Source organism: Lissotriton vulgaris, chromosome 3_1 (assembly GCF_964263255.1).
Source record: "Lissotriton vulgaris chromosome 3_1, aLisVul1.2, whole genome shotgun sequence".
Taxonomy (NCBI): Eukaryota; Metazoa; Chordata; class Amphibia; order Caudata; family Salamandridae; genus Lissotriton; species Lissotriton vulgaris.
In genome coordinates, this window is record NC_141689.1 from 449,751,077 (window position 1) to 449,823,165 (window position 72,089).

Sequence of the window (72,089 nt, forward strand, 5' to 3'; positions counted from 1 at the left end):
AAAGAAATTGATTATCTTGGTCATACCATCTCCAATGAAGGGGTTAAACCTAAAATGAAACTTTTAGATGCCATTGAAAAAGCACCCCACCCTATTAATAAAGATCAGTTGCGATCATTTTTGGGACTTGCGGAATACTATTCTAAATTTGTCCCAAACTTTGCTGACAAGGTGCATAATTTAAGATTGTTAATGAAAAAAGGCGTTTCTTTTGCATGGTCAACCTTGTGTCAACAGGCTTTTGAGAACATCAAAAAAGACATCACAAAAGCAGTGGCTCTTAAACCTTATGATCCTGATCACATCTCTATAATTGTGGTGGATTCAAGTGCTTATGGTTTGGGTGCTGTCCTTATGCAAAAACACAATGAAGCTGAACGTATCATAGCGTTTGCATCTCGCACACTCAAGGGTGCCGAACCTTCTTATTCCGTTATTGAAAAAGAAGCTTTAGCATGTTGGTGGGGTGTAGACCATTTCAAAACTTTTATTTGGGGCACTTGTTTCGAATTAAGAACAGACCACCGACCTCTTATTGATATCTTCACAACTAAGGGTGCTTCAAGAGCCACTCCCAGAATAGCCAAATGGTTATATAGACTACAGGAATACAACTTTCAAATAAATTATGTTCCTGGTCATAAAAATATTAATGCAGACTGTTTATCACGCCTCCCTTTGCCGTGTGACAATGATGATACTTCTGAGGATAAAGATGAATGGTTAGTTGCCAGCATTGAAGAATCATGTAATAATGCTATCAGCGAACAAGAGTGGGTTCAAGCTGTGACTGATGACACATTATTTCAACAAATCATTAATAACTTACATGTTGGTGTAGATCTGTCATCCTTGGATAAGTGTATTTTAGCTGATTTTAAGATGGTTTGGCCAGAATTATCTTTTCATGATGGTATTCTTAGGAGGGGCGACAGATTAGTTGTACCTGCACTTTTGCGTGACAAACTTTTAAGTTTGTTACACGAAGGACACAGTGGAATGACTAGCATGAAGAAAAGGGCAAGGAATGACTTTTGGTGGGCTGGAATGGACAAGGATATAGACAGGTGTGTTAGAAATTGTCTAGCATGCATGTCTAGTGACAAATCTCACAAATCGCATGAAACCACTATTTCGGCAACTCCCTTTCCTGAAAAGCCTTGGGATAGAGTTGCCATTGATATTTGTGGTCCATTTCATGTCAAAGGTATTGAAAATAAGTTTGCAATTGTCTTGATGGATTTTCACTCTAAATGGCCTGAAGTAGCTTTTGTTAGGGATATCAAAGCTTCCAACATAATCGAATTTTGTGATGGTATTTTCCGTAGAGAAGGGTACCCTAGCACTATTTTATCAGATAACGGCCCGCAATTTATAGCCGAAGAATTTTCCGCTTATCTAAAAAAAGTTGGTGTTAGCCACATTACCACCTCTGTATATAATCCTAGAGAAAATGGTTTAATAGAAAGATTCAACCGGGTGTTGAAGGAATGCATCCAACTTGCCAGCAACAATAATGATAACTGTAAGGATGCTGTCAAGGAAATGTTATGGTGTTACAGAAATACCCCTCACACGGCTACGGGAATATCTCCGTTTTCTTTATTAAAAGGGCGTGAGGCTGGATCTAAGGTTAAACCTGTATGGATGTTTAAAAACATTTCAAAAGTGACTGATGGTAAGAATCTTGCATCTAAGGTTCAACAATATCAAAATAAATATGTTCAGAATCACAATTCTAAGATCATTTGTAATACAAATGCATTTAGGGTTGGCGACTGGGTACGCTCTCAATTAATGGGCAATCGGAAACCTGGTTCTTCTAAATGGTCAAAACCCAAACGAGTTATTTGTGTAACAGGTAATATTGTAAAGCTAGATGATGGCAAACAGTGGAATGTGAGGAGCATTACAAGATGTAACGATCTAGAGTGCAAACAAATGGATGGTCTGGTAAACATTTCTGCAAAAACATCTGTGGAGAAAAGAGATGATGTACCCATTTCTATGTCGGTATCTACTAGACCTAAAAGTCGTCCAGTTTGGATGAAGGATTACATATGTCCTTGATGGTGTATTTCTCAAATGTATCTATATAAAATGTGTTCTTAGTTTTCTTTGTAGTTTTGTTATTTTATAGAAAGGGAGATATGTTGTATCTTAGCAATGATGTCATTGTCTCATGGTCACTGTGCTCACTGGATTCCAGAGTGTGGAATCCAGGGGGCAGATCAGAGATGCACAGATGCTGAGGAAGTTGGTCCTTGAATGCTCCTGGGGTTGTTGATTGAATAAACTACTTCTTCTCACTTAACCACTGTACTCCAAGTCATTTCAGCTTCCTTTCCTTTCAAGGGCATCTCAGTCCCTGTAAAAACTTTAACTTACTAGTATGAAACTTCTCTCTGTAGTGTACTCGATCGATGACGTTTTCCCACCGACGCAGATTACAACAAGCACCAGGCGGTCCATCTGTAGTAGGCACAAACTGCGAGTCAGTCACGAGGACGAGTTACACGGTCCACTCTCCTTATCTTCGTGCTGATGATCTACTTTTACTATCACTTCACTAGTTTGTTGTTGTGTGGCAGCACTGGTGCGCCACGCGCGGTGACATCACTGCAGCTTAGGGTAATGGCCAATCACAAACGACATGGCTGATTATAGCCATATGTGATTGGCCATATTGTGCGGCCCTCAGCAGAGCAGCCAACACCCACGCGCGGCCCCATCCTGCTTCAGCAGCCAATCCTGGTGCTGCGTTAACAGCGTCACTGCGCCAGGATTGGCTACGAGCAGGAGACTATCTGCCCTGAATGAGCCAGGGGCCCCGGGTCCTGCTATGTCTGTGTGTGCTAGAAAGAGGGGGGGAGAGGGAAGGGCTACACTGTGCGCATGCGCGGGGAAGTCAAAATATTGAAGACTCCGGGTTTTAGCATGCACAGTCACTACCTGCTGCCTGTCTGTGTGCTGCCTGCCTGCCTGTCACTCTCTCTGCCGCAGCCCCGCCCCCCATGGTCAACTACCTTATGGATGTCCGATTCAGTCGGGCTGGTCCCGGAACGGTCGCGCGCAGTGCTCGGGTGTCTGAGTCAGTGCGCATTTATTTTAAAATAAGTTAATGATTGATTGGCAGTGCGGGTGCGGTCGTCCATGGGATAGTGGGGCAACGCCCCCAATGGACGCATCGCTGCTGGCCATAATGTGACATGAAAGAGCCTTTTGCCTTTTTACCAAGGCTAGACCCTGACTTTCTGTCCCTCATTACGGCCCGAAATAAGTCAGGCTCACCTGCAGACCCATGTCCATCAAGGATAATCAAGTTGGCCCTTCCAGTGATTGAGGGAGAGATCCTCGCCCTGTTCAAGCTATCGCTGGATAAAGGGAGGGTCCCCAGTACCTTCAAGGAAGCCGGAGTAACCCCCCTACTGAAAAAGGTGGGAGCAGACACCACTAACATGAAGAACTATTGGCCTATATCCCAACTCTCTTTCCTGGCAAAAATAATGGAACAGCATTTCCTTAAAACCATGTCTGTATTTATAGAGGAACATCAGTTACTCGAGGGTCGGCAAACAGGATTCAGGGCCCACCACAGTACAGAGTTTGTGATGCTGTCGATATTGGACGAAATCAGAATCACAGCCGACAGCAAGATGCCATGTGCCCTGGTCCTATTTGACCTCTCGGCTGCATTTGACACGGTCAACCACAGCCAACTCTTGGCATGAATTAGGGATATAGGCGTCAGTGGGATGGCACACCAAGGAATCACCTCCTTCCTGACAGACCGGATTCAAAGGACCCAGATGGGTGACTGCGTATCCAATAGTGGGACATTAACTTGTGAAGTCCCACAAGGGTCGGCACTATCGCCACTTCTGTTTAATATCTATCTCAGACCGTTTGTGGTGGCCATGGCCCGTATGGACTGCCAGGTGTTCAACTATGCCAACGACGTGCAACTAATCCTGCAAATCAATAACACCACAAGCCCAGACACTGGTCTTCCTTAGACACCCGGAGGTCTCCTATGCTTTTGTAGGTTCAGAAGATCTGTCACGGCCCTGAGTCGGAGCTTCAGCTGGCTCTAGGTGTAAACCCATGCCCCTTGGCTCTCTGAGGCACTAGGAGGTCTCCCATGCCTGTACAGGTTAGAAGCTCTGACCGGGCTCCTGGTCAGAGCTCCAGATAGCGCTGGGGTGGAAGCCCACTAGCATGGGCTTCCTTCTCTGGCCCCACTGTGTGGCAAAGTGCTGAGGATGGTGTAGCGCAGGCACAGGGAAATCTCCCCTGCTTATCCAGGTTTAGAAGACTTGATCCGGACCCTAGTCAGAGCACTGACTGGTGGTGGGATGAAAGCCCCCATCCCTGGGTACTCTTCCCAAGCCGGCTATGTTGCAGAGTTATCAGAATGGGATCCTACCGGCACCAGGAGGTCTCCCCTGCTGGCCTTGGATAAGAAGCTCCAACTGAGCCACTGGTTAAAGCTACGGATAAATGTGGGGACGAAGCTCCAGCCTGGGCTTGATAGATTTGAAGCAAAACATGGTCATTTTACTTGTGTTTTAGCCAATATTATGTTAGCATTTATATGGCTAATACATTATATTTGCTTGTGCAGATGCAATCAGTAATTACAGATGTTGCGTTAGAGAGGTTGACATCTGTGCCACTATTTTAGCTCACAAAGACTCCATTTTCTCATTCAATCAAAACTGTTACTTACTCATTTACGAGAAATGGTTCTTGGTACGTTTTGTTTCTCCAATGCTGAAACTGGCTCATTAACGCATGCTTTTTCTGCTACATAGAGGCCTTCTCCCACCTGTCTAGAAGGGAGGATAGGCCAGACGACCTTGGATAGTAGATAGCTTGTACCAGGCTGCGGAATCGAAACTTATGTTCTGTGCCCCTATTGTATTACGACAGCTACAAGTACTTTTCCATAATAGGCGAGTCTTTGTGGGCTCCGCAACCTACATAATGTAACTTTATGCTTGTTGGAGTCAGTCCCTCATCAGTCATCATAGGAGACTGGTCAGACTGGACTCTATTGCTGTGTACTTTATTAATAAACTAGTTTGCTTGTATTCTCTACTGTGACTCTTCATTTTGTGGAAGGCAAGAGGAGGTCGAGAGTGACCTGGGTGACCTGGGTGACCCTAGTGGGGCACTTCCTTCAGTTGGCGCCCAAACAGGCAACCACCTGGTGACCCATCCCGCCCATAAAAGGGTTAAGGGAGTTGGGGTTGCGTCTGGTCGGATGGGCGAATCGGGGATCCCCATATGATAGAGCTTGGTTCTTGCAGCTGTCCCGCCTGTCTGATCGGGTGGCTCCTCGTCTAGTGGTCATCTCGGCTGGGGTCCTTCAGACCGTTTGGTCTAAAGAGACGGCAGTGGAGAATAATCTTGTTTGACTGTCTTGATTAACTTGGTGGGCATTTGGACCCTTGTGATACAGAGCGTTTTGAACGTTCTGCCAGGTAACTTGCTAAATTTGGTTCACTATGGAAAAGGCCTGGGGCTAGAGCCTATCTTGTCTTGGTGCAGTCTGAGGGCTGACTTGGAGAGCTTTTTTTGTTTGTGTGTTCTTGTTTTGTGTGTATGTGCTGATTTAAGCGGAGAATGAATGCGTCTGATGCTAGAATGCCTTGGAGTAAAGTGCTGTGCTTGGGGTACCGCTGTTGTTCTGCTGAGCATTGGCTGGGGGAAAGGCAGCCTGTGCCTCCGGAAGGCACTACGAGTTTTGGGATGTATGTGAAGCACGGTATTGGCCCTATTATGTTTTGTACATTGTGACACATTAAACGAGGGTCAGTGGCCACTGGAAGGTACTTTTGATTTACCGAAACTGAATTGTTTACACAACTAATTATTTGTTAGAAGAAGTAGGCAGTCAATGTTTGATACTTTGCAGGTATGACAAAAGGAAGCTAAGCAAAAGGTATTAACATGCCTAGAAGGAGTCGAAGATAATGCGGTAGAGTATGATAAGGAGCAAACTGAAAAGGGTATTGAGTGTGCGGATAGGAAGTTTCAATTGCAATGTATTAAGTCCTATGTTGTTCGAGAGGGTGATGATCCTTTTGTGGAGGATATGTTGGACACTCGTCCTCCACCTCCCTATGCCCAACAGAGAATATATCCTGTTGTTCCATCGCCTCAGTCCTCCATTGCCCTACCGCCCCCTCTGGTCTTTCCGCAGATTCAACAGCTTCGGCTCCAGCACTATCTGTCTCCCCTACAGTTTTGCAACATGCGAGTGTGGTGACTTTAGGCATCCCTGCAGTGTCTGCTGCTCCCCCTCATGTTTCTCCTCTTTCTCTTACACCTAGCACACTGCCATTGCTGACTTTGTCATCTGCATCTGCACCTCTTGAGTCTTTCCCGGACATTACATCCATGGTGTTGGGTAGTTTTGGAACACCAGTGCGAGGGTTAGATGAAGGGGATTGGGCAACGGCATGGGAGCGAATGGGGAGGGCATTGATTTCGTCCGATGTGGGAGAGGAGGAGAAGAAGATGGTTGCAAATCAGGCAGCACAATGGGTTCAGAATCCGATTTATAGTGCGAAAGATATATGGAGTGTGATGAAACATTTTGACCTATTTGTACAACAGCATGCCATTCAGTATATGTCGCTACATTGATTGGTTTGTGGGAACAGTGTATTGGAGGCACAGCTCCTCAAGTTATTTATGATTTTCAAGATCGTGTATATTCAGTTGGTATGCCCCCTGCAGAAGTTATCGAGAAAGATTGCTTAATCGTACCCCAATTACAGTGTGCCAATTTCTGATGAGAGATGCACCCTGTTTTTAATCCTGAGATTCCAGAACAGCGTAACCAGAATGGAGATGTGGTCCAGCATCAGGAACAATGGGTCTCTACCCCATGGAAGAGAAGTGAGGTGCTTGCTCATAAAAGTCGTTACCAGACCCTAGAAAAAATCCTACTACATGTTATAAAGAATTAACGGAGGCTGCCTCCTCGTCAGTTATGACTTTAGCAAACATTGAGATGTTTTTGGGGCTTTTGGTGCTGGTGGACATTTGGCGACAAGTGCATATAGAGCATGAGGCAGAGGTGGGTGGTACTTGGAATGAGATTAGGGCGTGGGATAAGGAGAGAAAGGCTGGTGAAAAGCCCAAAGCTGAAATTTTGGCCTTGCCAAGCCGCATTATTACCTTTATGCATTCTCTTGTCCCACCTAGACGGGTGGATTGGGACAAGTTAACGGCATGTCGTCAGAAGAAAGAGGAGAGTGTGTCAGATTTTTTTCACGCATTTTGAAGGGGTGTTCCTACATTTCAGTGGCCAGGATTTGTCAGTTGAAGGCGGTGTTTGTTTGTTTGTTAATGGGTTTGTTAAGAATTTACTTCCTGAAATTACGGCCCGGCTGCAAGCTTCTGGGAGTACTTGGACTACTTCTTCCCCTTCAGTGACATTGAGTATGTCTCAATATTAAGAGCATCGAGAAAATGAGGAAAAGGATAAAGTGGAGTAAAAGAGTAAGACAAAGGTATTACTACAGCAGGTTGTAAGGGGGACTGGAGGGGGCCAAGGCTCTGGTCCAGCTCAAAGGTCACGAGGTGCTGTAGAGATGGTGCTTTTTTGGGGCTGAATCAGTGCGCGTATTGTAAAAAGGAGGGACACTATCGAAGCAAGTGTTCGGAATTGTTACAGAAACTTGCAGTACCCAGAGGGCGGGGTCCAGGTGGAAGGGGCTGTTGACAGGCTAGTTGGGATGAAGATCAGGTTGGTACATTCTCAGGGGGTTGTTCAGATCAGAATTATTTTGATGACCCCAGGGGAAGGCAATATTATCATGACAATTATGATATGGATGAAGTTACTGGGATGTCCTATAGCTGGGACAGCAAAGGACAGGGTGAGGGACCTGTCCAAATTCCTGTAGATCAGCGTTGTCCTTATATCACGGCAGATTTGCTTTGCCCGGCACAGAACTTTTTGGTGGGTACAAGAGCAATGAATAGCTCTGTTTCTCATTCGCAGGTCATCGGGCAGTCCTGTCTGGCTGTAATAATGTCTGGTAGGCTTTTCAGGCATACCGATCGTGTGCCTCATATCCTAATTTACTGTTGGTCCCTTTACTGTGGACTCCCCATTTCTGTTGACCGCAAATTGTGGGGAAAATTTATTAGGATTAGATTTGTTGAAAAAGTTACATGCCACTATTTATTGTTTCCTGGATGGTGTTTATCTGACTTTTGGACCTAATGTAGTTAATGCAAATCAGTGTTTGGCGAAAGATGCACCGCTTCCTATTTAATTTAAGGATGTATCGTCCTCAATGTGGGCCACAGGGGATACGGATGTGGGGTTGTTACAGATACCACCAATTTCAATAAAGGTCAAAGATAATGTTGTACTTCCTCGTATTCCCCAATACAAAATATCACATGATGGGGAACAGGCTTTGATGCAGATTATACAGGACCTGATGAAATCAGGGGTGGTAGAGGAGACAGTAGCAAATGTTTGCAATAGCCACATTCTCCCTATTCTTAAAAAGGCACTTGTGGATTCCCCTGATGCACATCCTGATGTCTATAATTTTGTGATTGATCTACGAGAAATTTACAAAATAGTTATTCCTCAGTTTCTAGTAGTCCCTGATATTACCAATCTGTTGACAATGATTCCTTCCACAGCTAAATTAATTTCTGTTATTGATGTGAAAAATGTTTTTTTAGCATTCCTGTCCATCCAGACAGTCTGTATTTATTTGGCTTTGCTTTAGCTGGCAGAAGTTTTCAATTCTGTAGGGTTCGTCAGGATTATACTTTGAAAAGTCAATTGGACTCTCTCTCTCTCTTCCCCGAGGTAATGTATTATTGTAGTATGTTGACGATATTTTGATAGCCTTCGATACCAAAGAGGGTTGTCAGGATGCGACTGTCAAATTGTTACAGCATTTGGCAAACACAGGATATAAAGTGTCCCTTTCCAAATTCCAATATTGTCAACAGCAGGTCACCTATTTAGGTGAACTGCTGTTGAAGGAGGGTCGGAGGCTAACACCAGAGCGAGTTGATGCCATTGTTAAGATCCCTGTCCCTGTAACTCAGAGGGATGTGCGTGCTTTCATAGGCATTACCTTGTTTTGTCGGCACTGGATTTCTGCTTATTCTTTATTAATATAGCCTCTGCTTTGCTTGATAACTAAAGACATGCAACCTTTGCCTTGGATGCACGAATGCCAGCATGCTTTTGAACAATTAAAAGTTGCGCTTTGCTCTGCACCTGTGCTTGGTTTGCCTGATTATAAGAAGCCCTTCGTGTTGTACGTACACGAAGCAGCTGGGTGTGCACTCTTTGTGTTAACACAAGCCTTTGGAGTTAAGCAGAGTCCGTGTGCCTATTTCTCTGCTATGCTAGAGCCTGTTGCCAGAGCCCTCCCGAGTTGTTTAAGAGCCGCTGCGGAAGTCTCTATCCGACAATCGGCAGGGCTCATTCTCAATCATGATCTCACAGCAATGCTACCTCATGCTGTGGATGTACTTTTGAACAAGACACAGACGCAGCACCTTACCAATGCTCGTCTGATTGGGTATGAATTAAATTTATATGTACCTCATATTACTATCAAACGATGTGCCACACTAAATCCAGCATTGGTACTACCCCTCCCTTTGGAACAAGAGGACAAGGATGTTCATGATTCTCTGTTCCGGACAGAGAAGGAGACGAAGGAATGGGTAGATCTGACTGATGCTCCCTTATCTGATCCTCAAGGGGAACTATATGTCGATGGCTCTTGTTTCAAATTGTCAGATGGTACCACTACAGCAGCGTATGCTATCACCACGCTGTGCACTGTAGCAAAGACGTCACGTGTTCCTCAACAATCAGTGCAAGCTGCAAAACTGATAGCTCTTTTGCGAGCATGTGAATTAAGTGATGGACAGGCTGTAAAAAATGATACTGACAGCCAGTATGCCTTCGGGATGGCCCATAATTTTAGACGCCTCAGGGCAGAGAGAGGATTCTTGACTTCCCATGGGACCAAAATTCAACATGGTCCATTGATAGAGAGACTTCTGACAGAATTGACTCTTGCCAAATGACTGGTAATAGTCAAATGTAGTGCTCATAAAGCAATTACGGTTGATGTTGGGAGGAGAAATGCCTTTGCAGACCAGATAGCGAAAGAAACAGGCAGGTCGAGGATGACAAAAATGTTTGTGGCAGGTCCAGCTAGATGGATACCAGACAATGGTATGTTTGAGAATTCGTTGGAAAAGTTGCCTCACTCATACAGAGTGAGGCAACAGTAGAGGAGTTGGCAGTGTGGCAGGAGAGTACAGGGTGTCTAGATGACAAAGGATGCTGGACTGACAAGTCCAAGAAACAGAGATGGATGCTACCAGATGCATATGTACTTCCTGTAGTTACTATGGCACATGGTCCAGCCCGTATTAGTGCCAAATGTATTTTTAAACTGATATAGCCTGTGTATTTCAAAGGTTGCTTCTCATCTAGTGAAGCACTGTATGATTTTCTGAAACACAATCCTGGGAAGGGTACGCCTACACCTTAAGATAATTTTGCACCCCCTTCTTTCCCTTTTGATGTACTCCAGATGGACTACATAGAGCTACAGCAAGTTAATAATTAGAAATATGTGTTAGTGGTAGTTTGTGCATTTAGCAAATGGATTGAAGTTTACGCAACAAAAGAAAATACTGCCATGGTGATGGCAAAGGCTCTTATTAAAGAGTTTGCCCACGCTATGGCTTGCCCAATGTGATTTGGAGTGACAACGGAAGTCACTCCAATGTGAAGGTGATCCAACTGGTGTGTGATGGTTTGCACATCAAACAAAAATTCCATGCGGCCAATCACCCTCAGCCAGCAGGTTTAGTTGAGTAGTACAACAGTACTCTCAAACTAAAATTGGCAAAAATTCAAGAAAGTACTGGGTTGCACTGACCAAATGCTTTACCTTTTGCCCTATTGTCCACCAGAATGACAGCCCATTCTTGAACAGGATTATCACCCTATGAGGTGATCTTTGGCCATCCAGTGAATGTGTGGGGTGTCCCTAGACCAAAGAAGTTTTCTGAGTAGATTATCCATTATTGGTCGATTATTTGTATGAACTCACTAAACGTTTGCGTTCTATTCACCAACATATACACAAGGTGTTATCTTCCGCACCTGAGCACTGTTGAGCCGTCTAGGCTTCAAGATAGCTGGAGCCATGGGAATCACAGGTTCAGATGGACTTGAAGGAGACTAAAGCACTGCTCAGTTCCTGCAGGATTCTTCAGGTAAGTGGGAAAGATGCAACTTGATCCGCAGGGAGCAAGGCTAAGCCACACCCACCCCAAAATGCTAATGTATAAAGTGAGATGTTAAGGCATTTTATTATGTATACAGTTATGCAATGACATATACACAGATATCTAGATTAAGGTGAGCTGGTTCACACTGATGTTTTTGCTAAGACATCAAGGCATAGTTACAAATAATTACTTTCCACACATAATGATATAGTTATGCATACAGTAACAGAGCAAATTGTACAGTGATGCATACATTTACAAAGTCAGAATGAAGCTGATGTGTGCACTAAGTCACTCAGACAGATATTGATGTATGTAGTTAGATAATTATCTGAACAGTAAAATGCATAGGAGGTACCCAGAGAGAAATTGAAGTATATAGCAGGACCTGTAGAGACAGTGGAAGAAGATAAATTAAAGTACAACATTATATATACAGCAACACACTTGTAGACAGATGTACAAATTAATGGGGCTGTACTACATGTACAACATACAGATAAGTATTGAGAGATCCTAAGCAAACACTTTAATGTGGAGACAACCAGTATAAAGGTCATTGTAAAATTTCTAGAAAGATACCTAGAAAAAAAATAATAGTGTTATTTACAGGACCAGATATACAGTTAGACATACAATAATAGACTAAGTGAAACAGTAATGTATGTAGTTTTACATATGTGCATACAGAAATACTTAAAACAATACATTCATTGTATCTGTAATACTAATGTATAAGAGAGGTAGATGAGTAGACAATTATATGTATGTACTGTGCAAAATAGAGGAAAGAATAAAAGGACAATATTTTGCATAACTATTTACCAACTGTAGAGAGTTATATTTCTGTACTGTTGAAAGAAGAGCAAAACATAAAGGAAACTATTTTTTGTATAACTGATTATAAACCCTAGAATAAAGAATAGCCAGTTTGTCAGTAAATTAGAAATACAATTATTTGTTGTAGATGTTAATTTATTGTTTATTTTTTTATGGATATCAGATTTTATTTGATAAATAAGATTTACAGCGCCTGAGAAGGAACAAAGACAAAAGGAACAGGGAAAACAGTATTATCAACTGCAAACTCAGAGAGACAAAATAAGTAGGAGAATATCCAGAGGAAAAGAAAAGAAGCTGGTAATTACTAAGCAGTTTCTCAAAAGAATATGTCGTAAAATGCAAAATGTGACTACAGTCTTTTATAAAAATGGAATTTACATATTAAGTGGACAAAAGGAAGGAGTGTGTTTTTCTGAAAGTAGGAAATGCTCTAAGAAATCGAGGACATTGTCATGGAGGTAGAAACAGTTTAAGGACTTAAGAGCTAAAATGTTTCAACTAGAGTAATACAACATTTGCTGAAAAGGACGAAGACTTATATGAAAGAAGTGTTGCAGTTAAGCAAAAGGAACATTTTGAGAGTGGTGTTAAGAAAGTGTTTGCTCTGAAGTGGAAAGTATTTATATTAATATTGAATAGAATGAGGACACTAGACAAAACAGTGTTGTGTATGAAGAAAAAACTGTTAGAAAAAGGCTTATTAATAGAAGCAACTTTTCCAAATATATAAAGGTGAATTGAAGCATACCACTAGTACAGCATCATATTTCAATGAAGAAAGCTATTTGCAAGAGAACACACTATTGCATGCAGTTTATTTAAGTCGTCATTGTTATAAAGTAAAAGATAGTAGTCCTGTTGCAAAAGAGGAGATGGTTTCTTGGAATGTAGAGGAAGTGGCAGATTAAAAGGTGCAAGAAAGGCGTACAAAGACTCCAGTATACTAATTGAACTGTATCTACTTGCAGTTTTCACCAGGAGACAATTGATATATTGAAAATGGTTTGTGTGTGACTTTCCATTCAGAAGTCTCAAACAGAAAATTGCAATTTTGCACGGATTAGATCCATGCAAAGTGACAAAATATAGTAATTTACAGGGGCATGTATTTCAAGCAAAGTTTGCCAAAGCACCTTTCATCTTTTTAGAATGTAAAAACTCCTGCCTTATGTTTAGGAGAGATGAATAGAGTTTTATTGTATGGTAGAGTAGCAGAGGTAGAAAACATTTGTGAAGTTATTTACAATATATTCACAATATCTTCACAAAAAAAGTTTGGTCCAGAAGAGGAGTCTAGAGAAAATGTAGTTTGTTTCTAGAAGTGTACAAGAACAGGATACAAAAATTAGTACTGAAAGATTTGCACCACTGATTGCAAAGTTTAACACAGTTTGGTCTAAGAAACCAAACAGTATTTGTATTTGTTGTCGGCGCACTCATTATACAATGCACACTCACAATGTAGTTGTGCACTCTACAGCTGAAAAAGAAAAACAATAAGTGACGAGAATTTGTTGCATATTTATTTGTTGAGGAAAGATTTGATTTGTCCACACAGTAGATTATATGTAAGTACCGCTTTGCTAGGTTGGAGAATGATAATATGGCAGTTAGAGCCTTGTACCATATGTTAGAATTGGTGCCTGTTCCAGATAGCTTAAAGTATTAAATGTTTATGAATACATTCTTATACTGTGTATGTATCCATTCCAAGCCATAGTTCGTATAGAGCCAAAGACAGGAAAAGTACTTCCAATTGAGCTCCAGAAAGTACTGTGTGGAAGAGTTGTGTATGTGCTTTTAGATTTTTAGACTTTAAACTTATAGAAACTATTGGGGTAGATAATGATATTGAAGAACCTCTTATTAGTTTAGTAAATGGTGTTCCAACAAAGGGGCGATTATGATCTCATCCGGAAAGCATTCCTACCGAATCGATCCCAGAATGCTTTACGGATAACTCCAGTCAAGGGAGTCTGAACGAGCAATTTGAATGTATCCAGATGCTTCTGGATACGATTCGGTCGGACTCCCATTGACTTCAAGTGTACCCTGTGTTCCGGAGGAGAACACAGGCTCCCATTGAACTAAGGGGTGGCTGGGAAAAACCCTGCACCCTGTGGCAGGCCACACTGTGCATGGTTGTAAAGTGGGGTCCTTTGTGTACCCCCACAGGCCCAATTTGGGGGACCCTGGGTGAAGGGGCCCCTGCTACGGGTCCCCAAAGAGAGATTCCAGAAGCTGATTCATTCTGGAGAAACCGATTCGGAATGGCTGTCCAAATCAGTCATTGTAATCACTCGCTCGCAAAAAGGAGTCCATAGAGCTATACGATTCAGCTCGGAAGAACTCGACCTATCAGAATGCCTTTTGGAACCAGTTCAGGCAGCCCTCCTAGTTTACGGGCATTGTAATTGGTCATTGGGAGCAGTGTACTATTCGGTTGGCAACAAGGGTTCCGAATTGGATTCCGTAAACCCAAATCCGATTCGGAGCCCTTCCGAACGTGATCGTAATCAACCCTAAAGAGTAGAAAAATATGGCAAGAGTTAGAAGATGGTTATAAGGGGTGAAAAAAGCAACATTATACCTAACAAAAAATAATGTTTGCTATGCAAATGTTGATATTGCTTAAAATATAACTTGAATAGAAGATAAAACATTAGCATCGAGCAGACAGATTGAAAAAGTGGATTGATTCAGAGCAAAACAAATTTATGAACACAACAGCATCCATCCCAGCATTCTAAATAAATCAGTGGTGATGTTATTAGGCTGTTTTAAATGAAACAAGCAAAAGGAGCTCCCTCAAGTGTATAGGAAGAAAAGTTTAGAGGCTCGCTGTTTTCCCCAACTATTTCCCACTGGAGCAGGAGGGCACTATGATGGCCATGCTGTACAGATGCTGGCTGATCAATACCGCTTAACACAACTACATTCAGAGAATCCAAATTTAGTCAGTGCATTCTGTACATATTCCAATTTCTGTTTGAAAGTGACTGAAGACAGGTGTTAATCTTCAAAATATCTCTCCAAGTAAAAGATGAAATTTAATTAATTTTATGGTGTGCCAACTTGGCACTAACAAGTATTGGTATCGTCATCATGGTGAACTCAAATGCATGTTAAGAAACCTGAGTGCACCAACTTCGTTTATTGCATAAAGTTGTGCTGAATATGCATGGGATGACCTACTTTCATTGTTAAGAGAGACAAACTCAACATAAAGACGACAGGATAACTTTGCTCTTTAGATCTTGCTAATGTTTTCAGATATCTTCACCACAGATTCCAAGCCATGCTATCTTTTATCTGCAGCAAAACTAACCCCCCTCTAGCGAAAGTAACTGATTCCTTCTGGTGTAAAGAGTACCAAACAAGAGGTGCTCCAAATATTCACATGTTTTTATGGATAAGAAATGCTCCAACATTTGGAACAGACAGTAATGACTGTGTGCTGTCTTTTATAGAACAAATTTGACATGCGCAATCCCTAAAGATACTACTGACTAAGGACTGAGAGAACAAGTTCTACATTTTCAACACATAGATGTGGAAAAACTGTTGTCGAAAATAGAGAAGCAAAGGAAGATTTTACCAAAGATTTCCTTTCAGCGTTCCACAACCAGTTATTTCACAAGTAAGAGTCAACAGCTTTTTGTATGCAGTGAGATATACAGTAACACGAAAAATACACACAACATAAGAAGAACAGAGGCTTTAAAGTTCATTAATGACTATAAAACTGTAATTCTGAAAATGTGGAATGCAAATATGGGCATGCAATTTGTTGCACACAACTCTATGGCTGCTGCTCGTTATGTGACTTTGTGCATTACAAAATTAGAGAATGCTGAAATGAAAGAGATGTGTCAGGAGATTTCTGCAGAAAAGAGTTTAACAAAAAAGCTGTACAGCTTTAGTTTAAAAATACTATCCCATTGGAAGATGGGTTCTTATGAATGTTGTGGCAGGTTAAGTTCGGCCAGTTTATTCTCAACATTTAGGGAAATTGTTTGGGTAAGTCTAGGCCTAGCATGCACACGAAATAGAGTGTTAAATTCTTTCCCAGAAATTCAGTATCTATCAGTATCTAGTAGAGCCTCACCCGGAAAGTACTGACATTGTAAAATCCAACATGTTGGATACATACTACCCAAGAAGAAGTGTACATTTAGAAAATATGTGCTTATACGAAGTTCTTCAACGCTGCAGGTACAAAAACAATGTAACGGAAAACATAGAAGAAGGCAAATTTGCAGTACTTGGATCTGATGGCTGTTTATTGCGCCATGCAAAAGGAAATTTAATAAACCACATAAAACTTAGTTGCCAAACTTAAGAAAAAATTGTTTTTTTTTATTTGGCACTTCTTCAACTGTTCAAGCAAGCCTTCGTGTGATGAATCGGAGTTAGTTGGAGGCTATTACTGCTATGAAGATTCATATAATGCTATGAAAGACAGTATTGATTGTTTAGCCTTCCAAAACTATATGTAAATGTCAACTGATGAAATTCAGCAAGAAGAAAGACTTGCTGCATAGGTAGCTAAGGACAGTTCATAAAGCAGTCAAAGTTCTGCACCACTCCGTCAGGATCCTCCTGGACCACCTATTATTGAAAATGAAGCTGCAATAGCTATAAATGAGGAGGATAGTGCAATGGAAAAAACTGGACAAGATACTACACACCTGGAGCAGTCAACGCTGATACTTGTCAACGTCTATGGTCCCAATACGGACGAGCCAACATTTTTTGAGCAAATGTGGCTGTGGTTGAACAAATTACCACCAGATGCAATAGTGTGGGGAGGGTGATTTCAACATGTGCACAGACCCAGTGCTAGACAGGTCGACCAATATAGATAGATATGGTAAACAAGCAGCCAGGGTACTCAAAGTAGGTATGGAGGAGCAGAATTTAATTGACATCTGGGGAGACGGGAAGGTACATGCTCTTCTGCCACTCACAACACATGGTCCAGAATGGACTTCTGGTTGCCATGGACGCACACTGTCGAACACCTGCCTACAACCCTCTCAGTTCATGCCCCGGTCCGCCTGGTGCTGGACCTCTCCACACTTACATCTAGACAATTTACATCACGCTTCCCAGTGGTGGCACTGCTAGACCAGGTTTTTAAATTCGATGTACGCCTAGCCATCAAAGAATATTTTGAACATAATACGGGAACAGTTACTAGCTCGTTAACATTATAAGAAGCCTTTAAGGTGACGGTGCGAGGGGTATGCACAGGTAAAGGGTGTATTACAAGACATTCACCAGCAACGTACTAAATTAGAAAAAACAACCAGGTAGCTGGAGACAGAACATGTGCGAACATCGAATGCTGCACTATTAACCACAATCAGGGACAAAATGACAGAATACCAAGTGTTTGCAGACAGTGAGGTCAGATTTTTAACATGTAGATACACAGCCTGCAGGTATGGGGATGGGGGTCACCCAGAGCACATTGCTTGTAGCACGGCTACAAAATATTCGCACTCCAACACACATAGTTAAAATAGTGGACACCCAAGGCGGAGAGCACTATGACACACCTGCAATTGCGGGGGTGTTCACAGACTACTACACACAGCTCTATGCCTTGCAACAATCTGCCCCAGATAATGAAACTATAGAATATTTGTAGGAGGTGGCTCTAGCATGGCTGTCGGATGCGCAAAGGGAATATTTTATGCAACTGATCACGGAGGACGAGGTAAAGGAAGCGATAAGTTCCCTGCCTAATGGGAAAGCCCCTGGCACAGATGGCCTAACAGGTGAATTAGTACAAAGACTACAGCGACATCCTGGTAACTTATCTTCTCATGCTGTTTACAAAGGCCTACAAACAGGGAGTGCTCCCACCGACTCTCAGAGAGGCCCTGCTAAAAACACTCCTTAAACTATATAAAAGTCCTGACCAATGCGAGTCATGTCGACCTCTCACACTTATCCATACCGATTCTAAAATATTAGCTAAGATATTGGCAACTAGAATGCAACCCCTAATACCAGGTCAATCAGAATTTATCCCCTCGCTTTCTACCACCCATAATCTATGCACATTCTTTGCTTTTCTGCACCAATTAGATCCTGAGTTGCCTGCAGCTTCAGTGTTATTCGAGCCTGCCAAAGCATTCGACTCTGTTGAATGGACTTACATGTTTACTGTCCTTCGACGAATGGGGTTCCCTCGGAGCTAGCTCCAGTGGATTCAATTATTATATAGCAGGCCTGTTGCGAGAATACGGGTGAACATGTTGTATTTCTATCTAAGACCCTAATTTGATATTCCTGATTCATGCCCTTGTGCGGTTATAATCAATAATATCTTTATAAAGGCATAAGAATCATATCCATATTCAGTAATAGCCCATGCAGTCCAAATTACAACACGGCTACTCCCATTGACTCCTAGAAAGCACAACGCGTTCTTTAAACAAACCAAGCCTCTAGCAGCCCGGGAAATCCCCCCCTGCTTTTGTTTTGATTTGAACAAGAACTCCTGGAGTCCAGAAAGAACTGTTAGTTCTTAGTGATGTCTTATGTCCAACCTTACGTCAAACCCGGCACCTTTCAGGTATAAAATACCAACAGTTGCCTTAGGCAAACACACGGTGGTTTGGAGCAGAGCGGCTATCTTCTTGCCCGAGAGCCCAGCTGATGCGAGAGCCCACGGAAGCGGCCCCTCCCCTTTGACGTGCTGGAGAAGCTACTTTTTCTCACGCCGAGAAAATCCAGCTCTGGTGTTCCCAAGTCACCCTTGCGGGTTGCTGGGAGATCGAGTCCTGAAGAAAGAGATACCAGACCTCCCACATTCTATTACTAAGGTACGGAGCTGATTAAACCCTTAAAGAGAATTCTTGATTCAGATCCTTGGCAAAAACAATCTTAACCAACTTAACTTAAACTGCTACTTACCTACTCCTTCCCAAGCATTAGGCTTAGGTCAGGTACATCGGGGTAGGCGTAGTTAGAAGCACCAGTTGAGTACGTTAGTCAATGGTTTTATGTATGTATATATATTTTATCTATTTTAAAGTGTCATATGGCTAAGAACCCATATTTATGCTTTTACAGTATTATTTCATAATACTACTTTTACTGTACGCACTTTACTTCATAATAAGTATTGCAAATGTGGCAATTCATTTCTCTTGCATGAGAAAGAAGACTGCTCAATAAAATAACACCTTTTATTGAAAAACGCCTGTCTCTCTATTTCTCTGCACTCTGGTGAAACTAAGTATGCACGATTGACTGAGTGAAATAGCTGCCTATTGTTTTCACACGACTCTAGAGATACACTCTATTCTGAGGGAGCAAAGTTGTCATGTTCGTATGGTTGTCAGAAGCTAATCCCTACTTGTCTAATACGGAGAGTTAACTTTTTCCTGAACATTCGAGAAAGTTTCTAGTGACCTCTGAGCTAGCTGGCGAAACTAATTAAGTCTAATATAGTCAGTAGAGACCTAGTCGACCTCAGTCCTTCGGCTACACTGCTGTTTATATTATTCCAATGCGCAGAGCCTATTGGGAATATAGGAACTACACTACATGGCGCCCAACGTTTGGTAAGGCGATAATCTAACGCAAGACACTAGAGTAATTCAGTCGTGCTTTTTCAGAAAAAAACCTTTTTCCCGTCAAAACTCCAAAAGACATCTGGAGTGGGTGAAAGGTTAATATCCGCTGGAACTTAGTAGGAAGAGATTCCTATGTATTAGTTTTCGGTTTAATCAACGTTGAAGGATACAGTGTTCCAAAATATTGTGCACCTAATCTTTGTTTCCTTGAAACTTGATCTGCAACAAAGAGTTTTCTGTCAGTAAAAATGGGGGAAAGTGACGATGAAGCAGAGAGAGCTAGAATAGCATCTCAACTAATACAGGATGACACAACCATCCAAGAAAATGACCCGAGTGTTATACTCATTCAGGTCAACGTAAGGAGAACTATAACTCTTAAACTTAAAGAAAATGGACTGACATCACGAGGTGTTACAGTGATATTCGTTGTAGAGGCCCATGAATATCGGCAGACAGAGGTATTCTATTCATGGATACACTTTCCAGCAGCAAAAGCTATAACAAAAAAATTCCACTATTACAAAATAGAGGAACCTCCGGATATATACACCTCCGAGGAGGTTGAAATCCCACTAAATTACCAAGAGCATCTGCTCTGGTTTAATGGCGCCCTAAAACATCAAAATCACATCACCAGGCACGATCCACTAGGTTTACCAGGAGCAACGGGACCGGTTCTAGCGAATTACGCAACACACCCAGACATTGAAACAATGTCAAGCGAAGAACTCCTAGTTAAACTAAAAGAATTAACAAAAGCATATAGAGGATTAGTTCAATTGGCAAGGGACGATATGGCGATCCGCCTGAAATTGAAGGAGACAGATATAGCAGACCAACCATTTGAACTTGCCAGAATTATAGAAACATCCTATGAAGAACTAGGAAGAGATAGTTTGGGTGGGAAACCGGTAAAACCCCAACTAACTGAAAATTTTGAAAAAACCTTTATTAAGAATAATCTGAATACTCCAAAAAGGAGCTGGGAGGGTAATAAACAGTCCACTCCCAGGGAAAAACGATTCCAGTCCAGAGGAAGGTCTCCTCAACGGAGAGAAAAATCTCCAGACCGAGGAAACAAGTCTCCCCAAAGGGAACCCTCTGAAAAAAGATAGGGATAAATTGAGAAAATTTGATAGATATCAAGATATTGATACACGTCCCTCTCGATCCCTTTCACTCAATCTTTCTCGATCTTCCTCACAGAAATCGGAAAGGAGAGGACCATCAGAACACAGAGAAGAGCACGTCAAGTCCAAAGACAAGGAACCTTCTCATCAAAGTAATAAATCACAATATCCCAGAAAGAAGGTAACAAGTATTAAGAATAAACATGCCGAGGATCCTGAGGGCACAACTGAAAAACGGAGAGTGGGCCCAGACAATGCTAGACAGCGCAGCAGAAGTGACCATAGCTCGCAAGATCCTGATGAATCATCTGGAGACAGTGGACACGAATTAATACATTCAGGTGGAAACTGCAGATACCAGGGTTAGCAAACCCCATAAAATATAAGAAATAACATTACCGTATTTTCCGGCGTATAAGACGACTTTTTAACCCCTTAAAATGTTCTGGAAAGTCGGGGGTCGTCTTATACGCCGGTTACTAAAAATGGCGGTATTTTTTACATAGCGCGGACTTCACCCGAAGGTGTCAGACCGCGTCTCAATTGAAATGGGTGCCGCTTAGGGAACTCCAGCACAGAACGAAGAACGTAGGCGGTCTTGAAAATAAATTACGGTACTGTTACGGTACCACAGGCTGCTAATGAGCAGAGCAGAAGTACGAACGTTACATAGGCGATGGTGGCACTGTGCAACACGATATCAGCCCCTCGCCAGCCAGAGGCAACTCAAACACTGCGCAAGGTTTAAACTAAAACAAATGGCGCCGTGAGCCCTACCTAGACTGCAGCTGCACATCCCCCAGGCAGACGAGGCGCTCCTCCAGGTGTGCTGATCTCTCTCTCCTTCCGTAATTCTTACGCTCATCGGAAGGAGAGGAGCGTCAGTACCACATGATCTCCTCAGTCCATGGAGATAGAAAGGGGACTGTAGGACGTTAGGAAGTGGGGGTCGTCTTATACGGCGAATATAGCATGAAACCTACATTTTGTCAATGAAAGTAGGGGGTCGTCTTATACGCCGGGTCGTCTTATACGCCGGAAAATACGGTACGTATAGAGGGGGACATGACAAGGAAAGTAAGGGGTCTCTTTTGGGATAACCTTTCGAAAGGCTATGACATCCTGTTAGCTGAAAAAGACTGGCCACCAGAGTTTGTCAGGGAGTGCCCTCATGGCGAAGAAATAATTATGCCTACCTTCTCTATTCATATACCAATTCATAAAAAATATACACTTGCAAGAAAATGGGCAGTAGCCCAAGCTCCTGCATTATATAAAAATCATGTAGGATGGGATGAGGATTTTCCTCACCACAAAATCCAGTTAAAAAATCAGCCCACTCCACAAAGGCAGTACCCTGTTAAACAAGAAGCTAAAAAGCAAGTCAAGGAGATTTTAGATCAACTTGAATATCAAGGGGGGATTGAAACATGCACCTCACAAATGAACAATCTTTTGTTTCCTGTCTCCAAGCCAGACAATTCATATCGTCTAGTTTTGGACTACAGACACCTTAACTCCTGTTGTAAAACATTTGCAGTACAAAACTCACAGAGTGCAGCACTAATGAATAACATTGTGCGCAAAAAATATAAAACGACATTAGATATCTCTAATGGATTCTTTTGTCAAAACATTTCACCTGAAAGCAAGTATTTGACCGCTTTCTCAATAATGGGGTCACAAAAACACTTCTGTCGACTCCCACAGGGATTCCAGAATAGCCCAGGATTATTCTCAGCAAGGGTAACGGAGTTACTACAAATATTCGACGATGAGGCATTATCCTATGTCGATGACATCTATCTCACAGATGATGACCTGGAGACTCACTTAAAAAGAGTGAACACCATAATACTTGGGTCCGCTTCAGAGGGTTACAAATTCAACTTTAAAAAGTCACGAATTGCCCATCTAACTGTCCTGTTTTTAGGATATTAATTATCAAGTGAAGGCAAGAGCCTAGCTGACAATTTCTAGAGAAATGTGCTGTACTCCAAGCACCAAAAACGCTGAAGAATTTACAATCAATATTAGGTTTTCTGAATTTTGGAAGACCATACATACTAAATTATGCAGAGAGAGTTAAACCTCTCTATGAATTAATAAGTCCTTATTTCAAACCAATAAATTGGACTCAGAAACACACAGAAATTTTAAGATCACTACAAACAGACATGTTAACCAAAACAAAACTGCAAACACGCGAAAACACACGCAATCTTGTAATCCGAGTAATCCCAGGAAGATGCGGATTCACATACGTAACCTCTAATGAGGAAGAAACGGTACCTATAGCTTACAAATCACATGTGTACACTAAAGCTGAAATGAAATTCAGCTCTACAGAAATAATTCTGACAGCGGTTCAAACTACTGTAGCAAAAGAAAGAGCCCTGGCCCAAGGCAAGAGAATAACTGTTTATACTGCAGAATCAGCCCTTGAAGCATTAACAAGTCCACGCAATCTGAATACAATGGCATTAGATCCAAAATGGGTACAATGGGAAACTTCCCTTGCTACAGAAGAGGTGACCCGAAACTGAAGAAACTAGATGATCTAGAATACAAAGAAGAATATCCTCTGCCAATCGAAATTCTGCCTCTCGAACAATACACATGTGTAATCTACATGGACAGATTTGCACAACACTACGATGTAGAGGAAAAATCCTACAAAGCAGCGTGCGCGATTGTTAAAGGTCGCCGGCGCTCTGGTAAATTCAAACTGATGAATACCAAAACTGATTCACTCAGAAACTGTTCAGCTCAGCGAGCTGAAATAAGATCTTTAAAGATGGCACTTGAAAATGCCGATCGTGAATTCCCGACACTGACAGTGTGCGATTCGCATTTCTGCGTCAAGTCTTACAACAGTGACATGCAGACATGGAGTAAAAATGGTTACAAAGATGACACAGGTGCCACAATAATGCATAAAACGCTTTGGGAACAAGTAGTTCTTTTAAAGAAAGAACTACAGAAGACTCACGTGATACACGCACTGAGTCATCAACATGATGGCGTTCACCCACTTGTGGGACACCCCCGCGCCGCACGGCCACCAGCTGCTGCGTGTGCCCCTTGCCTGCCCTCTGCCTCGCTGCTGCCTCGTTCTGCCGATTGCCGGCTGGCGCCGCTGCGGTTGTTTTTGCCCTTGTTTTGTGTAACATTTGTGCCTGTTTTATATAACTTTGGTTTTTTCCTTGTTTTCCTTGTTTTGTTGAGAATTTGTGCCCGTTCTGTTTAATTTTTATTTTCCCCGTGTTGTGGTTTCCTTCCTTGTTGTCCGCCTACCTCGCCGCCCTCCGCCCTCCCTTCCCGCCACCGCCGCTTTTCCCCGCCCCTTTTTCTATTCTGTACCCTCCCCGCTCCCGCCTCCCAGCTGCTCCGCCCACCCGCGCACTTCGCCTTAAATGGCGACCGTGCGAACGCGCAGCGTCACGCGCAGCGGGCGCGCCGATTGTGCGCCGAAGGCGCGCCAAAGGTAAGCCCGTCTACGCCCGTCCGCGCCTGGACCGCGCCCAGTGCCAGGACCCCTGGCCCACGAAGACCCCGACCGACCCGCCTGACGTACTCCTCCGCCACCCTCACCGCTCTCAACACCGGCCGACTCCCAGAATGCCATCAAGCCTCTCCACGACGTACCCACGGACCCTTCAGCTGCCACGCCTGCAAGTTCACCTGCATCCGGACCTGCCTCGCACCAGCACCCACCAAGCCGAACACCAGCAGCACCCTCCTCAAGTGCATCCTGCTCAACACCCGCTCCGTCCACAGACATGCCATCGAACTCTGGAACCTCCTCGACACCACAGCTCCAGACGTTGCCTTCCTCACGGAGACCTGGATGAACGCCTCTTCAGCTCCCGACATCGCCATCGCCATCCCAGAGGGCTACAAGATCGTCCGGAGGGACCGTAACGCCAACCAGATGGGAGGAGGCATCGCCATCATCCACAGGAGCACCATCCGTCTCACGACCAGCACCGACAACTCCCTGACCACCGCCGAACACCTGCATTTCCAGATCCACACCAACCCGAACACCACCCTCAGAGGCACCCTGATCTACCGACCCCCTGGACCACGCACACAATTCAGCGAGGACATCGCCGACTTCGTCAGCCCACATGCCCTCCCCTCCGCTGACTACATCCTCCTGGGAGACCTCAACTTCCATCTGGAGAACAACAACGACCGCAACACCAGCACCCTGCTCGACAACCTCGCCAACCTGGGACTCAAGCAACTGGTGTCCACCCCCACCCACCTCGCCGGACACACACTCGACGCTGTCTTCTCATCCAGCAAGGACATCGACTTCAGCCACGCCACAGAGCTTCAATGGACGGACCACAGCTGCGTCCACTTCACCTTCAAGAAAACAACGACCCACCACCACCAGCAACAGGCCGCCCGCAGAAGCTGGAACAAGATCACAGCAGACCAGCTCGCCACCTCCCTGAGCCAGCACCCTCCTGCCAGCTCAGCGAACCCCAGCCAGGCCGCCAACAACCTCACGAAGTGGATCAGCAACTGCGCGGACGAACTCGCCCCACTGAGGACCCCGCCCAGCAGACCCGGCAGCAAGAAAGCCCCATGGTTCACCGACGAACTCAAGAGCTCCAAGAAGAACTGCCGAGCCCTCGAGAAAGTCTGGAGAAGGGAACCGACACCGGACAACAGGACCTCCTTCAAACTTGCCACCCGGAAACACCACCAGCTGATCCGCGCCGCCAAGAAAACAGCATTCAAGGACCAGTTGGACAACAACGCACACAACTGCAAGGAACTCTTCAACATCGTCAAAGAGCTTTCCAACCCCAGCGCAGGAAACAACGACATCACCCCATCGCAAGACCTCTGCAACTCCCTAGCTTCATACTTCCACAACAAGATCGCGGACATACACAACAGCTTCAACAACCAACCAACGCACACCATGACCGAACAACCACCCCCACCACCACCCTCCACGCCTGGACCCCGATCAGCACCGAAGACACCATCCGCACGATGAACTCCATCCACTCCGGATCACCGACCGACCCCTGCCCTCACCACGTCTTCAACAAGGCCGACGCGGTCATCGCACCCCACCTGCGAGACATCATCAACACATCCTTCGACACCACCATCTTCCCCGAGAGCTGGAAACACGCCGAACTCAGCGCTCTACTCAAGAAACCAACAGCGGACCCCACCGACCTCAAGAATTACCGCCCCATCTCGCTCCTCCCGTTTCCAGCCAAAGTCATCGAGAAGACCGTCAACAAGCAGATGGCCGCTTTCCTCGAGATGAACGGATCCCTCGACCCCTCACAGTCCGGCTTCCGAGCCAACCACAGCACCGAGACCGCCCTCATCGCCGCCACCGATGACATCCGAGCCCTGATGGACAACGGAGAAACAGCGGCCCTCATCCTCCTAGACCTCTCCGCGGCATTCGACACGGTCTGCCACCGCACCCTAGTACGGCGCCTCAGCAAAGTCGGAATCCAGGACAAGGCGCTGGAATGGATCATCTCCTTCCTCGACGGGAGAACACAGAGAGTCCGCCTACCACCGTACAATTCAGAGGCCACCGAAGTCATCTGCGGCGTCCCCCAAGGATCATCTCTGAGCCCCACCCTCTTCAACGTCTACATGAGCCCCCTCGCGGCCATCGTACGCAAACACAACCTCAGCATAATCTCCTACGCCGACGACACCCAGCTGATCCTCTCCCTGACCAACGACCCCGCCGCCGCCAGAGCCAACCTGCACGAAGGGATGAAAGAGGTAGCCGAGTGGATGACGACCAGCCGCCTGAAACTGAACTCGGACAAGACGGAGGTCCTCATCCTGGGCTCCTCTCCCTCCGCCTGGGACGACTCCTGGTGGCCTCCCGCCCTGGGCACCGCACCCAAACCGACAGACCATGCACGCAACCTGGGCTTCATCCTGGACTCCTCCCTCTCCATGACCAGGCAAGTCAACAACGTCTCCTCGGCATGCTTCAACATCCTACGCATGCTACGGAAGATCTTCTGGTGGATCCCCACCGAGACGAGGAAGACCGTCACCCAGGTCCTCGTCACCAGCCGACTGGACTACGGCAACGCCCTCTACGCCGGTACCACCGCCGAGCTCCAGAAGAGACTCCAGCGGATCCAGAACGCCTCAGCCAGACTCATCCTCGACATCCCACGAACCAGGCACATCTCCGGACATCTGAGAGACCTTCACTGGCTCCCCGTCAACAAAAGAATCACCTTCCGCCTCCTCACCCACGCACACAAAGCCCTACACGACCAAGGCCCGAGCTACCTCAACAGCCGAGTCAACTTCTACGCTCCCAAACGCCACCTCCGATCAGCCAACCACGCCCTCGCCGCCGTCCCCCGCATCCGAAGAGCGACTACAGGAGGAAGGTCCTTCTCCTACCTGGCCGCCAAGACCTGGAACTCCCTCCCGACCGACCTGCGCCTGACCCAAGACCACCTCTCCTTCAGGAAGAAGCTGAAGACCTGGCTGTTCGAGCAGTAGCGGCTTCCCCCCCCGCCCCCCCCCCCCCAGCGCCTTGAGACCCTACGGGTATGTAGCGCGCTTTATAAGTGTCACTGATTGATTGATTGATTGATTGGTTCACGTTGCAGGGAATTCATTGGCTAACACAGACACAGCGGAAGCGGTTCAACCGGCTTCAGTAGCCACTGAAAAGCGTTCAGAAAAACACATAGATGGGGAAACCAAGCTGGCAGTAAAAGTCTCATTAAAAGGCAATTATGCAGCATTACCTCTCAACTATCCACTCAGTAATACATACATAATTGATGCAAACTCCGTTCCTTTTGCTCAAATCCCTGGAGTGGGGGATAGAGTAATTCCAAACACGAACCGGAGAGTTTTCGTGATTGAAAGCGCACACATGGGACTGGGTCCGAGGCATCAACAGATCTTGAAATCTTTAATAGAATTACAATCAGAGTACTGGTGGCCGGGAATGAGCGTGCAAATTTACAAATTTGCAATGAATTGTCCAGACTGCAACAGAGATCGCAGATGTGAACCGGACCAGACTATTGTTCGGACATCTTTGTTAGAAAGCTTCAGGCTATCTATAATACAGAAATCCAACCAGAGAAATGCGTCCCAATAATTATTAAGACAAATTAACTTGAATATGTAGACCAGCAGCACTCAGCTGATGCCAGAACTGTTATAAAAAGATTTGCGAATCTTTATCGGCATATACGCAATTGGCATGCTGCATTCTGATCAGAGTCCTGCGTTTAGCTCTCGAGCTTACAAAGAGGCCATGAACAGCATGGGCATTGCATTGCGGTACTCTTCTCCCTTCCATTACTAAGGGAAATGCGGTAGTGGAAAGAAAAAAACGGGACATAAAGCAATCTCTAACGGCGAGGGTATTAGTTTCGGGTGATGGGTGGGTCAAACATTTAACAAGTGTCCAACATAGTCTTAATAATCTGCCAAGAAATTCTTTAAAAGGTCTCATTCCATACAAACTATTGTTCGGTACTAGAATGCACATTCAGGATCTTGACTGTCACACTTCAGTGGCAGAAGAAAAATCCTTTGATATCAAAGACCGTTTGGCTGTTTTACCGGATTTAAATGAAACAAGAAAAAGCCTGAGTAGCATAAAGTTGAAACAACAGCCGACAACCACTGAAGAAAAACCACCTGTCCCAGCAAGACCTGTCTGGATTCCAAAGATTGGGGATCTTGTCAGAGAGAAGATCGCGGTGAAGAAGGCATTTGGGCCTTCTTACAGAAAAGCTGTACCTGTCTTAGCCATCAGCGGAACAAGATCAGTTGTACTACCGCCCCTTGCTGGTAAAAAGGAGAACCAAGTTGTATCCATCGACCTGGTAAAACCACAATCATGTGGCCAATAATAAGTAGTAGGCCCAGTGGACTCCCAAGAAATAGCAGAATACCGAAATTTACTGCAATCCAAGAGGCTCATACTGAGAGACTAATCACATTTGATAAACCTGCAGTGAATAAAAAAGGAATATGCAATAATGCCATGGAACTTGTGCCTCTTGAAACCCAAATTGCAACAGTTCGTCAAGAAACACCAATCTACAATGATGTAGCCTCTGACTACTCTAATGAAACAAAGAAAAATGCAAAAGCAAATGAAAATCCGGAAAAAATCCCAACAATTGACAGAACTGCATCTGGCTACTTCATCAACTTCGACGACTTTTCAGAAGATCCAAGTGAGCATGAAGAAACGTCGGCAACAAAAACTTTCAAAGACAAAATAATTGAACTTTCTCTCCAACTAAAAGAAACATCTGATTTCACCATGGATTGAATTTTGGATTGTGTTAGGTGTACTTACTCTCCTGCTTTGGCTCATCATGGTTCTATGTTTGGGAAAATTCATTGATGGAAAATATAGTACAATGGACACAGCAAGTCAGAACATCAACTTGGTCCTAAAGCCTCACACATCCTCCCACATCGAGAAAAGAGAACTATCATCAGGAAACATCTCAGCCAAACCAATACTCGGTGGGGTAGCATGGGACAAACTGATTATGACATTTTTGGCCCGGTTGAACTCTTGAAATATCCACATCAGTTCAAGGTTTCATTAAGTGACTTTGTGACACCAAGTACTTTCTCTGATGATTGGGACTTTGAAAACATTAATAATATGATGTCAGATTTAGTAATGTCAGCCAAATTTACTGAACATGATTACTTACAGGGTTCCTCGAGTTATGAAAAGTTATACTGTTATAACCACTTTGGTGATCACTATTTGCATAAAACTGCACAGCCTAGAAATGTTTTATCTTATAACCAATGGGAACACTGTCCAACACCGCCAAAAGGCAGCTCGAAAACATTTTATGAGAAATTCCAGTACTAGTACAGTGATCCAAAAAACGTTTTATTTAAAAATGTTAACTAGGACAGGAATGAAAACAATGTTGACAAATACTAAATTGATTTATTCTGAAAAGTTTTATGACAAAATGTCTACATTTGGTTTCGAATTTTGGAAAAATAACATTGAAACAAAAATGATCTGGGGCACCAAAGAATGGCAAGTACAATGCCTAGAAGCATTATTTAGGGCCTGCATGATCCCAGAACAAATATTATTTTTGAATGACACAATTCAACAAACTACTTGTCTTGGCTTAGCTAAGATAAAAGATTTAAATACACCGTCTATTCCGAAACCCATAACTGATAGTGATAGCACTACAGATGTGGAGATAGACATATCCCATATTTTTCACCAAAACAGAACACATCCTAATTGGAAAAAGTGGTTGATCTGGCAAACAGACACAAATAACTGTCAAGATAGATTCCTGAACAAAACACAGGGGTTCAAAATGACCCGGCCAGACCCAAAATACTCCCAGAGACAACATCCAGGGATAGTTACAACATACAGTGTAGGGAAACTATGCCTTGAGTGGCTACATAAATCCACACTGGCTGAAATTAAGCAACACTTGACTTTACTTAAAGACGGTGCTGACTTGCGTGATTTCATAATGGGACCACTCAAACAGTATCAAAAACGTTTCACAGCGGCTGGTATATACGCTGCGTACAACGAAGCTTGGAAAGTAATGCAAATTGAAACAGCAGAAAAAATACGAGAAATTGATCGTATTAATTTGGAAAAATCCCTTTCTGTAGTGGACAATGGGTTAACGACTCTGTCCTCCAGAATATATTCATTGGACAGCATTGTATCATCTGCTATTGATATAATAGAACAGGACTTACTAATGTTACAACATGGAGTCTCAGTTACGTTCTAATGTACAGCTTGGTTGGACGTTGCAAAATCTGCGTTCAGGCTATGTACCATGGCGTTTAATCAACACAACATCATTATTCGGTATCTTTAACCTTACTGATAAACAAATCAGTTTGGCACAAAAAGGAGCAGATTATACGATTCTGAGCATTGAAAAACTTGAGAGATTACCATTGACAATGTCAGAGAGACCTGTCATTGAATGGATAATACACGGAACAATTTCAATTCCGATAACAACTTTCCAGTTTAAATAATGCCAAGAGTATATACCTGCAGGCCAGTATGAAAGGTTGGGTAAAGAATACATCAAATCAACATGGGATTTACCCTATACACACAGATGTTATAGTGAAGGGAAAAAGGATGTATTCCTTAGTGGTAACAAATATAAAAAATCACTAAGCGGTACACTTCTGTGTCAAGGTATTAACTTGCATGGAGCCTGCGAAGGGTCTTCAAATAACCTTTCATGTCACCTGCATGTCACACCTACAAAACAGATAGAGCCATTTTTTAGCATAGTAATGGGAGTTACGTTTTAATAAGTGACCACAGCTGTTGTGGGATGGTGCCAGGGAAAGCTTATCTCGTGACCGTAACTTCCAGGGTCGTTTGCTGTATGCAAGTATTGTATCCACACAGAAATCCAGATATGGGGGCTGCGTTATGGCCTTCGTTGAATATCTCTTCTATTCGAGTTGATACTTTAAGCAGAATGAAGTCTATTCTTTTACAGACAACTGTGCCTCTAACGTCATCCAAAGAAACGTATGATCTGCAAGTGGCAAGGACATCAGCAGAGATACATTCTCTTTTATCAAAAATTGCCCTGTGCATTTCGTAGAAATGTTAAGCCAAATCTTAAACATGTCTGATACCAGTAGCATCGCACATGTATTTAAGTTTTTTGGGACTGTTAGCACCCTTTGAAACAGTTCTGGGCATCTTCCCGAATTTTGTCCATTCTGTCTTTGGCGGCCTACCCTTAATCTTGGGACTCGTGGCAGGAATTTTATTTTTGTTCCTTCTGCTCCGATATGGCAAGCCAATCCACAGACAAGACTCTAGCAACGATGGAAGAAACGATCCTAGCAATACGATACCGAGACCGTATCACTAAGGTCCTCGGATTGGCCCGGCTAAGAGATCTAAGTACAACCTGGTTTCTTTCATTCAGACCAATCTGGCAGGATTGCATCTTACCTGTGCTTCGATGTCTGCTATGCGGAGAAGCATGCGTGTTGGACGTCTGTCTTACACTACCATCAGCAGTACCAAAGGATATCGATACTTTGCTAGGTCCTGTAACGACTCATGCATCGTGTTGTCCCCAGCGGCTACCTATTCTGATGACGGCATTCGTTGAGACTTCACCACTACGAGTAGTTGGCGGTGAGGTACGAGAGGAAAGCAGCACCAAACAGGTACAACCTTCTGTGAGCATTGCTGATCCAAACATCAATGATAGCAATCACGCTCCAAACTGCACAGTTGCAGCATTTTGGAACTTGGTCGAACTTTCACCTGATGTTGTAGACCACTTTTTTGCGAGTCTGTCTGATATGATGTTCTCTCCAGTCAACGAGAATAACTTTTAAAAACAATGATCACACAGTGTTCCCCGAACTCTGAATTCGGCCTTCAGTTTAGATAAACAAAGCTACTGAAAACATTTGGAACTATTTTTTCCCCTGAAAGCGAAATTATTTTTTTCCATTTCCAAAATATTTACCTTTTTTTTGGCACATGGTACTCTGCTTAAAGTAGAACTATTCTTAGAGAACAGAGCTTCTATTTTTAGGATACTAGAAATATTTTACCTCAGCCTCTAGCACATATACAGCATTTTGTTTAAATATGTGATGAAATGGTCTCGACCTTCTTTTCTGTATTCAGAGCCATTTCATGTGTAATTTCCGCAAGTCATTCAGTTGATATATATATATGCATTTAAATGAATGATGACACTGCTTGAAAAGCGTACAGTACCAATACTCATTTTCATGTATTTACCATATACCATTTCAAATGCGAAATATGTATTTTGGGGTGGGTTGGAAAACACACATGCATTGTTATATGTTTATTATTGCTTAGTTTTTTAGTAATGATGGACATTCATTTATCCGTGGAGTGGGTGTTGTATTTCTATCTAGGACCCTAATTCGATATTCCTGATTCATGCCCTTGTGCGGTTATAATCAATAATATCCTTATAAAGGCATAAGAATCATATCCATATTCAGTAATAGCCCATGCAGTCCAAAGCACAGCACGGCTACTCCCATCGACTCCTAGAAAGCACAACGCGTTCTTTAAACAAACCAAGCCTCTAGCATCCCGGGAAATCCCCCCTGCTTTTGTTTTGATTTGAACAAGAACTCCTGGAGTCCAGAAAGAACTGTTAGTTCTTAGTGATGTCTTATGTCCAACCTTACGTCAAACCTGGCACCTTTCAGGTATAAAATACCAACAGTTGCCTTAAGCAAACACAAGGTGGTTTGGAGCAGAGCGGCTATCTACTTGCCCGAGAGCCCAGCTGATGCCAGAGCCCACGGAAGCCGCCCCTCCCCTTTGACGCACTGGAGAAGCTACTTTTTCTCACGCCGAGAAAATCCAGCTCCGGTGTTCCCAAGTCACCCTTGCTGGTTGCTGGGAGATCGAGTCCTGAAGAAAGAGATACCAGACCTCCCACATTCTATTACTAAGGTACGGAGCTGACTAAACCCTTAAAGAGAATTCTTGATTCAGATCCTTGGCAAAAACAATCTTAACCAACTTAACTTAAACTGCTACTTACTTACTCCTTCCCAAGTATTAGGCTTAGGTCAGGTACATCGGGGTAGGTGTAGTTAGAAGCACCAGTTGAGCACGTTAGTCAATGGTTTTATGTATGCATATATGTTTTATCTATTTTAAAGTATCATATGGCTAGGAAACCATATCTATGCTTTTACAGTATTATTTCATAATACTACTTTTACTGTACGCACTTTACTTCATAATAAGTATTGCAATTGTGGCAATTCATTTCTCTTGCATGAGAAAGAAGACTGCTCAATAAAATAACACCTTTTATTGAAAAACGCCTGTCTCTCTATTTCTCTATTTCTCTGCACTCTGGTGAAACTAAGTACTGACCTTTGCCGCCACCGCCGAGAGTCAGACGAGGGCTGACACAGCATCAGGGAACATTGCCGCCACCGCCAAGAGTCCAAAGGCACCGGACTCCGCGCCGCCGCTCAGGGAGACCACAAATCCTGGCAGGCCTCGCGGCGGCCCGTGCTGAGTGACGCGGCTCGCGCTCAGAGAGCGCCAACGGAGCTATAAAGCTCGGGAACCCCGGCAGAGCGGGGGGAACAACTGACCTTTGCCGCCACCGCCGAGAGTCAGACGAGGGCTGACACAGCATCAGGGAACATCGCCGCCACCGCCAAGAGTCCAAAGGCACCGGACTCCGCGCCGCCGCTCCGGGAGACCACAAATCCCGGCAGGACTCGCGGCGGCGCGTGCTGAGTGGCGCGGCTCGCGCTCAGAGAGCGCCAACGGAGCTATAAAGCTCGGGAACCCCGGCAGAGCGGGGGGAACAACTGACCTTTGCCGCCACCGCCGAGAGTCAGACGAGGGCTGATACAGCATCAGGGAACATCGCCGCCACCGCCAAGAGTCCAAAGGCACCGGACTCCGCGCCGCCGCTCCGGGAGACCACAAATCCCGGCAGGCCTCGCGGCGGCGCGTGCTGAGTGACGCGGCTCGCGCTCAGAGAGCGCCAACGGAGCTATAAAGCTCGGGAACCCCGGCAGAGTGGGGGGAACAACTGACCTTTGCCGCCACCGCCGAGAGTCAGACGAGGGCTGACACAGCATCAGGGAACATCGCCGCCACCGCCAAGAGTCCAAAGGCACCGGACTCCGCGCCGCCGCTCCGGGAGACCACAAATCCCGGCAGGCCTCGCGGCGGCGGGTGCTGAGTGACGCGGCTCGCGCTCAGAGAGCGCCAAAGGAGCTATAAAGCTCGGGAACCCCGGCAGAGCGGGGGGAACAACTGACCTTTGCCGCCACCGCCGAGAGTCAGACGAGGGCTGACACAGCATCAGGGAACATCGCCGCCACCGCCAGGAGTCCAAAGGCACCGGACTCCGCGCCGCCGCTCCGGGAGACCACAAATCCCGGCAGGCCTCGCGGCGGCGCGTGCTGAGTGATGCGGCTCGCGCTCAGAGAGCGCCAACGGAGCTATAAAGCTCGGGAACCCCCGCGTTGCGGGACGCGAGCGGGACGCCCGAGGCTAAGCCCGGGCAAAGGGCGGGCCGTCTGTGGTCGTCAGTGGACTGCAGTGGACGGGCGGGCCACCCCACTAACATCCTTCTCAAAGGTGAGCACCTAATTAGGATTATAAAATGGGTGACAGTAATAATATTGATGTGGAAAACAAGGGTGTTGATACTTCTGTCTCCCTCATCACATCCTTTGAGACACTGATAGAAACTGCTTTTAATGAAATAGTGGAGACTGAGAGAAGGTTCTCGATGGGTTCCCTTACTATCAACAATAAAACGAGCATAACAAGTAGTACAAGTTGTGCAAACGGAGATGTACATATAAACCCTGAAGTAATTGTGGTAAAACCGTCACATCCTTCTGTTGACGTGCCCACTATTCTGGATGATGAAAATACTGTCACTTACATAGCACCTGACCCCGCCTCTTCAATACCAGCGGTAGTAATCTCTAAACCGATACTGATATCAACATCCCCAGTATCCCTCCAGACAGAAAGTGTTTCTAATATTACAACTGCTTCGCAGGATGATGCCATTACCCTGGACAATATTGATTCTAGAAGTAATAAACCGGGAGGGGAAAAACGTAAAAGAGGCATAACTAAGCAAAGTGCTAATAAAAGGAAACAGCCTTTATTCCACAAGAATCAGCCCACACCTCAAAGTTTGTGGAACAAAAATAAATCTTCGGGGGCACAAATTGTCCTTACAGAAGATAAAGACTCCGCTGACATGGACAGTATTTCTGTTGCAACTACCACTCACCCTAGTGGGAATTCTAAAACCATATGGACTCAAACAGCACTAATGGGTGATAATTATAATCTCTCAAGACAGAACGGGAACCTTATAGAAACCATAGTGGATACTATTTTTAACCGACTAGAAAAGCAAATGATCAATCAGTTTAATAATGTTTTTAAAAGACTGGACAGATTAGATAACCTGGTCAAGACTGGAGACATAAAAAGAAAGGGATCAGTCATCCTGGACCAAATCAGAGCTGATCGCCTCTTAAAGGAATTGGAAACTGCCAACAATATATTGTCATCAAAGAAACAGGATACCACCAGCTCTTTGGGTGGGGTTTTGAGCAATCCTGGATCTTTACCTCCATCTATTACGCCACCAATAACTCAACCCCGAACTACCAATAGAGGGCCAACTCTGAACACATCCAATTTACCCACAAAACCGATTCCCATACCTGCTCCTAGAAAAACTGTTATTTCATCAACTCCTAACATTCCTGTTCCTAATCGCAATAATGGTCCAACCAAATTTACAACAGCTTCAAGACCGACTGCTGCTAATAACAATGAGGGTATTGGCCCTCATGGGTCTAATAAACCTTTTAAACATCAAGGACCAGCCCTACACTTGCCACCGGATGCTTGTCCTTTTGTTTTGGTCCTAGCAGGAGTACCGCCGTTGAGGGAGGACCAGGGGGAATCTTGGGTGCAATTGCGAAATAAGTGCATAGACTGGCTGACCAAGCACAAAGGCGTTGGATTTGACATCTCAAGAGAGATTATAACGGCCCACAGGGTATCGTGGGTCGGGCCTTTACTCAAGGACAAGGAAGGTGACTGTATAGTTCTTAATTTTAAAAATCCAGGGACTATAAGAAACCTCCTTAACAGAAATAGCAACTATTCTACCATTTCTACTGTTGCATCTATGTTACCCTTGAGTTATTTCTACAGACAAATGGCAATACAACCTCGTCCTCCTTTTATGCAATTCCAACCGTCATTAATGCATTTCCAACCACCACCTATGCATTTTCGGCCACCGCCTATGCAATTTCAACCCCCCCCTTCCCATTTCAAATGTATAATAGATTTGCACCTCTTTCGGATCTGGATATGCAAGATTGACCACCTTTGACTATCTCTGTCGAATTATCTTTGACTCCAACATCCAAACCCCAGACTGTTTCACAATCCTTGCCTCGAAGTGCCCTGAGTCAATCACCCCTGACCCATATCCAATTGCCTTTGGATTCAGAACTATCTCTTGTTAGCTGGAATATAGCAGGTGTAAAATCTAAATTGAAAATCATAGAATGGCTTAATTGGGTTGATAATAACTGCGATATATTGATGCTACAAGAAACGTGGAGTACAACGTCACTAACAATGGAGGGTTTCTGTTATTATAATCTTAAGGCTTCCCCGTCTCATATGGGTCGACCTAGTGGGGGTTTATCTATTTGGTCCAAAATAAAATGCGGGGTGCAAACTAAATTGATCCCTACACCGGGTAATTGTTGTTTTATGGCTATGAAGTACATTAACAGATTGAAATTATGTATTATTAATTTTTATAATAACGACTTTGTTAGCCGCCCAAATGGTAATTTTATGTTATTGTTTAATTTTATAGATGAAATTATGGGAGGGCAAAAGTATGGACCCTTTGATGGCATCTGCATTGGAGGGGACTTTAACGCTCATATGTATCGCAACAGCCCAATATGTAAAAACGGTGAGGAACTGAAAAACCACATAGCTTCCCGTGACCTAGTAAATGTTATGGAAATTGCAGGTACCAGTGCAAATAATATAACAACCCCCACTTTTATAGGTCAGGGCTGTGCCTCTACGATAGACTACATTTTTACATGCCCAACATTAAGTGACATAATTTTAAAAGCAGAAGTCGTCTGTTCCGCTTATAGCGACCACTACCCGCTTAGAATACATTTACACAATCCACAGACCTCAAAGGTTGCAGCGAAGTTAGAGGCTGGGCCTCAAAATCTAGCCTTATCAACAGATAGATTGAGACTAGTATGGAAAGGAGTTGATAACAAAGGAATTCTATCCAGAGTAATTAAAAAACATCCTGAGACAGTTGAGATTTGCCTGTCACACACAAGTCCTAGTAATGAGGTGGTTGGCGCTTTTGGAGATTTATGTGGGGCCATCAAAACTGAATCTTCCAAACCCGCTAGGCAGAACATATCCCATGGTCCCCGCTGGTTTGACTCCTCTTGCTCTAAGGCCAATAGGGACTTGAGGGCAGCCCTAAATACCAACCCAAGGGATGCCCCACTCGTGAGAGATTTAAGATCAAAATATAAAATTGCCTTACGAACTAGATCCGAAGCCCTAGTGATTAACCACTGGGAATCTCTCACGTGCACTGCCACACTAAAGGACACAACAGGTTTCTGGAGTGAAGTTAAGTCCTTAAGATCTTTTGGTTCTAACATCAATCCAATCAACAGTAATATAACAGGTGAGGCGTGGGTAGAGCATTTCTCCCAAATTTACGCTACATCAGCCACTCCTCTAGATACTGTCTCTCTGTCTAATAGCGCTGAACCTCTGTTTTTTTCTTTACTAGAGGTCGAGGATGCTATTATTGATAGCGCTAGCAATAAAGCCCCAGGCCCGGATGGCCTTTCAATTGATCAGATTAAATCAGAAATTAATTTTTGGGCCCCTCTATTATGCAACTTATTTAATAACCTGAATGATAGCTCAATTCCCGAATCCTGGTCGAACAGTGTCATCGTACCAATATTTTAAAAAGGTGACAGGTCGGATCCCGCCTGTTACCGCCCGATCTCACTGATCGATAATACGTTAAAAGTCCTTGGAAGGGTGATTTTTAAACGGATAAGGGACTGGGCTGAAGACAACAATGTTCTCCATTGTAGTCAACTGGGATTCAGAAGCCAAGTAGGCACTATTGAACAATGTTTAAATTTAAATCTGATCATGGCCAAATATATCATTGTTAAAAAATCCCCTCTTTATTTAGGTTTTATGGATTTGAGTTCTGCGTTTAATTTTGTTAATCGTTCTAGGTTGTGGTCACTTTTGCTTGATTATGGTTTGGATGACCCACTGGTGTATTTTCTTTCTTATCTACATAGGGACTTAAAAGCGCGAGTACAAATTAATAATGATTGTGATTTATCTAATGATGTCCCTATCAGCAGAGGAGTCAGACAGGGCTGCGTACTCGCCCCACTGCTTTTTATTTTGTACATCAATGGGTTGAGTAGCACTCTGAGTAAGATCATTAAGGACGTTCCAATTATAAACGGTTCCCCCATTACTACTCTACTTTATGCGGATGACGCAGTATTAATGGGGCGTACACCGAATGCTTTACGCATTTTAATCTCTGGGTTTGTTACTTTTATGTCCGATCTTGGTCTAAATACCAATTTTAAAAAATCTTTTATAATGAATTGCGGACCAAAAAAGTATAACATTACATCCATCAAATCTGGTAACAACACCTTAAAATGCACCAGCACTTTCCCTTATCTAGGGTTGCTATTCTCTAACTCAGGCTCATGGCAGCAACACGCTGCCCATGCGAGTAACAAAATTGGCAAGTCAATTAACTCAATTTTATCCCTCCGTCAACCAAAATTGGCTGATGTTGTTACCCCCCTCCTTACCATCTATCGCACCCAATGCCAGCCAACTGGGACTTACGGAGCTGAAGTGTGGGGTTATTGTAACAGCATGGCCCTCCAGTTGGAGGAAAATAGATTTTGTAGGAGGGTGCTGGGGGAGTTCCTTGTGCCCCCACTTACATCTGTCACAATGAACTAAGGCTGCCATATATTGTTGATTTTATTAAGTCAAGGCCTGTGCTTTTTTGGATTAAAATATGGCTAAATCCAGCAGCATCCTTAACGCGCAGTATAATATCAGACTGCTTGTTAAGTGATAGATCTCATCACATACCCTGGTTAAATGCAGTCAAAAACAGTCTGCAGTGCGTGGGTCAAGGATCTTTACTTAGCTCCCCTGATTCTATTGTACCCGCTCATAAGAATAGTATCAAACGGGCATTGCTGGACTTATATAATGAGGACCGGATGAGATCAGAAGCCATTAAACCAGTGGTCATTAGATATTTGCGCATTATTGACTCAGGTATTGATAATTTGAACAATTCTTTAAGATACCTGTCAATCCCTATAGGAAGATGGAATCGGAGCCTTTTATTCAGGTTTCGGGATGGAAGCATAGTTAACTTGCTCAGCTTCCCCATTGGCTATAGCAAAAAATTAGAAGAGTTGGATTGCCCCTGTTCTCAAGGTGGAAAACAAAGTTTATTGCACTATCTCTTCTTTTGTGGCCATTATAAACTGTATACCTGTCAATATCTAAGGCCAATCCTCCGTAAATATAACCTACGAGATTCCATTCATGCATTACAATTCTTGCAAATGTTGCATATTGATGAAGTCATATTTACTGTAAGTTGTTTCATAAAAGCCTGTGTGAGATCGAGGGCAAGTATGGAACACGGCTAATGGACAATAGTACTATGCCATCCTATGCATTTGTGCACTTTATCATCGTACTATAAACTGATTACAGACTCTATTGTACATGTGCTTTGACTTAAACAATCCTTGTGGGAGAATATAAATTGAATTTTGAAATTACGTACATCAACAGACTAATGCTCTTCCTCTATTATGTATTTTGTACTTTATATATTATGCACTTTATGTTACATATGCTGCTTCAACCCAATTGGATAATCTGTTTTTAACTTTTTATATGTGTGTTTTTAAATGTTCTTAAAATGTATTTTCATTCTGTATGTACTTTTATGGATGTATTAAATCCGAATAAAGATCATTTGAATTTTGAATTTTTGAAACTAAGTATGCACGATTGACTGAGTGAAATAGCTGCCTATTGTTTTCACACGACTCTAGAGATACACTCTATTCTGAGGGAGCAAAGTTGTCATGTTCGTATGGTTGTCAGAAGCTAATCCCTTCTTCTCTAATCCGGAGAGTTAACTCTTTCCTGAACATTCGAGAAAGTTTCTAGTGACCTCTGAGCTAGCTGGCGAAACTAATTAAGTCTAATATAGTCAGTAGAGACCTAGTCAACCTCAGTCCTACGTCTACACTGCTGTTTATATTATTCAAATGCGCAGAGCCTATTGGGAATATAGGAACTACACTACAAACAGTACTACACCAGATACCCTGGCCATCAGTAGAGGAACCCAGCAGGGTTTTCCTCTATCGCCGCTATTATTCACTTTGGCTCTGGAGCCTCTGGCATGCAAGATACAGCAGTGCCACGCGACTGCTGCACTCCAGTTTTAGATGCAGCCTATAGGAATATCACTATATGTGGATGATATGGTTTTAGACGTTTGCAGCCCGGAGGAAAATCTGATTCCCCTACTAAGTGAATATATTCAGTTCGAACGATACTCCAGATTATGTATAAATTTGTTCAAATTGACGGTCATCCCGCTAACACCCTGTACCACACAATTCCCATTGGACTGTCCCTTGCTTTGGCAATCAGATTGGTTATATATTTAGGAATCTTGGTGCATACAGATCCAGAGCTTTTGATCCGGTAAAACTATGGAAGAGCCCTTACCAAGCTGGAACACCAGGTGACCTGTTGGATCCGACTACCATTGTCACTGGCGGACCGTAAAGTGATCCAGAAAATGATAATTTTACCGTGTTTTTTGTACCTATTCCTCAATATTTCTATCCTACTTACGGAACAATTTTTTTGACAAGTTCAATCACAGCTTAGCACACTCACGTGGGCAGGCTACCAAGAGCATGTCAGCTGGAAAGAGCTTACATGCTCCTGTGCTCAAGGGGGTTCAGAGCTCCAGACCTAAAACTATATTACCTATGCAGTCAGGCTCACTATGTGTATTATTGGCTGCACCCTCACAACTACCTCACACACATTGGGATTGGAAATGATATTTCGCACCCTGTTCCACCGTCCGTCCTTATCCCGCATGCAACTACTGGGGCAACGCATGCAGGGATCAACCCGGTCCTAAGCACTACGATGGCTTGGAGGGCCCTAGGTAGGCGAGCCCAAAAGCTCCCACTCTATGCCCCAGCCCTCTCACTAACGCAACACCAAAATATATCCGTAATGCACAAGCAGAGGGCTGAGTATGGTTGGTGTACTATGGTTGACTTATTTAATGAAAAACTTGTTATTAATCCCCAAGTTACTGCCGAGGACACTAGGACTGCTCCACTGATTGTCTTCACCTACCTAGGACTGCGTCTGGCAATCAAACAGTTATATCCATCATTTCCCCGGAAACCATCAATGCTCCATAGCTTGCAGGTACTGCTGTAAGCACCCACGAGCGTCTGCCGTGTCACTAAACTCTATGCTGCAGCAGAGCAGGAGCAGTACAGGCAAGCAAAAGACGATGAATACGTGGAGTGCCATGTTGAGCACACCATTATCAACTGCAGAGTGGACTTTCTGCTGCTCCTTAACTGAAATGCTCACACCTAACGGTAATCTGCATATTATCCATTTCAAATTTCTGCAGCAAACAACTTACACCTCAATGCAATTGCATAGATATTGACTTTGTGAGCATGATACATGCATGCGTTGTGCAGCTGCACAGGCAGACTTTTTACACATAGAACGGGCATGTCCTATCATAAAAGAATACTGAGCTAAGGTGCTGAAGGTCTTATGTGATATGCTATCAGAACCACTAACCAACACTCCACAACTCAGTTTATTAGGGTTGTTAAAGGTTAATTCAGTTTTAAACCATAGGCTGAAATCCATCGCTGTTATGCTGGCCAAATAACGGGTTGCAATGAATTAGGGTAACAGGAATGCTCCCAATCTTAGAGACTGGATAACAGACTTGTGCTATTGCAAAGAACAATTAATGATGTATGCAGAAGAACTACCATCAGCATCAAGACCAAACGATATTTGGGGGCTTTTGAGACAATATCTACTTACACAAGGTGAGGTTTAGATAGAGAGGGTGGACGCGGCCCGATTACATACTGTTTGCTGGTATGATATGCATGTGAATAGGTTCCCTATGAAAGTTATTGTCAACAGCTCTTGGGGTATATCATACTGTACTGTGCATGTAATGGTGGTGCAAAGGTAAGCATAATTGGACTGTGTTAATCATTTGCAAAACTATAAAGAGAATAAGAAAAAAAACACATCTGGAGCAGTCAGTTGCACAACTGAACAATGAACAGAAGGACATTTATATGGAAGTAAAATAATAAGACATAGGACTATAAGAAAATAGGACATGGATTTCTCCACAAGAAGAAAGAATGCAATTGTTCATCCTTTAAACCAATTCTATTATCTGTCAGTGGTCAAGCTGGCATGGGGAAAAGTTTTTAAATTAAACTTCAGACCTCTTACCTATAGTGGACAATACAATCAAATTTGTTGTGTGTAGTAACGGCACCAACTGGATTAGCTGCACACAATATTAAAGAAATTACTCTACATTTACTTTAATGCTACCCGTCGAGCATGATAATAAACTGGAGTACCAGAAGTTATCTGGTGAAGCATGCCATGAGGTAGAAAGAGTTTTTAAGAAAATTAAATTTCTAATCAATCAATCTTGATCTTTATTCGGATAGATATTATCCATAAAAGTACTTACATTTCACATAGACCATCGTTAATGAGAAGGTTGCAACTAAACATTAATTATATTACAAGCTTATCGTTTGGCATTTTATGTTGTCAGTTACATAATCCTTCATCGATAAAAATTTAAAAAGAAAACAATTATCAATAAAATATTACAAGGATATCACACATAGCCAATTGCAACTTCAATACTAAAGTGCCGAAGTGCAATGTGCAAATATGCAGGGCGCGGGCAGATTAATAGATTGCATAACCAATTACAGCTTCAATACTAAAGTGCCAAAATGCAATGTGCAAAATAAGCAAAGAGCAAACAGATTAGTAGATCAAATAGCCAGTTGCAGCTTCAATACTAAAGTGCAAGAGTGCAATGTGCAAATTACAAAAACACATAGCCAATTGCAGCTTCGATACTAAGGTGCAAGGTGCAGTGTGCAAATATGCAAGGAGTGGGCAAATTAATAAATGACATTACAATTACAAGTAGTCATTATACACAGGTGCCAATGTACAAAAAACAAGAAAAAATTGTAAACAATCAACTCTATGCGCCCTAATATTGAATTGCATATTCTCCCATTTAGAAGTACAATCCAAAGGTATATATAAAGTACAACCTAGTCCAACATTCAGGGATTCATAGAAGAACGTGAACGAATAGCCATTTTCAAGAAGGTGCATACCCGGTATATTAAATCATCATTATTAACCTGCAGGATTATTTTATAAGCAACCTTAAAGTCCGTTATCCCCTCTGACCTAAAGAACAGTATCAATTACTGCATACTATATTTTTGATAAAAAGTACAAAAAAACAAGAAATGCAGCGTGGACTGTTTTCCTATGTTGCCACATGGGCAAGCCAGGTCATCAATATTGGGTTGATATCTTAAAGGGAAACACAACAAATATGTTATTGTCCCTGATCTAAGGCGAAAAAGAAGGCTCGCTCCCAGCGAGTAATGTCTTTTAACAGATAACTGGCAGGTAAACAAGATGGAAAACCTCCTTCTTCAGCCATTGTTATGTATTGTCCCACGGATACTTTAATAGACTCCTGGGCATATCTTGTATCCCTGTAATGTTTGCATAATATTTTACGGATAGTCTTTCCATCGATACTATCTAATCTAATAAAAAATATGGCTAAGGTTAACAGCTATCAGATTTGCCCGTACTTCCGCAATCCACGGTATTTCACCATCCCTGTCACATTTTAGGTAATCAGCCAAAATTTCCCTTGTTAATGTGGCTGCTGGATTTTGCTAAACTTTTACCCAAAACAGGGAAGGGCGGGATCTAATATAGTCCTCCAAGTAGGGCAAACTTAGCTCATTATGGCAGATAAAAGTGGATGATGAAATCGGTAAACCTAAAATTCTACTACAAAATCTATTTTCTTCTGCTTGGACACTTTTCAGGTTTATGTAGCCCCAGATTTCAGCCCATAAGTCATAACTGGTACACATTGTGTCCTATAGATTTTAAGTAAGGATAGTACCACCTCTATTCTTTTTGGTTGGGGGAGGCTAGTGGCTGAGTTTATTGCTTTTAAAAATGTTGTTCGTCCATATGCCAGATGCGGTGTCCCGGACCCATTATCTGAGAATTGTAAGCCTAAATACGGAAACGTGCGAGTGCATAGCAAAGAATCCGTGCCCATGGTAATGGTAGTAATGGAACATTTTTTAGGGCCACAACACATAAAAAAAGATTTCTTAAAATCTGTACAAAAGTTCAGATTATTCATAAAAGCAACAAAACCCCTAACTAAAATTTGTAAGGCGTTTGGTGTGCGCCCCATTAAAACAGCGTCATCCGCATATAGTAGGGAGGGCAATTTGTTTCCATTAATTATTGGGACATCGGTTGTTTGGTTAGACAAGACAATATGTAACTCATTAATTTATCAAATAAATAAAAGTGGGGCGAGGACACACCCTTGTCTAACGCCTCTACCTACTACTATGTCCCCTGAAACAGCCCCGTCCTTGCTTATTCTCACCCGAGCCCTGAGATCCCTGTGCAAATATGCTAAAAAATACACCATATCTTTGACCAACCCGTAATCTAAGAGACATTGCCAGAGCCTGGATCGATAAACAAAGTCGAAAGAGGATGTAAGATCCATAAATGCCAGATAAAGGGGACTGTGTCGAGCGATGGTATATTTCCCTATCATTAAGTTAAGGTTCAGACACTGTTCCACCATTCCAAGATGACTTCAGAAACCCAACTGACATTTTTTTAATATGTTAGCATCCTCTGGCCAGGTTCTGATTTTATTAAATAAAACTCTTCCCAATATCTTAAGAGTATTGTCTATCAGGGAGATTGGTCTATAGCAACTTGGTTTAGATCTATCTCCCTTTTTAAAGATGGGGACAATTACAGATGTGGACCAGGTGTTTGGAATCTTTGTTGTTGTTAAATTATTAAAAACATTAAGTAGCAATGGGGCCCAAAACTCTGGCCTGGATTTTATAAGGTCTATTGGAAGCCCGTCCGGGCCCGGGGCTTTATTTCCCAAGTACTGGTCTATTGCATCCTCAACTTCTGTCAGAGTTATTAAAATTTGGACAGGATTATGATTTTCAAGGATGTCTTCATATTGAGATGATGAGGCATATATTTTTGAAAAGTGAGCTACCCATCCTTTGCTTGTTATATTACAGCTCAGCGGGGTAGATACAGTGCCAAACCCTCTTAATGATTTAGTGGCTGACCAGAAACCGTTTGTAATATTAAGTTTGACAGCGCAAGCCAGGTTACTCCAATACTCTTTTAAAACCACGTCCCACCTATGCTTTACTTCACTTTTATAGGTGTGCCTTAATACTCTAATTAGGTCAGGGTCTCTTGGGGAAGCAAACAGGGCAGCTCTAAGTTCCCTATTAGCCCGGGAGCAAATACTATCGAATCACCTAGAGTCAGAACTAGATGTGGCTATGGGTCTGGAAATTAATTCTTTGATGCCTGCACATAATAAAGTAAAAGCAGGTACTACCACTGGGTTGGGATCTACAAATGTCAGACAGGTCTCGCAAAGTGATGGATACGTTTTTACCATCTATTGGAGCACCTTCATTCAGTCCATACCCTGCCATTTCTCTCTTAGGTCATCAGTAGAGATTGCTAGATTACCAGGCCCTAGCTCCTTTCTAATTTTGGGTCTAGGGGATGCCCTAAAAGAATCTAAAATAGGATTGTGGTCCCCAAAAGTTGCTACTATGGCCTCTGCTGAAACCAAGTGATCTTACAGCTGAGCAGATATAAAAACATAATCTATGGGGAGGAGCTTCGCGGGCAACCAAGATGGCCGCGTAAGCTCGGAGCTCCGCGGACCTTCCGATCCTCCGCAATTATCCTGCCCGTAATCCTGATCCACGAGGGTGGATACTCGTTGCTGGTGGCTACCTGAGGCGAGCACCGTTTTCAGAACTCAAATCGGTGTCTCCTACGCGGAGCTACGTCGAGTGGGACTCCGTGCCAGTCCGGTGCCATTGTCTCTGCGGACTCCGTCATTACGTCTTGCCGAACTGCGGAGTGCCAGCCTGCTTTCTTCACCGGAGAAGTGTGTCGGACAACGGTACTAGTTGGACGGCGGAGCGCACCTGGAACTGTCTTCCACTGCCGTCCCGGACACCATTCCGGGTTTCTGGGCTTGGACTCGCCTGGCATAGCCCTTTGTTCCTTGGGACCTAACATGGCGGGCAAGGGGGACCTCGACAAGCCGTCTAATAGAGGAGGGCGCACTAAACCGCAACAACAACAGCAGACTCGGATTGAGCGCTATACTCAGGTGAAAACACCGCCTGCTACAGGTCCCTCTGCCAAGGGCATCCCGCACTCGGGCTCGCCGGACGGCTCTGAGCCCACTTTGACCGACATTTTGGGAGCCATCACTAGTTTCCGGGAAGACATGCAGCAGCAGCATGAAGTCCTCACACACAAGGTGGATGGCATGGCCGTTGATTTGTCCCTTATCAGAGCCGACCTGGGCAAGACTAACGACAGGGTTAAGAATCTGGACATTAAGACGGCCAGTCTCACAGCAGACGTTTCGGACATGCAAACGGAGGTCCGGAACCTACAGAGGACGGCGGAGCACTTCGCGAAGCGGCTGGATGATTTCGAAAGCCGGGCCAGGCGGCAGAACGTCCGCATCGTCGGCGTACCGGAGGGTTCGGAGGAGGCGGCGACGGACCTCCTCGTTGAAGACTTGATCAGAACACATCTTGCCCCGCCTGGCCTTAGCAACTTTTTCTCGGTGGAGCGTGCCCACCGGGTGCCGGGTGGCCCGCCGAAGACTGGCGTGGCGCCTAGACCCATCGTGGCCCGGCTGCTTAACTTTCGCGACAGGGATGCCATCCTGCAGGCCTCCAGGCGCCATGGCCCTCTCAAATTTCAGAACGCTGATGTTCATTTCTACCCGGATTTCACCAGGACAGTGCAGCGACAGCGCCAAAGCTATTCTGGGGTGAAGCGCCGGCTACGGGACCTGGGTCTTAAGTATTCTATGATGTTCCCTGCTAAGCTCCGGATCGAATACGAGGGCCATGCCATGTTCTTCGACTTCGCCGAAAACGTCAGCGACTGGCTGGACACTCTACCACCGCGTCGAGAAGCACAGGAGGACCATGAGGGTGGCGCGGCTGGCGGCCCGAACCCATGAGACTTGGCTCTGTAATGGGTGACTAATTGACTTTCTTGCTTGCCTCTGGGGCTATCCAATGTCGCTCTAAGTTGCCGTATTATCTTTTCTGTCAGTACATGGAGGGTGGCGGGAGGAGTTCGCGGAGAGTCCTTACTCCCCTGGGTGTCTTTTTGTAGAGTAGTTATGGGGCGACAGGCACACTGCTGGTTGGGGGGGCTTTTTAGTCACATGCAGGGGTGCAGGGTGGGGGGTGCAATTTTGTGGGGTTTGTATTGTGTTTGTTTTGTTTCTTTTTCTTCTTTAAGGCAATGGACTGTGTGTTTTGTTGAACAATGTATGATCGGGTCGAACGGAGTCGGGTGGGGCGGGTTGCTTGGGGATGGGGGGTAGGAAACTAAAAGTGCTTAGCTGGAATGTCAATGGATTAGGTGATAGGGTCAAGAGGGGGGTGGTGCTCCAGTTGATGAAAAGGAACATGCCTGATGTGGTTTTACTGCAGGAAACGCATTTAGTGGGCAACTCTTGTAGGGCCCTGAATCGCAAGGGTTACAAAATGGTCGCCCACTCTGGGTTCTCTTCGGGCTCCCGGGGGGCGGGCGTCCTTGTACGAGCGTCCCTTCCGCTTGAGATAGACGTCACCCTGCTAGATGAAAGGGGGCGTTATGCAGCTGTGGCGGGGAGGTGGGAGGGGCGTTCCCTGGCCCTGGTGTCGGTTTATGTTCCCCCTGGTCTCCAGTCTAGCACCTTCCGTGACCTTGGTGGCGCCATTTTGTCTTTGCCCTCGGGCCTGCTGATTCTAGGGGGGGACTTCAACTCAGTCTGCTCTGGTACCCTGGATCGTCAGCCACCAAGAGACCTCTCGGGTTCCCAAATGTGGCTGCCGACTTTCCTTGACTCTATGGGTCTGGTGGACTGTTGGCGACTTTTACATCCGGCGCTTCGCCAGTTTTCGTTCCTCTCCGGTGCTCATGGAAGTCTGTCCCGCTTGGACTATGTCCTCACCCCTGCGGCGCAATCGCCTGCCATTTCTGAAGCGCGTTTTTTGGCAAGGGGAATTTCCGACCACTCGCCGTTGTGGATCTCCTTTGACTTTGGTGTCCTTTTGTCCAGCCGCCCGGCAGCCGTAAATCCCTGGTACTTCCGCAACCACAACATGCGGGAACTGCTGGCCAAGGCTATAGCCTTATACTTTACGGAAAATGTTGGCTCAGTGGGCTCTGCGGTCACCCTTTGGGAGGCCTTTAAAACCGTGTTGCGGGGTGAGGCCTTGGCTCTCATCGCGGCGGCCAAAAGAACTCGTGATGCTGCTCTCCTGCAGGTTGAGGAGGAGGTCTTGGACCTCGAGTCCCGGCTGGGGCCCGAGCCCGAACCCGCCCTCCTGCATGAACTCGCCCTGAAGCAATCGGAGTATCACGATCTTGCCACGGATGCAGCTCTGCTCTTAGCGAAGGAGCAGCAAGGCCGCATCTATGACGTCGGAGACAAGGCTGGTAAATTGCTGGCCTGGCTGGACAGGCGGGAGATGGCGAGCCGAGTGGTCCCGGAGATCCTGTGCGATGACGGAGTGGTGGTCACTGATCCGAGCGCCATCGCCGAGTCCTTTGCTGACTATTTCCGGGGGGTCTACACCTCCGGATCAGATCGTTCCGAGGCCGACTCGGCTGAACTCCTCTCGGAGATAGACCTCCCCTGCCTCTCTGAGGAGGATAGGGTGGACATTGACCGGGACATCACGGCGGACGAGATCGCCTTGGCGATCCGCGCTTTGCGTACGGGTAAAGCTACCGGACCCAATGGTATACCGGTTGAACTCTATAAGATCCGGCCGGACGTGATCTCCCCTCACTTGAAAGACATGTTCCTCCGTGCCCGTGAGGATGGCGTCTTCCCCCTGGACCAGCGACTGGCCACTATTGTGGTTATTCACAAGGATGGCAAGCCGCGGGATGTTTGTAGGTCCTACCGCCCTATTTCTCTCCTCAACGCCGAACCCAAGATCCTGGCCAAACTGTTGGCCAACCGATTGGTCGGGGTTATTAGCGACCTGGTGCACCCGGATCAGTCCGGTTTTATACCCCGCCGCAATACGGCCCTCAACCTGAGACGCTTACATGGCGTTATGGCCAGAGCCCACGCCCTCACTGAACCAGCGGTGCTGGCTTCCCTTGATGCCACAATGGCTTTTGATTCCTTGGAATGGAATTATCTGTGGGCAGTCTTGAAGAAACTTGGTTTTGGGCCGGGCTTTCTGGGCTGGGTGCAACTTCTTTACGCTAGCCCCCTGGCGGCTGTTATGGTGAACGGCCGCATGTCTGCTCCCTTCGCACTACAGCGAGGCACCAGACAAGGCTGTCCCTTGTCTCCGCTCCTGTTCGCGCTGGCTCTGGAGCCCCTCGCGGCGACGTTGCGCTCGCACCCCGACTTGCATGGAATCTCCTGGTCCCCGGGCTTTGAGGACAGGGTCTCCCTGTACGCGGACGACATCCTGCTGTATCTCACCTCCCCTTGCAAGTCGCTTATTGTGGCGTGCGATGTGCTCCGGCTGTTTGGGCGTTACTCCGGCCTGATTATTAACTGGGCCAAATCCTCTCTTTACATCCTAAAGGGCGACACGCCGCGCCTCCCCAGAGGCTGTAATATCCAACTGGCGGGACAAGGCTTTAAGTACTTGGGAATCTATATCTCACATAACCCTAAGGCAAGGTATGACCACAACTTGCTCCCCCCGCTCCACCGTTTGCGGCGGGACGTGGAGAGTTGGCGTAAGCTCCCTCTCTCGTTGCTGGGCCGGGCGGCGTTATTTAAAATGATGTCCCTGCCCAGATTCCTGTATGCCTTGCAAAATACTCAGGACCTTGTCCCGGCCCGCTACTTCAGGGAGGTCGAGAGTCTGCAGCGTGCCCTTCTTTGGGACGGACGACCTCGTGTCGCTGTTCGGAAGCTCACCATACCATGGTATGATGGGGGCATTGCGCTACCGGACGTGCGGCGATACTACTGGGCCTCTCAACTCACCGCCATTAATCATGGTTTTTACGGTCCCGTGGACAACCCTGGCTATGCCATGGACCGCTGGCTTTTGCACGGAGGCAATTACTATCGCGCCTTATACTCTAGATCCTTTGATCGTGACCTCACTGGCCCGACCAAGGCGGCGGTCCACACGTGGCGGACGATCACTAAGATACATGGCTGGCAGGGCAGACTGACGGGATTTACCCCACTCTTTGATTCCGATATTTTGGGTAAGCTTTGGCACACCAAGGGCTTTGAGAAGTGGGATCTCATAGGCATCTCGAGGGTAGCGGACATGCTCTCCAGGGGGGTGGTCAAGACCTTCCCACAGCTGCAGGCGGAGTATGAATTGAGTGCTACGGAGTTTTTCAGATATGCCCAACTAAAGCACGCAATAACTGCCGCCAGGCCGGAGGAGGGTGACATCCCCGAAAGTTCCCCTTTGGAGGACAGGGTGTTGGACGGGCATATGCCTGATAGCGCCATCTCTCTGTCCTACAAGAAACTGATCAACGTCCAGGTGGACCTCCTCCAGCGCTTGCGGGAACAGTGGGTGGCCGATGGGCTTGAACTGGACGATGAGGACTGGCAGACTGCTGTGTCCTCCCCTAAGGAGGTGGCCATTTCCTCGCGTCTGAGATTGGTCCAGTTTAAAATCCTTCACCGAGTGTATGTCACCGGCCCTAGGCTGGTGCACATGGGCTTCTCGCCGGATGGCCTCTGCCGCCGTGGCTGCGGAGCCCTTGCTACCTTTCTTCATATTCTATGGGAGTGCCCCGTTATTGCCCCTTATTGGGAGAGGGTTCATAGAGTGATGCGGGAGGTGACTGGAGTGGAGTTGGCGGCGGAGGCGCGTAGGTGCCTCCTGAATGTTTGGGAGCCCAATGACTATGATACGGCACAGACCCGATGGGCCACACTGGGCAATATGGTCGCTAAACGGGACATAGCGCAGAGGTGGGGTTCTAATGCGGCCCCCCTGGTGGTACAATGGAAGGCCAACATGGACTGGTGTATGTTGCGCGAAAAGACTGTGTATACTGCCAGGGGGCGGCCTCAGACGTGGAACAAGGTATGGGGTGCCTGGAATGCCTATAGAGGGGACTTGTGTTTACCACCTGCACCGTTGCCACGAGATGCACGCTTGTCACCATAGACGTTGACGACAGCTGTGTTACTTCTGTATTGATTCTCCTGTACTTCCTTCCCCCCCCCCTCGCTTTTGCTACATTCTGTCTCAGTTCTTTCTATAACTTCTCCAGCTCCTTCCGCCTCCTACCGACTAGTGGTCTTCTTCATTTCCATTGCCTTCTTCGCGCCCTCGGGCGCTCTGTTTCAGTTATTGTTTTAAAAAATAAAAAACAACCGGCATTGTCCTGAAATGAATCGCTGGCACTATGACCGTTCTATACTATGCTGCCTTGCCTCCGGGATGTTAGGCTGAATAGCTGTGTGCTTTTTACAATAAAGGTTTTAAAAAATTTAATAAAAAAAAAAAAAAAAAACATAATCTATAATTGACACTCATCTGAAATCCCTATAAGTGGGTATTAGGTTATCCTCGTTATTTATGGCTGCGATATCGATAAAATTTAAAAGACTTCTATTTGATAGATAAGATATTAATTCGTAACCTCTCTTGCAAGGATTAACTGAGGTATGTTTGGTGGGGCTCACAGTGTTTCCCCCTGCTATTTTTGCTTTAAAGTCACCACCCAGACATATCCCTACGGGATTATATTTTTCCAGCAAGTTATCCATTCCCGAAATGAAATTAAAGAGGTTAACAAAATTAACAATAGGTGAAGTTAAAAAATCATTATTATAAAAATGAATAAAACCGATAGCGATGCCCGTGTATAGATCAATGCTTGGAAATTGGCATTATTGGTGGGGATTGATTTCACTCTACCGCCTGAAAAAATACTGACCCAAATCGATAAACCACCATGGTGAGGGGATATAATATTAAAACACTCATAACCTTCAAGGTATAACTCTTTAGTTGCCCAAGTCTCCTGGAGCATAGGAATATCAAATTGGTTGATCATATTAACCCATTCTTCAATATTTAATTTAGAGGCCAAACCGGCCACGCTCCAGCTCAGCACCTATAATAAGGGTGGGTCGGAGCGATCGTCTAAAGCGATAATTTCAGCCCCATTATCGATATTAGTTATAAAAATCTCCATGGGAGCAATAGGAGCCTGGTCAATTGGTTGGGATTGGGGAAACGGTCAATCAAGAGTATCTAGGTTGGAAATAGCAGTAAACCTTTTTGTCAGCTGGAGGGGTGGACTGCTGAGTGGGCATTGTGTAAGTAGTGGTCTATAGAAGAACCCAAGAGAAAATACACAGATGTTTGTGGCTAGAGGGCAGTTAATCTCTCTGGTATTCAGTATAGATCTAACAGTGCCTGGGGAACGAAAATTGATGACAATGCAATCGCCCCTTATGGTTTTTTCTGCTGGTCCCACCCATCCCACCCTTTGTGCCATTATAATTTCCTCTATGTCAGATCTCCTGTACCCTTTATATTTTGCCAATCAATCCAAACATTTGTTCCGTAATTGGTGCCAGGGTTCTGATTTGTTTTTCTTTAATGGGGGTACCCCTGCAAGAATCAGAACATACGGACTGGAAGCAGGGAGTACATTTAAAACATCCTTTTTAGGCTCTACATCCGCACTAATACAAATGTCAACTGAACTACTGAACGCTTCTATAACCTTACAAAACTTTCATCTACAATCCCCTTGACACGTTCATACAGTGTATCAATAATAATGTTCATTGATGAAGTAAGCATGGTTTCAAAGCATGGTTTCATTTAAGAATGCAACAGATTTTAAGAACAGAGTACAATGTTCTCTTTGGAGGAAAGAATTTAACTGTGTTTGGTGACTTACTGCAACTCTCCCCTGTGAAGAGAGAGCATGTTTTCAAGACACTTCTGCATGAACTAACTAATAATTCATTTGGGAGTATTGGAAATGTAAACATTTGGCTGTATTTTCAATGCAAGAAACTACTTTAGAATATGCGCCAAGCGTCTGATGATCTATATTCTGAAGGATATTATAGTTGGACTTCTGCCAAAGGAAAGTAAAAGTACCTTAGAAACTCGACTTATCAAAAAACTATTTACATATAGGAAAACAACAGCACAGCTGAAATCAAATTGATTGAAGATGGAAAATCAATAGTTTGTTTAATGCCTACACTTTAAGAATGTGCCAATTTTAATGAACAATTGCTGAAACTGGAGAAGAAAGACATTTTGGAAGCTACAGCGATTGACAAAATTCCACCAGGGAATAATATTAGTCCTAATGAAAAACATCACGCAAAACGGGACTCATTAGAGAAATCTGTATCTAAAACTGCTGGATTAGAGAAGTTTTTACATGTATGGAAAATCTGTAGAGTAATTTTGCAGCATAATTGAAATATTGAGGAAGGAGTAGTAAATGGTGCGATGGGTAAAGGGTTTTGATTTAATTAATTTTCCAAATAGGAATGAGGTTTAATACTTACGCCATAAAATTTGATCAGATTAATGCCATCAAACAGAATGCTCGATGCATTGTATGTTTTTTGCTACAGAAAGATTTATATGTGCGGCTCCAGCAGTTCCCACTCTCTCCAGCATATGCTGTAACTACGATGAATCAAAAGGTTTAAGTTTAGATGCAACATACCAAATATTGGAAGTATTGTATCTAAAGAAGGCATGTCATATGTAGCATTGTCGTGAGTTAGAACATTGTTTGGTTTTTTTGTTTGACTTTGATGTAAAGAAAAATAGTGCCAATAATAGTTGTGTTAGAGAATACAATTGGTTAAGAAGTGTATAGGTTCCTCACTTAGGACGGGTTTTTGTTTCTTATAAATAGGATACTGTCCTACGCGGAAGCTCAGTAAGCAGTAAATGTATGTTCCTTTAAAGAAGCGAAAAAAAGATAAGGAAGTTGGTGTTAAGTTGAAAAATTGAAAATTGATTGTGATATTGTAGGTTTTCATCTGAAATACATTAATGGTGTCCACTGGTTTGCAAATGTGGTTCTCAATGTACTGTTCCATTTATCGCATTTTGTAAATCAAATTCAACATAAAGGAGGCAACAGACTTTGCTGGAATGTTTATGTATTGACAGGACTGCAGAACATTCTGCTTTGGACATTCAAGATGTGGTCGACATGCATAACATTTCAACAGACAACAAGACGCTCAGGAATTTCATACAGTGATTCTTGGATTTTTGGAATAAGAAATGAGACCTGATGAATTACATTGACTGGGTTACACATGAAACCATGACCGTGAAGATTGATTCTTTGCAACTTCTACTCAAATCAATTTGGATCGATGTATCTACTGAACATTACCATATTGTAAAACTGTGTCTTTTGACAGGCTAATCAAAAATGCAAACCAAAATATAAACTGCTCAAATCTTAGATTTATCTTTCATTAAGTACTTTGTATAACTTCAGGACATTACACTGTGCATTAAAAAATGCAACTAAATGGATAGAATGCAATGACAGCAAGCTTACTTTAAAAAAAAGTTCCAAATTCATATCTCTTCTTTCTTCAACCAAAGTTTTAAGGAAGATTAGCATTTAAATATTGCTATATGGTGTTTTGTTTTTTATAGAGGATCAGAGAGGAAGATATGATTCATCCTAGCAGGGGTGATATATTCAAAATGGAGTTCGAAATTTATTACATCTATTTTGAGTAATGGACTATTTGAGCATAATATATATATACAGGGCATCCGCCCGAAACGCGTCAGTCCGCTGTGTGCTTTTTCGAAAATTGATGCAATAAAATAATCATCTTGCCTTACTTTGGGATTCGTTGGTCTTTGTTCGCCACTGGTTGGAGGTTTGAGATCATTTACTTGGATTTATATATATATATATTTATATATATATATATTTATTTTATTTTATTTTATTTTAGTTTCTTATATCGCGCAGGAATCAATCCCGTAAGGGTATCTCCGCGCTTTGCCAGCCAAAACATTAACAGAGTCAGTGAGAGTGATTAGTGGAACTGGAATGCTTCCCGGAAGAGGAGAGTTTTTAATGTCTTTCTAAAGGACAGATGGTTGGTGGTCATTCTCAAATCTGTTGGAAGCTTATTCCATAGAGCAGGGCCGACTGAGGAGAATGCTCGGTCTCCCTGTCTGGATTTTTTTGTTGCAGGGGGTTTCAGAAGAGCTTGGTTGCTTGAGCGGAGTGACCGGCTAGGTTGATACAGCTCCAGTGATTGGGAGAGATATTTAGGACTATCCCCATATAAGCACTTGTGAACAGTACAGCATATCTTTAAACTGATGCGCTGCCGTATAGGGAGCCAATGCAGCTCATCCAACAAGGGCTTAGAGGGAGTCCTAGCCGGTGCACTCATGACCAGTCTAGCCGCAGTATTCTGGACTACCTGCAAACGGCCTACTGCATCTGCGTTTGCTAATGTCAGCAGGCCGTTGCAGTAGTCCAGTCGGCTAGTAACCAGGGCCTGTACGAGTGTTCTCCTGTAGGTGTCAGGAAGATACGGGAAGACTCGTTTTAGAAGGCCAATGGTATGGAAGCACAATCCTGCAATGTGGTTGGTATGTTCCTTAAGGGTCAGTTTTTGATCAATTTTTACCCCTAGATTTTTAACGTGTGGCTTTGATGTTGGAACTGGACCCAAATCCAGCGGCCACCAATCTGGAGACCACAGAAGACTTGCTTTGCCGAAGAGCTTAACCTCTGTTTTTGCAACTTTACATTGGAGGCAATTTGCGGCCATCCAATGTGACACTGCCCTCATACCCTCAGCAAAGTTTTCCTTGACTTTAGGGCCAAGGGAGCTGAAAGGGTAGAGGAGCTGGGTGTCATCAGCATAGGAGACCGGTGTGAACCCATACTTCCGCACAATCTCAGCAAGGGGGGCCACATATACATTAAACAATGTAGGGCTAAGGCATGAGCCCTGTGGCACCCCCTTCGTGAGCACCCTCGAGGTGGAGCGGTAGGGGCCCAGGCTAATAGATTGCGACCTCCCGGAAAGGAAGCTCTCCAGCCAGGATAGTGCTGAGCCTCCAATCCCCACTCCCTGCAAACGGCTGAGTAGGATGTTATGGAACACGGTATCAAAGGCCGCGGACAGGTCCAACAGCACTAGAATCATGGAACCCCCTCTATCCTGTGACATTTTGATCTTATCAGTCACCGAGAGGAGGGCCGATTCAGTGCTGTGGTTGGGCCTGAACCCAGATTGTGATTGGTCCAGGCCCCCTGTCGCCTCGATAAAGCTGGAAATGATGGTGTTAACGTGTTTCTCAGCCAGTTTGCTAATAAAAGGGAGGAGGGAAATAGGGCAAAGGTTGGAGGGCTCTGACCAAGGTAGGGTTGTATTTTTGCGTATGGGGTTCACAATCGCTTCTTTCCAGGGTTGTGGAAGTTGTCCTTCGGCAAAGGAGAGATTCATTAGTTTTTGAATAGTGGGGCCTAGAGATTCCGTCAGGGAGGAAATCATTTTAGCAGGAATCAAGTCATTGGGGGAGCCGGTCTTCATTTTGTTAATAAGTGTGGTCAGTTGCTGTAGAGTTATTTCTGGGATTACATGAAGGGTGTTCTCAAGGGTCACCGTTGGAGAAATTCCAGAGGCCACAGTCTCTAGAGGACCTGAGACTTTCATGATTTTCGTATATATCCCCTCAATTTTATCTTCGAAAAACTGGGAAATTTTATTGCAAAGATCTTGGGTAAAAATATTCGGGCTCTCACACATTACTGGGTTGGTGAAGGCCTGCATAACCTTAAATAGCTCTCGAGTAGAATTGCCTGCCTCTGTTATTTGGGAGGTAAGACTAATTTTCCTTGCTTTTTTGATGTTTTTGTAGTAAGTGGTCATAGCTACCAGATATAGTTCCTTGTCTTCCCCCTTACGTGTCCGTCTCCACCGCGTCTCTAATTTCCTACATCCCTGCTTTTCTGCTTTGAGGGCCTCAGTGTACCATATTTCCCTCTTAGCCATAGTTGGCTGTTTAACAGTTTTCTGAGGAGCCAGTATGTTGATAGCTGTCACCAGAGTGGAGTTAAGTTTGGAGAGGGATGTCTCGACGACATCCGAGTTTAAAAGTACTGGCTGCTTCCAGACTTGTGCGAACCTGGCAGGAGTGACTTTATGCCATGGTCTGCGTTTAATGGGCTGTGTAATAGGGTGATTAATGGGTTCAGGTAGATGCAGAAAAGAAAAGTCTAGCATTTTATGATCAGACCAGTAGATGTACTTGGGGGGTTGACAGTAAACTTTAGGAAGGGAAGTAAAAATTAGGTCCAGGGTGTGGCCACCTGTGTGGGTGGGACCATTGTTACGAAGATGAAGGCCCAGCAGAGCAAGATCTGTCAAAAGTGCTATTGTATCAGGGTGGTCTGCAGCATCAATGTGAAAATTGAAGTCTCCTAGTAAAATAACATTTTCGTTGGTTTTAATGTAAGGAGCTAAAAGTTCAGTCAGGGCTAGGGAGAACCCAGCATTAGGTCCAGGTGGGCGGTATACTAGTGCCCCTTTCCAGTGTACCTTAGGGCTAGCTTTTAGGTGAAAGATTACTACTTCCATAGTAGGTAGCATTACTTGTTCTAGAACCCTAATATATATATATATATATATATATATATATATATATATATATATATATATATATATATATATATATATATATATATATATATATATATTCACTGAAAAAACCATAGGCCATAGGTTTCCTACATGTTATAGTTAGCTGGACATTTCACTCATACAAAACCTTTGAAATCCCCCCTTTATAGTTAGTGCAGCTAACTATAGCTTGCGTGCCTGCAATGCACTGCTGATGATGTCACATATAACATCACTCATGACATGGTCAGTGACATCACTCATGACATCTCAAATGACATCACTGATTACATCATCCAGTGAATGTTTTTTTTCTGAAATTTAAATATGTTTTCTATTTGTGTATCACAAGATCGATGGAAGAATAAATAGATAAATAAATGTCTCAATGGATTTTTTTGGTAAAAATTATTGCATAACTGACTTATTAAGTATATCTTAGTGAATACATGTATTAGCGAGTAATGTTTAAATATGTCAATATCTGTATCAGTGTCTCACTTTGTCTATAATTGGCTGCATGGTTTGGTGAGTAGCTACATGAGTGTCTATATGAGTTATTAGTTGGCTTTTTGAGAATCAGTATGAGTGTCTGTATTGTTTGGTGGGGAGTATTACTTTGCGCATAGATGCATGAATGAGTGACCCACTGTATGTATGTGTTTTGAAGACAGCATATATGCAGGACTGTATGGGTCGATGAGTGTGTGTATGAGTGTGTTAGTGAGAGATTCCCTGTCTCAATAGTATCTTTATGAGTAACTACATATGTTTTAATCTACTATATATGAGTATTGATGTATATAATTGATTATATGTGAGAGTGAGAGATTGGAAGAGTTCCTGTATAAATAAGTATGTGTTTCTGTAAGTGATTGTTTAACAGAGTAAGTATATGTACGTTTCTGTGAAAGTAAGTGTAGTGCTGTGTGTATATGCTGTATATGCAAATAAATAGATGTTTGATAGTTTATTTGCATGTGTGAGTATGTGTGTGAGTAAGTCTATGGATGAGTGTCGGTATGTAACAGAATGTGTAAGTGTATGAGTACATATGAGTGAATACATGTATAAGTGACCATATAGAACTGTTCGTGAAGTAGTGGATGTGTATGTAGATGGTGGAATTACTGAATAGATTGTTGGTAAGGGATATTGGTATCCCCATTTTTTTGAAATTTTTAGTTTCTATTTTTGAATGGGTGTATCAAAGGTTATATTACGCTGAGAGGAGGTCTGCCACTCTTTCATAAGGATGATGTCATCAGTGATGTCATTTGAGATGTCATGAGTGATGTCATGAGTCATATCACTGACCATGTCATGAGTGATGTTATATGTGACGTCATCAGCAGTGCATTGTAGGCACGCAAGTTATAGTTAGCTGAACTAACTATAGCGGGGAAATTTCATAGGTTTTGTATGAGGGAAATGTCCAGTTAACTATAACATGTATGAAACCTATGGTTTTTTCAGTGAATTTCCAAGGTTTTTTAAATGCTAATTCCTAACTATAACATGTATGAAACCTATGTTTTTTTCAGTGAATTTGCAAGGTTTTTTAAATGCTAATTACTAACTATAACATGTGTGAAACCTATTGATTTTTCAGTGAATTTGCAAGGCTAATTCCTAACTATAACGTGGCTGAACCCTTTGGTTTTTTTCAGTAAATATATATATTCACTGAAAAACTAAACACCCACTTCCTTTACAAAGAAATGGAAAGTTTGCATCTCTGCAACCTCTCTAATTTTTCACCTTAGTCATCTTCTGCTTAATCAACACAACAACCACAAATACACACACCTACTTGCTACCCTTCTTGACTGAGCTTATCAATTATTATTCTTTAATTCAAATTTAAAGTGCAGGCCCTTTATTCAGCCTTCTTGGTAACTACTACCCATAAATAGCAGTGAGTAATTTGCACACTTCCGTCCTTTCTTGCGTCTTTCCTACCACACACTGCGGCAGGTTTACAAGCCCCTTGCGCCACTTTTGCATCTTTTTTCCCACGAGCTTGTAAATCTGCCGAACTGTGTGTACTTTATGCACTAGCTTTCTTCCTTATATGTGGTACTAGTTTCTCTTGCTCCCACTGCGGAATCCAACACCCTATCTGTGTAATGAGCTGGAAATACAATGATTCTCTTCACTGACAATGCAATGGGTAGTTTGCGTCGCTCCAGCCTATCTTATATTTCACGTTTTTAATCTTCCACTCAATCTACACATCATCCACACATACACACATCTAATTGCTGCATTCCTTATCTGTGATTATTAACTATTCTTCTATTTTATATTCATATTCAAAGGTCAAGCCCTTTATCGAGCCTTTTTGTTGTAACTACTGTTCCAGGAATTCTGCTCATACACAGACCTATGCATAAAGACTTAGGAACTCAGTGAATTACGGTGTACCAAAACCCACCTTACTACACAAACCCCCTACCAGACTAGCAATCAGTGACTCATTGGTTCTTCGCCCTAGAGCAAAAACACCAATGACTAATCAACTCAGAACATGCAACTTAAATTACATGAAGTAAAGTGGATAACAAGAGCACTCTTTCATTATAGTCTTACACCAGTCCAAAACAAGATGTAAATAAAGACACGTGCAACTTTGAAATGTTTATTTCTAATGGCATAATCTCATGCACAGTACCTTAGATAATACAACCAAACATATTATCAGAAACAAGGTTGTCAGCATTGTTACTATTGTATCAAATACAAACGGAAAAAAGCATCCTATAATGTTAAAGGTAAACACATTTAAAATATACTTACATTTCATCCTCCCTACCTAGCAGATTAGTTTATCACTACAAAAAAGTCTCATAGGATTACATGGGCAGACCCATACCTCTGGTAGTCAGCAGTAGTGGATCACATTCAGTGCTACACAAACTGTCAAGATACGAATGTTCTCCAACTGTGTGTAACTTTGCCTCCACAATGCATTATGAAAAGCGCCACTATCAGAGGTGGCCACAGCTGCATATGTGTTATGGCTTGAACGTGCGAGGATCATTCTGAATAACAGACACAGTATTCAAGATAACCTTGATGTTCCATGCTCTCACTATACAGACAAAACTAGCGAGGCAGTTTACAAATCTAGCATACCAAATTATTCTCATATAAACCAAAATACTCAGCGTTCTCTAAACAATATCACAACTACGTGTCGTGTGCAAAGCAGAGCAGGAGAGCAAAAATAGCGTGTGAGGTTCTAATAAACCCATGCTAACTTAACAGGGTGTGAGTGCAAGGCTCAGCCCCAAAGCACCCTTCCTTGATCGAAGCACGTGATATAAACGTGGGCGATTTAGGAAAGCAGAGTTCAAGCCCAAAAAGCAGAGTCAAGTTCACATTTCCCAAAAAAAGTTATTCGCTCTTTGATAGAAAGCAGTAGCTAAATAATAAAGTATACATAGAAAAATCAAAGAGTCTTAATCCAACAGCGTGTAAGCACAGTATGTAGCAACAGCCTCCAACAGGAAGTCATTGTTCTCATCTGAAAACATTTCAGCCATCCAATTCAATAGTGGGAATGAACATACATGTTCCTCAACAACCGGAGCCTCTATCACCATCAGAGGAAAACTCGGGTCATCTTCAATGTAACTGCATGCCAAGAAGTCATGCGCCGCTTCAAAAACATTCCAACGTCCCATTATTCCATGTATCGCTGCTAAGGCCATAATCCCGCCGCTTGAACAAAGCACGTCATGAACCACTAAAGGGCTCATCAGCTGGTCATAATCCTCGCTGGGAGACACCGTACTGTAGAGACACAAATCCAGGATCCAGTCAAAATCGCAGCTCAGACAATGGAACACAGGTTGAACGCATGTGAAAAAGGAGAATCGAAACGATAATCCATAAGCTGCACTCAATGTAGCCAGAGGCAGCGCTCCGTAATAACTAATAATCCGGTTGCGAACCATCAACAACCGGGACATATTCTTGTCTGCTACACTATGTGCATCCATATTTATTTAAACAAAGTAATAAAAGTACACCGGCAACTAATGCGAGTATTAATGGCAATCCACCAAAGATGCTGGAAAAAAATTGAATGAAAAAAAAATACAGAAAAGACACCAAATATACTTTCTACAAAAATCACAAGGTCACTGCTTCTAACTTTAAAAAAGTAAGGTAACCCCATAGTCAAGGACACATTAAAGATACTCTAAATTAACTCCCCAAAATTCAAGAGCACGTCTGTATTTAATAAAGCATGCACTTCTGTGCGGGTGTTTGCTACATGAAGGACAAATGTTTCTGTAGCAGATATAAGAGCGACCTCTTATTGAGACAATAGCGCTCTTATAAGACTCACTTGGTTGACTCTGCTTTCAAGGTCGAAATCGACAGCCAGATGGAAACATCCAGCTTCCCATGCAGAGGAGTTAACACAACTTTTTTTTAATCAAACCACTTGCTCAGTTACCATAATCATGTAAGCGATGCCTGCTAACATTGCACAACAATCTCTATTATTTCAAAGTAAATACCTCCCGTTTCCAGTAAACTGAACGTTCTTATGATAGCAGGTGTCGGACTACCTTTCAAAACTCAGTCAAAATTAGGCGCATCTTGTTTACAAGAGCAATGCAATTTTATGCGTCTACAAATTAAGGAGTGATCTGGTACTATTGTGCAATCCTCGCCATTCACATAGACTTCTTTTCCCTCCCTCAGGAACCTATAAGTAAACCAAGCTTCATGGACATAAGCGCTGCCTAAACATCCATATCTGCCTATAGCATAGTATTTCATGCAAACCTCAAACCTAAACAGGTTAAAAAATAACGTTATGATACTGTGGATAAGCCACACACCTGAATTGGATCTCCAATGACTGACCACTTCTAACCATTCTCATAGCGCGCCCTGTGCTCTTATTTGACAGTGAGAGAGTGATTGCACCGTAGTTTGTACTGCTAATCATTCTCAGCATACACTACGAATACGGCATGACGTTACGCGTTGCATCAAAGATTCCGTGTGACGTCATGTACGGCGCCCCGTACGCGAAACACGCGAATGTTTTTAATTGTTTAAAAACATATATTTATGTATTTAATGAACATACTAACAAAAGACTTAATCTAGGATAATTATGAAATCTTTTTTTTTTACTTTTAAAAATCCTATATTACTTCTATATTGCATGACTGGAGCTACGTGGCCCTCCGCCTGCTGCCTTAGACTCCACCACGCCCAGATCAGTTGACTGGGGCTGAGTGTTTGATTTGCTCAAACGCTCCGTCCATCATCCCCTTTTGTAATGCTTTGTTCGCCCTAAGTTGGCAGGGTATGCTCAGACGTGAGTCCCTTGCTAACTTGGCCACTGGATTCAAGATAGCCTGGCTGATGAGGATTATGAATCCGAAACCGGTCCCAGGATGCTTGTTTCTGGTCCAGGGAAGACATGGCTTGGCAGTTCGGGCTGGATGTTCCCATGAGGCACAGGGTCAGACTGATATGCATATGGCCATGTCTGAACTGGGGTGTCTGAGTGAGCTAAAGAATGGTGATGGATTAAACCCAGATCAGTTGACTGGGGGTGAGTGTTTGATGTGCTCAAACGCTCCGTCCATCATCCCCTTTTGTATCATCCCCTTTTGTATCGTCCCGGTTCATAAGCACGCGTGATCGTCACCACAAAACCATTACCACGCATATCGCTTTACCACACATGCTTTTACAACTAGTATGCATTTACCATGCATAATAAACGCATAATCTTAATAATGTTTTTTTTCTTGACGAACACGTGTTCTAATGGCTGTGGCTTACGTCCTTCAAATTAGCTTCTAGGTATACGTGTGACCAAGTCTGATAAGATCAGAGGCCAAGAACAAACACTGTGAAGTCTATGTCAGGAAATCTCATCGACCACAGAGAAAATATGCCCAGGGTAAAATGAAAGTAACAGGTATAATAAAAATAATGGAGGGAAACTACTAAAATGGCGGTTGACCGGAGTATGTAACCAACGTTGGCGCCTCGACACTACATTTCAAATAAATATACATACAATATGTTTATTAATATATTACAAAAGTATAGCACCGGATGACACACACGATCCGGGAAAAGAAAGCGGCAAATTTAATACCTAAAATCAGAATCAGAAGAGGTTTGCTTGGAGAACTTGAAGAAAAAGAAAAATAAGTGCACTTGCAAACAAGGCTGCGCATGCGTAGAGAGTACAACTGAATCAGGAAAAAAAACCGAAAAGTTTTACATACTATCATAGAAATATAGCTCTAAAAATTGCCCCCGGAATTTTCCCCCTGAGAGCTAAGGAATAAAACGGACTTCTCATTTTTTTCCCTTTTCCACCGCGTACAAGTACCATACGCCGCGATTTTTTATTTAAAAAAATAAATAAATTTACCCTAAAAATCCATGTACGACCCCCTGAGCAAGCCTATAGGGTCAGAATATTTCTACCCTGCCCCCTTTCCTTATTTCTCAACTTTGTTTTACAGTTTTCTTGTGACTCGCTTCTAGCGACGAACAAAATGGCTGCCAACACTTCCTGGTTTTCAGTGTTCACAGAAAGTTGACAGCCAATCAGCATACAGCTCGCGCTCGTAATTGAACGGATCTCCGTACACTTGTAGAACTGTGTCTTTAGATATCGCTATGATTTTACTTGTAATTTTTTCAGAAACTACTGAACGGATTTACACCATTTAACAAAAAGCACAATCTGCGAACCGAACTCTACCTCTCTGCCAAATTTAGTGTAATTCCGTTCAGCCGTTCAGGTTGTAGCCCTGACTAAAAGTCCCTATGGAAAATTGCATGGGGAAAACATGTTTTGGAACCCCCCTTTTTTCTCAGCCCCAACTTGACGAATCACCCCCAAACTTTCAGGGAAGGAGCGAAACTGAGCAGCCCATTTTCTTGGAGAAATTCGCGAAGATACGTCCACCGGCGCCAAAGTTATTCCAAATAGAATGTTGTGGATTTCCTATGGAAACTAGGTCCTAACTATAACTACCTACTGGCAACCGCCAGTAGGTAATATATAAATAAAAAATCACATTTATTCCCACATTAAATCAAAACGAAACACACTTTTATATTGCTTGAACTTTTGCACCCTTTCCAACTGACAAAACTTTCAACCCTTCGCCCATTCCACAATCTGCCAGTTACCATAGAAACACTTCACGGAACACCTAACTCAGCACACAGGTGAAAAGTTAATTATACATTGTTGCAAATTAAAACAGCAAGTGTGCTTGACTCCAGAATATACCAGCTTATCTAATGTTCTTTTCTATCACTTTTTCTTAACCAATAAAAATCAGCCTTTTAAAACACAGAAACATTCATCCTAGCTTACTGCAGAATGTACTCGAACAACTAATCAATCCTTTTCTTTTTTCAAAACTACATGTCCACCATTGTAGAAAAAATCACAATTTTCAAACTGCTACTTTATTTACAGAGACCTTCAGAGTGCATCCAGACCTCTCTTCAAGATGCTTACAGTGTGGATTGTGGGACACAGTTATATTTTCTGGAGTCAAATGTACGCAGAACGGAAAGAAATTCACAAAGACCTATGTTTACCAAACGTACACATTAATTGGATTGGACAGAGAGGGTTAAAGTTGCACCAATTGATGCCATTGGTGAAATCCTTTTTGCATCTCCAACACCCTGACGTCATAATTGTGCACTGTGGTGGCAATGACCTAGGCACTTTGATAGGAGTAGGTCTGGAAATGCTTATGAAGGACACCTTTAGACAATTGATGGCACTTCTCCCCCAAACTGCCTTTGTCTATTCTAAAATATGCCAAAGGCAGAAATGGAACTGGTCCAACCACTATTGTCAACAGATTGAAAAAGCTAGGAAACATGTGAATAAATCTGTTTCTGCTTTTCTCCGAGACTATAGAATGGGGTCCATTTACAACAACAATCTGCGTTTCAATTTGCATGGCATCTATAGGAGAGATGGTGGTCATTTTACAGATGAAGAGGACAGAGTCTTCCTTATAAACTTAAGACTCTGCATCAGTACTTACTTGTAGGTACTGAATCTCCCAATAAACACAAGGGCTTTTTTAGAGCCACACAACACATAAACAAATACACTTCATAAATATCTAAAATTATTTTTATTTTTCATGCTTAGCTACGCTTATGGGACGACTTCCAATCTTCCAGCTGTATGTCGTCCATACGTGCTTGGTACGCGTACGATAAATCTACCATGAAAAAAAATAGCCTTTATCACTAATTTTCTATAATCCCCGGGGCTCAAATCTAACGTTCCGGACCGTGGGAACAGCCCCAAGGCCTCCGCGGTCCCAGCCGGCTCCCCAATTCCTGCGGGAGCCGGCATTGCTATTCCTCACAGAGAGCAGCTTACATGCTTACATTCTACTTTCAAACATGATTTCAACAGTTATATATTTTATAAAATAATATAGTACTACACGCTAAAGCAGAAAAGTCAGCACAATTATGATTGAATAGAAAATAGAAAAAAATATATTTACTTCTACACTCAACAAACTCGTAAGCAGAGTACACAGTTTAATTTAAAAGCACCCTAACACAACTTGTTTTTGAAACGCATTGTACAATAAAATGCGTCACAAAATAGGCTGCATACATGGTGACTCTATCGGTACGCAGCCGCGGCCTGTGGAGGAAGTTGCGGTGGGACAGGCAGGCGGGGCAGGGTGGGGGTAATAAACAACGGAATCTGGATGATTGCAGGTAAGTAAACAATTAAATTAATAAAAACAAATTTCGTTCCGTGCTCTGCATCGCTACCAAATTCGTTTTATTAATTGAATTGTTTAACTACCTGCAATCATCCAGATTCAGTTGTCTCACCCCCCACTCCGCCCCTCCCCCGCCCCACCTGCCTGGCCCACCGCAACTCCCTCCACGGGCCGCGGCTGTCGTAACGTCACATAGAAAAAAGAAAGCCACTCTTACACTACCAGGAAACCACAACAGTATATGTCCCACATTTCCATTGTAGTGATTTCTTAGTTGCAGGTCTAGTTGTCAGATCGACACACACACTCCCTCGTGGCTGGTATACACCCACACCACACCCATTCAGCGCATCCGTCACTACACACGTGACCCTATCTATAAAAAAGACGGAGCGCATGTGTTGTACGCCGTTTTAGAGTTGTTCCCAAAGCACCGAACAAGGGGCCCACTACTGCATACGTGGCCACTTTGGTCACTGAGTTAGTGGTGCCCGAAGCACTGAGCGGGTGAAGAACCTGCGATGATGATGATGAAGGGAGCACGAGTATGTCGTTAGCCATACAGATATCAAGACTCGGCACCCTATATGAGACTTTTTTGTTGGAGATCGTGACTACATCATGAAGAAAGTGTCGTTTCCACAAAAGGTGAGCAGTGAGACTTCAGAAGGATTCAAAAGGTTATAGCTACTACATACAAAAATGCGACTTAATATTTTAGACAAACGCACTCCTATATAATGTATTAATTTTCATGTTTAATTTTTTTTCCCATTAGCAGTAACGTTTTTATAATCGCTGAAATGTCCAGAATATATTCACAATACAAACAGGGACATATTATCAAAGACCGCTGTTAAAATTATCGCCGTTTTATCGGCAGGAAACTGCCCATAAAACGGCGAGAATAGACTTGATAATACGGCCTTGTTATTTCCCATGGAAGCCCATGAAAACACCAGAACATGGGCTTCTATGCGAATTAACAAGGACATATTATCAAGCCCATTATCACCGTTTTATCGGCACTTTCATGCCGATAAAACGATGGTAATTTTATCACCGGTCCTTGATAATATGCCCCCTGGTTCGTGGAAATATGACAATGAACGACTATAAAAGCGCAATGTTATCTAACTGCAAATTAATAAAGCAACAATTACAAATCATAACATCTTTCTTTTAATTTCTTTTAGATGTACAACTTCACGATGGATTATGTAACAAGTTCGACGACAATAGCAAAAGGTGAGCAAAGAACCTTGTTTCTAAAACAACGACAAGTTATCTGTAAAAGGAGACTATTTATAGTAGGCAGCAGGCGCGTAAAACACACATTTGCCTAACAAGGCTTCAGCTAGGATGACATACCTTCCTGCGCCCACACACACAGTCGCACCCGAGTACGTCACAAGTCTTTTAAAGACATTTTGCTTGTTAATGAGGCTTTGATGTCCCCCCACCCTGCTTACAGCCCTTGCAGCTCCATTTCTTTTTCCTTGAACTTAAACCCCCCCTGAAAAATTTTACTGTGGTTGCGCCTCTGCCTTCAGTTACCTCCCCCCGTTGTGTGTCTCCCATGTTTTAATGTCCTTTTTTCTCTTTCTTACTCTCTCACATCGTTTCTCTTTCTTTTTTAAAGTTTGGACGCTACTATCTCCACTCTGCTGTACACAACCTTATCTGAATTGAAGTAGTTAACTGTCTTGACTACAGTGAAGGCTTCTTCCACATATAGAGACCCATCTTTCAATAACGCCAATGGCACTAAGGGACAAAGAATTTTGGGGCATATTATCAAGGACAGGTGTTAAAATTATTGCAGTTTTATCAGCAGGAAACTGCCGATAAAACGGCGATAATGGGCTTGATAATACGCTCTTGTTAATACCAATAGAAGACCATGTTAACACAAGAACATGGGCTTCTATGGGAATTAATAAGGGCGTATTATCAAGCCCATTATCGCCGTTTTATGTGCCGTTTCCTGCCGATAATTCTATCACCGGTCCTTGATATATGCCCCTTTTGTTTCCGAAACAATAAAAAATTATTTGTGAATGGAGAGACTAGGTAGTCTGCAACACCTTCACTGTGTAGAAATGTATAATTACCTCCAAGCACTGAGAATAGATAGGTTACAACAGTCTGACAAACAGATCTACAAGCTTATTACGCCACTTTTCTGTCACTTTTAACATGGGGAAAGTGACGCAAAGAGCTTGTAAATCTGCATCTGACTTTTCAAGAAAAACTCTCAACTGTCAAACTCTGCGACTCAATGGGCTGCAACAGTCTAAGTACAGAATATTTAGAACCCACATTAAAATTCACTTTTGACATTAGCTTTGCAACTCAGTTTACGATGATTAATCAAAATGTCTTTTTGTTTCCTTCACCAAACATCCTTCAGAAGCAATCATGGCCTATCGAGCAACAGCAATGGAATTGTCTGCAACGTAGGCAATATACTTTGACGTGTAGAAGCAGAGTTGAAGTCAAGTGGTGAACTCCGGTGGCCGCACTGTTTATACAAGGTAAGCATAGCAGCCTACATATATAATGCCTTCATTGCAAACCAATAGAAATAAGTCAGCATCTTTACAATCCCGTTGTGCCATTTTTGTCCGGATTTCGGTACACAAACGGCACAAATTATTTTTTTAAATAGAGCCTAAACATCCATGTACGAGCCCCTTAGCAAGCCTAGAGGGTCAGAATGTTTCTATCCTGCCCCCTTTCCTTATTTCTCAACTTTGTTTTACTGTTTTCTTGTGACTCGGTTCAACGGAGGCACAAGATGGCCGACAACACTTCCTGGTTTTGAGTGTTGACAGAAAGTTGACAGCCAATCAGCATGCAGCTCGCGCTCGTAATTGAACGGATCTCCGTACGCGTGTAGAACTCTGTCTCTAGATATCGATATGATTTTACTTTTAATTTTCTCAGAAACTACTGAACAGATGTACACCATTTAACAAAAAGCACAATCTGCGAACTGTTGTGTTGGCAGCCATCTTGCGCCTCAGTAGAACCGAGACACAAGAAAACAGGTAAACAAAGGTGAAAACGAAGAATTTTGAATTTATATATAAACCCCGGTCGCTAGTAGGTAGTTATAGTTTGGACCTAGTTTCCATAGGAAAAGCGTTTTTGGTTTCCCAAAAACTTTAGCACCATTTGGCGAATCTTCGTGAAATTTTCAAAACTGCTGGCCCGCTCCGGTCAGCTCCTGTCTTGAAAGCTTCGGGCGATTCGTCAAGTGGAGGACGAGAAAAAAGGGGGTCCCAAAATGTGTTTTCCCTACGTTATTTTCCATAGGAAACTTTAGACAAAGCTACAGCCCGAATTGCTGAACTGAATTACACCAAATTTGGCAAAAAGGTAGCTCTTGGTACAAAAAGAGTCCTTTTTGTTACATGGTGTACATCCGTTCAGTAGTTCCTGAGAAATTTGAAAAAGAAAATGTTTTGATATCTAGGGACGCGGTGGATTCGTGAACGAGCATCACTCTGGCTGCCAACACTCCTATAATTAACAAAGAAGGGAGGTAGAGTACAACGTAGGATTCCTACTCCACGGGCACTGATAAATAAACAAGAAGAATCCTACTACCAGTGTGTAAAAAGGAAAAAAGGGGGAACACTCAGTGTTGTGTAAAATACCCCTCACACACCAACAGGCCCCTTGGTGTCATGCTTCATCGTCGGGGTCTTCGCACCCCGCTAAAGGGATGCGGCACGCTGCGACCTGCGACTACGCGGGAGCGTTGACAAATTAGACTATGTGTGGTGTGTGTTGAGTGTAAGTGAAAGGGGGATAGATGTGAGTGGGAGGTGTGGTGAAAAAATTTTAAAAGTACCTGGCTAGTGGGTAAAATGAAAAAAACTTTATTTCGTACCCCTGGCTGGTGCTGTTAAAAGGTGTGCAAAAGAACGAGTTTTTTTGTCTTAATTAGGGACAGAACCTCTGGTGTGCGTCGACATGTTTCGGTACTGGTGTACCTTCTTCAGGACGGGGCACAACTTCCCAACCCTACTCACGTTTTTCTAAGAAAAATCGGGGTTATTTTAATTTTTCTAAAAAGTGATAACACTCATTAAAGACGGCTACAATGTGCCTACAGCGGTTCTCTGGATCATGTAATCACATGTCTCATGGTCTTTGCTGTCTATTGCCTCATGAGCAAGTCCTGAGCATCAAGGTAGGTAGGTGGATCCACAATGAAATCCGCCTATATTGGCCTCCTTCTACCACCCTGTGCTGCTCTGCTCTTTTCACGGCAGAGCAGCACAGTAGTAGTAGTAGTAAAAGCTTTTATTCGACATTTTTGTCATTAAGCCAACATACATATAATATACATACTTTTTCAAAAAATAAAAATTTGTTACAATGAATAAAAACTTTACAAACATTCATATTGTGCAAAAGCGCTGGTTGGACAAAGTGCAATTCTGGGCTTATTCATTAATCATGGGTTTTAGGGGGGATATACATACCAGGGTTTATACTCGACTAGTTCAATCAACTTTTTTTTTTTATGTTTCTTTA